General features: G+C 35.7%; 3 protein-coding genes and 2 non-coding genes across 6 annotated transcripts; 2 read left to right on the top strand and 3 right to left on the bottom strand.

Annotated features, from left to right (window-relative positions):
- Positions 1-42,376: 42,376 nt before the first annotated feature.
- LOC110904638 (U-box domain-containing protein 14) lies at positions 42,377-46,431 on the top strand. Its single transcript, XM_022150480.2, has 4 exons — positions 42,377-42,925; positions 43,439-43,555; positions 43,642-44,058; positions 45,210-46,431. The coding sequence occupies exons 1-4, from the start codon at positions 42,653-42,655 to the stop codon at positions 46,272-46,274; spliced, it is 1,872 nt and encodes a 623-aa protein (XP_022006172.1). The 5' UTR covers positions 42,377-42,652; the 3' UTR covers positions 46,275-46,431.
- A 531-nt stretch (positions 46,432-46,962) lies between these two features.
- Positions 46,963-47,035, bottom strand: TRNAK-UUU. The gene has a single exon. It is a non-coding gene; the product is annotated as a tRNA-Lys (tRNA).
- A 2,927-nt stretch (positions 47,036-49,962) lies between these two features.
- Positions 49,963-50,035, bottom strand: TRNAK-UUU. The gene has a single exon. It is a non-coding gene; the product is annotated as a tRNA-Lys (tRNA).
- Positions 50,036-51,193: 1,158 nt separating this feature from the next.
- On the top strand, positions 51,194-53,713 carry LOC110904637 (putative ribosomal large subunit pseudouridine synthase SVR1, chloroplastic). The gene is made up of 10 exons (XM_022150479.2): positions 51,194-51,616; positions 51,712-51,791; positions 51,884-51,984; positions 52,442-52,514; positions 52,605-52,698; positions 52,793-52,841; positions 52,926-53,076; positions 53,156-53,212; positions 53,300-53,355; positions 53,468-53,713. Exons 1-10 carry the CDS (start codon positions 51,274-51,276, stop codon positions 53,529-53,531), a joined length of 1,068 nt encoding a protein of 355 aa, XP_022006171.1. The 5' UTR covers positions 51,194-51,273; the 3' UTR covers positions 53,532-53,713.
- An 11-nt stretch (positions 53,714-53,724) lies between these two features.
- Positions 53,725-59,903, bottom strand: LOC110904636 (exocyst complex component SEC8). Of its 2 annotated transcripts, XM_022150477.2 has the most exons (24): positions 59,576-59,903; positions 58,958-59,344; positions 58,713-58,817; positions 58,338-58,447; positions 57,976-58,137; positions 57,711-57,834; positions 57,525-57,631; positions 57,129-57,421; positions 56,899-57,059; positions 56,640-56,811; positions 56,421-56,548; positions 56,279-56,328; positions 56,111-56,211; positions 55,917-56,029; positions 55,733-55,840; positions 55,463-55,660; positions 55,192-55,277; positions 54,868-55,063; positions 54,697-54,774; positions 54,512-54,613; positions 54,347-54,421; positions 54,151-54,246; positions 53,999-54,048; positions 53,725-53,916 (listed from the first exon to the last, which is right to left on the bottom strand). In XM_022150477.2, exons 1-24 carry the CDS (start codon positions 59,615-59,617, stop codon positions 53,829-53,831), a joined length of 3,132 nt encoding a protein of 1,043 aa, XP_022006169.1. In that variant the 5' UTR covers positions 59,618-59,903; the 3' UTR covers positions 53,725-53,828. The 2 variants fall into 2 exon arrangements, with proteins under 2 accessions (XP_022006169.1, XP_022006170.1); XM_022150478.2 differs by lacking the exon at positions 59,576-59,903 and having other exon boundaries at positions 57,976-58,132; positions 58,958-59,128.
- Positions 59,904-72,089: the final 12,186 nt, after the last annotated feature.

The following is a 72,089-nucleotide window of genomic DNA, read 5'->3' as shown; positions in this document are numbered from 1 at the left end:
ACGTGAGTGGAAAAACTCAAATCAACCTCACCGGAATTTCAAGAAATATCGTCGGAGAAGACAAAGAAAATGTTTCTCTCACCGGCAAATTTTTGAAATTTCGAACAAGTGAGGGGAAACCACGAACGGTTTCCCCTTATATACCCATCGCAATTAATGCGGAGGGAGAAAACGAATCATCACGTTCAAAAAGAGCGAATTAAGCGACACCACGTGTCAAGCGCCGTTTCCGCTGACGGTTACCACGTGCGCGTGGCCGCCCACGCGCCTGACAAGAGAGACCTTTACACTCCTTGCTACAGTGCATTTAATGCCTCGGGCAGTGCAAATGTCCTTTCATTTCAGCACATGCCAGAATGATCTCACCAACTTCCACCAACTCACACGTGAGATCAGCCACGTATGCAACAAAAAGCGACTACATTATCCAATTATAAGCGGCATGCGGTTTCTCTGGTATACCGCACCATAACCCATACCGCATGTCGTTTTTTTTACATACCCCTAAAAATAGGCAAAAATATATATCTCCACACTATAAGGGGGTATAATACCTATCCGCACTACCCACGAGCACACGTGGAATATGCGGAAATGACACACACGAGCCCGTTCAGGTGTGTCAGATACTCAGAACCAGCGTTGTTCTTTGGACTGAACCGCATCTCAGAAACAGGTAAACCGCATTGCCTTCATTCCCTTCAAGCTTCAAATCCCTCCTGTCCGGTTTATAACCACAGAGGGTGCATAAAACAACTTTAACAAGAAGAAGGAAGGGAATGTACGCGCACGCACATCAGCTACCCTGACTCCTGATCCTTCAAGAGCCACATCCGAGCAACACACCCGTTTCAAGCGAATATGGGGTGACAAAACCGCAGACACTCATAAGTCACTGCGGACACAACCATAGCTTCCGCAAACGGTTGCTACGGAAGAGCCACAACTAACTCCACATCGAGGAACGAAACTACTTCAAGGAAAACTCCTCGGTATTGGAGCGTGAAGGAAGGTGCCTAAGGAAGAGATGCGGACGAGATCCCCAATGATCATACGAGCCCTTGTCGAACAACAAGCGATCGAAGAAGCGGTAACAAGTCTGCTTATGACTTTGTTACCCTACTTGTAACATGGAGAGAATAAACAATGGTGGGCATTACCATGCCTATGACCATGTTTATTTGACCATTATCCAGAATCACATTGTTGACCAAACATGGCCAACAATGACGCAAGTACTCAACGTGGTTCCCACAACCGTGGCCAACAATGTCAAGCAACGAGGTAACCGCAAAGGACGTGCGGTTACTAGAGAGCTAATTGGAAGAACATGAACACCCCACAAAAGGGATCATCATTTGATGTCCAATCATGACATCAGAAAACTCTCTTCTTCATTCACCACTTCAAAGGTTGGTTCGAAGTTTGTGCACACCTTCAACCACCATCTCAGAGATTGGTTCGAAGTTTGTGCATACGCCCAGCAAGGTCTCAGGTCGGTTCGACACACCAACAGGTGGCACCCAACCCGAGGCTGAGAATTTCGCATCAGACGAATCATTCTTACTGGTACGGAAGAGGCATCAAATGACTCTTCCAGACCTCCAGCTTGATTTACAAAGAGCAAAGACCATCCACTTGGTCTAGGATCTTCTCCAGACTCCAAACTACCTTCTAAACACCATAGTCCAGTACTCCTCCCACATGCAACTTGCATATGGCAGCAACACTAGACTGGGGGGACTTGAAGGGGTATGCTCCCAGATCTCGCGTCAGCATCGACCGCGAGTGACCATTACCCTTATCAAAACCCTCACTAGCTAACAACCTACTTATGTCCGTGCGGGAACGCATCGACACAGTGGTTGAATCCAATCTGTCCAGTGATGCAGGAGGACTTACCTGGAATATGAGAACGGTAGGGTGATGCGGCATAGCATCACATCTGGTGTATGAAAACGGAAGTATTCACAGCGATGCGGCCTGGCACCGCGTCCAGTGAACACTTCTATCAATACGAGGAAGCTGCGACAGTCACCACAGGCGACGATGCGGCTGGCACCGAGTCTTGCGTATTTCTTGATCACAAGCAAGGGACGCGGTAACATCAGATGTTACCGTAGGCAGCGATGCGGCTCGCACCGCATCCTATACGCCCAACAAGTGGGACTGACACCACAGTGCAAGTAGCACCGATGACAGTCATCTGTCAGGGCTACGTGAGTAACAGACTGACGTGGCGTAACCTCCACACCCGACAAGCCTGACACACCTGCAAAGGTGCAGCACGTCGTCAGTCTGTCCATCATCCTCCTCCTTCACTCCTCGGCTATAAATACCAACCCCAAACCAGGTTTGAGGTATCTCTTCACAACTCTCTCACTACTACTACTATCATACTTTGCTTCCCAAGCAGATTACTGATTCTTACGCCGGAGAGTGGTAACAAGGAGCACCCCCCACCCCATCCTCCTTGTTACGAGTCACGGTTTGTTTCCTTGTGCAGGAGATCAACCCATCGGTGATCCAGTCAACGACCCACTGGTGATCCAGTCAACGATCCTCGGGAGGAAGGGATTAACCTTTCTTGACGAGATCAGTGAGTTAACCCTGCCCGGTTAACCATTGTTTCATCAGGTGGAGTTTGCAAGATCAACACATATAAAGCAAACGATTGTAGCTTTATATGAAGCATCTTATAAGTACATAGAAAATGAAACGAGTACAAAAATAATAAGAAGTTGTGAGAAAACACTTGTTTATTAAAATTGTAACTTTGATTTATAATTTTTGCCTTTTGAGCGAATTTATAAAATTTTGAATTAAAATTACAGTATGTAACTTTGAATCACAATTTTGTACATAAGGATCAATGCAAAGTAAGCAAAAACATCATGCATAAAAGTTGTTGATCAGTGTTTTTTAATATAATATAAATGCTTTCTCACGTATCTAATTATAAATACTCTTCTTGTTTGATCCAGATAGAAAAAAACCTGCTCCTCAGACGATACAAAACAACGACTTGTCGCTTAGAACTTTAGATAAATTATTATTGACTTTTAAACCTTCATGACGAGGCAATAATCTAATATGTGTGGCTTGTCTTTGGCTAACAATTTAGAAGCATTTGGAGTTTTTATCCTAACAAAATTCACGCAAGTCCCAATACGTACGCTTGGGAAAAGACTAGATGTATGTCGGGAGGGATGTTGGTGATTTTTAGTGTCATTAAGGGTGTTTTAGTTTTGTTCGATTTACTTAAAATAAAAAAGAAATTATTATAAACATTGTTACAAGTTAGGAGGTGTGTATTAGACACTTTATACGAGACTATGCTCATTTCTAGCACTTCTAACTCGGTGGTTTTAGGGGACAGAGCCCCTTAGTGACCCGGGATTCAAGGGAGCATCGCCTCTAGCGAGGTTTAAGAAGCAACGCCCCGGAGGGGATTAAGCTACTAAAAGGTGTTTCAGATTTACATGATTGTTGAAAAGTTACATGAAAAACGGTGGTCATCAGATTGATTATTAGTGGCAAGCTAAGCCTCATTAGTAAGATATCACTAAGAAATAGCAACTTGGAGGATAAGGTAACAAATTAATCATAAGTTCTATAAGTTACTGTTTTCAGTAATGATAACTTTATATTAAGTAGTAAGCTACAACTAAAGAGTAGAAACTTAATGAGATGTAGTAAGTACACGCAGTATTAACTTTGCTTAGTACTAACTATGTGCAACAATAGCCCTTGTTCGTACGGAGTAGCACTATATACGTAGGTGATGTGTTCCATTCAATAGATTCAATAGTTTCACTTAGATTAGTGTTAATGTCCACGCAACCCCATATGGCATGTGCTACGAAAGTTCGGCAACCTGACGGGAGCACTTATATATAGGAAGTACCAGCGGCGTATCCACCATGCTTCAATCATGCGACGTCCCTCTCGTCATCGGTGTCATGCTTCGTTATCCACAACATTAGATTTCACCACAACTTTCACCAAATAGATTTCCTCAACTTCAACCCGAGTCTACAAAACTATGAACTTCTCTTAGCGCGTGATACGAAGGTTCGGTAGCATGCCATTGATTCTTAGGATGGTTAGATATTTGAACGATTGATTTGTTTATGTGATGTGATTTTAGTAAAGTCTACTATGGTTTATCTTATGATGTGTATGATTGCATATTAGTATTGATTGTGATGTTTAGTTTTGTGGTTGAATCGATCTTCTAATGAGGTATGCTATTTAGATATTATCTTTTCTGTCTTTAGAAAATATTGACGTCCAGTAATCTAGGATATATACTATTTCAAAGTATTAATATGCAATAAAAAATAATATTCTTGGCTTGAATAGGCTGTGTTCGTGTTAACACGTGAAATTCGTGTCGTACATGAGTTCATGTGTCTTAACGATTTACGTTTGTGCTCGTATTTGATTTTTGATGTGTGTAAAATGCAACATATAAATCACATCAATTAAGGCATAAAACTAACCCTTTTTGAGTACTAATGTTGGAAAAATAGTGTTTTTGTCTTCCTTTTGCATTTTCAGGATTAAATGAGCTCAAAATCACAAAAGAAGCAAAAAGACAACTAATTCTAGCATAAATACAAGAAAAGGAACAAAAGTAGACTGCCCGGACCCTCAACGGCACCTCCCAAGGCAAAGGAGAAGAAACAGAGTCTGAACACGCCCCGTGTCCAGCGAACACGGGGGCGTGCCCGGGAAGCAGCAGAAAAGACAAACCAGTAGAAGCTTCCATTGCCCACCACGGGGCCGTGTCCAGCGGGCACGGGGGCGTGGTGAAAGTACAGCAGGCGCATTAATTGTAATTCGCAATTACAATTAATGAGGAGAGAGAGTGTCAGACGGGCACGGGGCGTGTCCAGCGGACACGGGGCCGTCTCCAGCCTTCTGTTCAGCCTATAAATAGAGGAGCTTGGCTTCATTTTCTCTCATCCCTTGGCACACCACCTCTCTCACACCTCATCCACCACCCACCACCACCATAACACCATCATCCACCACCATCATCCATTGTCCATCGTAGAGTGTGTGAGTCGTCTCGGGATCCAAGATTGATCGTAAGAGTTCTTGACAATCAAGGCCATGTTTGCCTAAGTCTCTTACATCACTTGGTGAAGACAAGTGTTTAGTATAATACTTTTTATTTTTAATCTTTTGCACTTTTTATTTGGTTTTGTATTAATGACTTTAATAACTAGTTACTTATGTTGAAGGTGATCTTTACTTATCGTTTGTCCGTGGTGTCTTGGCATTATTTTACTGTCTATATAAAATAAAAGATTTTCACCATTCATATCTCCACGGTCTATATGGAGGTATGTTGGCTACCTGGTCGGGGGGTTAAGGGAACGGTTTGGTAAGGGTCTTGCCCTTGTTCAGCGTTTAGAGGTCATGCTTGGGACCTGGGTCAAATTTAGTAGGATCTCCTTCAATGCCCATAGGTATTGGATGGCGGGGATCCAAACTCTTTGACCCCCTCATAAGTTAACTACTATTAATACTATAACCCGGCTATTTAGGACTGTATCCCTGCTGACTCAGACTACTTAGCCGAGGGTAACGTCACCGCCAAAAGCGGGGCCTACCACAATTTGCATTAATAACTTAATTCATTATCTTTCAATAATCCGACCCTTTAGGATTGTATCCTTGCTGACTCAAACTACTGGGTTGAGGGTAACGTCGCCTTCAAAAGAGGGGCCTACTACAATAACTAAGATAATCTCTTAAACAAGTGCAAAAGTGCGAAAATAATCAAAGGTTATACTAATGCACGTGTCGGATCCAAGTGATTCATCTTGTCTATCTGTTTTTATTTTATTTTTATTTTCAGCATTTAGTTAGTTTTTACTTTTCTTAGTTTAAAACATTTTTCTAACCTTTTTGATTTGATTAGACGTTGAGGATAAACCGGTACTAAAAGCTCTTGTGTCCTTGGACGACCTCGGTATCTTACCAACACTATACTACGTCCACGATGGGTGCACTTGCCCATATGTGTGTTTAGTGTTAGTGAATATCGTGTTTTATAAATTTAAAACTTGGCTAAAAGTGTAAAAAGGGCTTAAATATATATCTAAAAATATATTACACTACACACGCATCAAGTTTTTGGCGCCGTTGCCGGGGACACAAGGATTTTAAGAAAGTTAGGAATCAACGGCCTAATCATATTTTTATTTTTCTTTAATTTTTTAGGATTTTTTCTTAGTTTTTTAGCTTCTGCAGAGCTCAACACGGGGCCGTGCCCGCTGAACACGCCCCGTGCTCAATCATTGGAACTGGCAATCCTGTTTTAAGACAGTAGGCTGAACACGGGGCCGTGTCCACTCAACACGCCCCCGTGCCCAAGATTCAGTTGCTGAAAACAGAACCGTTAGATCCCGGCGGTTGGTAATTTCTGACACAAACATGAGTGATAGTAATTCTTTTTACTTTCGGCACTCTTATGGTTTGTGGTGTCGAATATGTGGAGGCGAACATGAGGAATTAAAATGTTTTTTCCTCACTTATAGGCCCCACTATATAGACCCACCAATTCCTTGTAACCTTAAGAGGGGCGAAAGTAAAAATAAGCACTATTTCTCACTCGAATGCGCCCAGCCAGATATTCTAGGTGAAATGCTCCTTGACGAGTTATTTCAACTAGAAGAACTACTTCTCAATTGGTCAAAAGAACTTAGGAAGGATTTTTTAGATCCATCCCAAGATGATGACCATGAGGAAATGTTGGAACCGCATTCCGACAACCTCGTTGCTCCCGAAAATACCTTCTTACCTAGAAAAGACGCGGACGATAGTCGTCCCTGTGCCGATTGTGTCGTGAAGGACTCCCCATCGACTTCGTTCGATGCATACATAGACCTGAGCGATTCGGCATACACCTTCTTTAACGAGAGCCCGGGAAAGGGTTGGACTTGTCCACCTAGAATGAAAATAGGAATTACCCTCACCGACAACCTCTTGCGTTCTCGCCTTAGTATAGGACAATTAAGGTATCTTAGGCACTTTGGGGTTGTTCCAACAAGTCAAGAGCCACCCGATATAGATTAGCTCCTTAGTAAAGACAAAACTTCATAAAACAGCTTTCCGACACGGGGCCGTGCCCGGCCAACACGCCCCCGTGTCCACCAAAAGATTCCCTTCTGATCAGAACGTCAGAATACGGACAAACTGTGCCAGGATTTTATCTGCACACGGGGCCGTGTCCAGCGGACACGGGGCCGTGTCCAGCAGGCTGTCGTTTTCTATAAATGCAGCCAAAAATCCTGCACATCTGGACCAACTTGGGGACAGAGATTTGAAGGAATCTTCTCTCAAACAATCCTAGGTAAGTCTAAAAGAAGTTTCCAACAACCCATCTTGTCCTTTCCTCTTCTAGACATTTCCTTCTTCTTCATCTTTCTTCAAGAACTACCATGAAAAGTTTGAATTTTCAATCTTTGTGGTAGGGAACAATGAGTTTTGATCATGGAATCTTGGTAAAAACATGTTATGTAACATTGTTTAGAGTTATTTACTGTCAAAAAGCTTGCATAAACTCAGGAAATAACTTAAAAACCCAAGATTCCTTGCTCCGAAATTCTGCAGAAAGATGAACACGGGGCCGTGCTCAATGAGCACGGGGCCGTGTCCAGAAACTGTTTCATCATATAAAATGCTTTTGGTTTATTTTTCGTAGAATGGCGAGTGAAAATAGCGAAACATCATCCGTTCATTCCTCAAACAGCCGAAGGGGAAGGAGGCCCTCCGTTGAAGCTACACTTGTGCACTACGTGATAAGCACTGAGGGAAGCTCTCGACGAAATGACGTCAGTAGAGGAGGTCCTTATTCACCGTATTAACGATCTTACAATGGGACTTGAAAGCAGCTTCCAAGAGATTAACCTTTTGCACCAAAGGTTAAACATTTTGGTAGCACCTCCTATGGAACCAGTCCTTCCACAACAAGACTGGAACTTGGCACTCGGTGTTAACAACCCTACCGGGTGGGGAGACTTTCCCGCAGAACCTCCCATGGAAAATCCACAAGAAGTTCCAGCGGAAGTTGAAACTCCTCAAACTAATGCGAACGAGCCCTCTTTTCTCCTTCCAAGGGAGGTAGAAGAGTGGCTTGCCGACATATAAGGAGAACCACACCCGGAAGTAGGAGTTCTAAAAAGCCTTATCTAACCAAGATTAGTGGCTTCTTGTAAATTTTGCTAAATTAAAATAAAACATAGGGCTAGAACTCCATAAGTTTAATAGTTATGTAATTTTTATCTTTATCTTTATGTAATGTCTCTCTATGATTAGTAATGTTATGATGGTTTTTAAGATTGATGGTTGTTTTAACAAATAAAACACACTCATGGTGGTAATGGATGAAAAAGGGAACGAGAAAAATGGAACCATGCACGAAGAACAGAGCAACCCGACAAAAATCTCCATCACAGAAGGCTCAACACGGGTCGTGCCCAACCAACACGGCCCCGTGCTGAGCCCCCTGCAGAAAATCACCCAGTTCAGGTAACTGGACACGGGCCGTGTTCAGCGGACACGCCCCCGTGTCCAGGCTTCTGTTTCAATTCTCAAATTTTTGTTACTGGCACTTGACCACGGGGCCGTGCCCGGTCAACACGGGGTCGTGTCCAGGATGCCAGTAACACAAAACTTTGCTTTTAAACCCACTTTTACACATTCTAATCAACCAAAAACTTTATTTTTGGACACATTGAGGACAATGTGTAATTTAAGTGTGGGGGGGGGATGCTAAAACCTTGAAATTTTGCAAAATCCTAAACACAAGCCTTACACAAAACTCTATTGGAACCGCTAAACACCCCAAATTTTTTTCAAAAACTTTTTCATTTTTTTATTTACTTGTCTTAGTTTAAGTTGGGAATAACAAGTTCTAAAAAGGTTATATTTTTACAAGTTTACAACCGATAGCGTCATGATAAAAAGAACCAACACAAGAAAATTATGAAACGGCATGACAAGCTTAGTTAAAAATTCGATTATATATACTTGATCACATTAAAAACCCATTCCCACAAAAGTGAGTCTTGAGCCTTTATTGAGCATAAAAATATACATATTTAAACTAAATGCTCATTTTTCGTTTCTTGTGTGAATAGCCGCTTGGTTCTTACAAATCTAGAACTTGCCACGACGATACATTCCCGGTCCTTACCAACTTAAACCCAAGTAAGTAAATGATGGAGGCATTAGGACTAACCATTTTTCTTTCAAAACCATTATTTTTCATTTTTTTTTATCACCTACCCAAAATCCCCCTAGATAGCCCCTTTGAGCCTAAACCTTTCATTTCATTACCCCAAAACCCTTTTTACCCACCAAAAACCTTTTTATTTTTCACCCTTTATTTTAGTAACAAGCTCGCTTTTTCGTAAACTCACCTTTTTATGTGATGAAAAAAAAATGTGATGATGAAGTCAAAAACAAACAAAAGCTATATAAAAGTTTGTTTGGAGAAATACTTCAAAAATAAAAAGTCACTAAAAACAAGGTATTCCACGAAAACCGACGCTTGTTACGATTTTCGCCCTTTTTACTAACCACCAACCTTTAACCCAAGCCTAACCTTTCACCCCAAAAGTCCTCTTGATATTTACAAAGGTAAAAAGTTAAAAAGCAGGAGGATTGATTGCTTGGCAAGCCTATGGAAGGCGTAAGTTCCATGCCGCTCTCGAGTGATTCACTAAAATATACACCTTCGGCCGAGTGTTGAGTGATCTCCCGTGAGGTATGTGAACTTGTATATAAATGGAATTTTAATAAGGCATGCTATGCCCAAATAAGTAATTTATCTTATGAAACGTTCAAAATAAATCATAACGAATAGGATTGTAAATAAATAAAAATAAAACCTATAAAAACCTTGGATTCCCGACACTCTAGGACAAGCTAAAAAACTTCTCTTCTACCTATTCCATTTGGGAGTGTAAGCCACATTTAAAGAGTTTTGCTTGAGGACAAGCAAAAGTTCAAGTGTGGGGGTATTTGATGTGTGTAAAATGCAACATATAAATCACATCAATTAAGGCATAAAACTAACCCTTTTTGAGTACTAATGTTGGAAAAAATAGTGTTTTTGTCTTCCTTTTGCATTTTCAGGATTAAATGAGCTCAAAATCACAAAAGAAGCAAAAAGACAACTAATTCTAGCATAAATACAAGAAAAGGAACAAAAGTAGACTGCCCGGACCCTCAACGGCACCTCCCAAGGCAAAGGAGAAGAAACAGAGTCTGAACACGCCCCGTGTCCAGCAAACACGGGGGCGTGCCCAGGAAGCAGCAGAAAAGACAAACCAGTAGAAGCTTCCATTGCCCACCACGGGGCCGTGTCCAGCGGGCACGGGGGCGTGGTGAAAGTACAGCAGGCGCATTAATTGTAATTCGCAATTACAATTAATGAGGAGAGAGAGTGTCAGACGGGCACGGGGCGTGTCCAGCGGACACGGGGCCGTCTCCAGCCTTCTGTTCAGCCTATAAATAGAGGAGCTTGGCTTCATTTTCTCTCATCCCTTGGCACACCACCTCTCTCACACCTCATCCACCACCCACCACCACCATAACACCATCATCCACCACCATCATCCATTGTCCATCGTAGAGTGTGTGAGTCGTCTCGGGATCCAAGATTGATCGTAAGAGTTCTTGACAATCAAGGCCATGTTTGCCTAAGTCTCTTACATCACTTGGTGAAGACAAGTGTTTAGTATAATACTTTTTATTTTTAATCTTTTGCACTTTTTATTTGGTTTTGTATTAATGACTTTAATAACTAGTTACTTATGTTCACCATTCATATCTCCACGGTCTATATGGAGGTATGTTGGCTACCTGGTCGGGGGTTAAGGGAACGGTTTGGTAAGGGTCTTGCCCTTGTTCAGCGTTTAGAGGTCCTGCTTGGGACCTGGGTCAAATTTAGTAGGATCTCCTTCAATGCCCATAGGTATTGGATGGCGGGGATCCAAACTTTTTGACCCCCTCATAAGTTAACTACTATTAATACTATAACCCGGCTATTTAGGACTGTATCCCTGCTGACTCAGACTACTTAGCCGAGGGTAACGTCACTGCCAAAAGCGGGGCCTACCACAATTTGCATTAATAACTTAATTCATTATCTTTCAATAATCCGACCCTTTAGGATTGTATCCTTGCTGACTCAAACTACTGGGTTGAGGGTAACGTTGCCTTCAAAAGAGGGGCCTACTACAATAACTAAGATAATCTCTTAAACAAGTGCAAAAGTGCGAAAATAATCAAAGGTTATACTAATGCACGTGTCGGATCCAAGTGATTCATCTTGTCTATCTGTTTTTATTTTATTTTTATTTCAGCATTTAGTTAGTTTTTACTTTTCTTAGTTTAAAACATTTTTCTAACCTTTTTGATTTGATTAGACGTTGAGGATAAACCGGTACTAAAAGCTCTTGTGTCCTTGGACGACCTCGGTATCTTACCAACACTATACTACGTCCACGATGGGTGCACTTGCCCATATGTGTGTTTAGTGTTAGTGAATATCGTGTTTTATAAATTTAAAACTTGGCTAAAAGTGTAAAAAGGGCTTAAATATATATCTAAAAATATATTACACTACACACGCATCAAGTTTGCATCAATTTTTCATATTTGTGGTAGATTTAACTCGTCAACATGTAAGCACCATCCATTAATTGTGGAAAATTAGTGAAAATAGAGTTTTTCACTATGCGTTAAAAGTGTATCTTTCTCTAAGTTTGGACAAAAATATTTATATTATACTTCTGTTAATATAAGTACTTTTTACCGGGTTTATGTTCTATGTTTCATACAAAGGGTAGATTTAGCGGGCATTTAACTTTGTTAACTATCACAATATTATACTTCTGTTAATATAAGTGTTTTTTATCAGTTTTTAAAATATTGATTAGAACCCTCACCAGTTAAAAAGCAAACCTTACTACAACACCTTTGATACCACCAAACTACAAGTTAGCTAATGGACTTGTTCATATGCCTAGCTACAAGAGTCTCATTCGGCTGGTATTTACTTGTTTAATGTTATGTTACACCTAAGAGCAATTATTAATATTAATATTAAATATTAATAAATACTTTTTAAGTAGACATGACGTTATTTGGAGAATCTGACAAAGTACTCCGGTCATAGGTGAAATAATGTTAGTCACTGAATGTTTACCTATTAATGGAGTTCTTAATGGTTCAGACTTTTTATTAGTTCAGCACTTAATAATTCAGATTGTTTGTTTTGCGAGCAGATGTCTGAATGGTTCAAACATTTGCCTCTGAATAGTTAACAGTTAAGCATTATACTAAGTCTGAATGGTTAAGACCTCTAATCTGAATTGGTCAGACAATTGCCTTTGAACGGTTAACTATTATACTGGCTTCTAATGGTTCAGACCTTTTACTGGTTTAGCACTTAACCATTCAAAATTTGCCAAACAACCACTTAGTGTTATATAAAATATGATGAAATAGTGTTAGTTTAAGTATAGTATATAAAACTAGGTTAGTTCCCCGTGCGTTACACGGGTTGAACAATTTAAACTATATAATAAATATTTCTTGTAAATGCAAATTAAAGACGGAGCATTTATATATATTTGATAAATAATGAAACTAATAATAATAGTAAAAAAATCTCATACATGTGTACAGAGTCGTCTGTAAGAATTTATGTACCCTGTTTGAGCTTGAAAAAATATGTTCTTTCGTAATGTTTTAATATTATTATTTAATTTTAAAATAAAATGGGTTTTGGGCTTAGTAAGAGCATGTTTGGTTATATTTTTTTTTTGAAACAACTTATAGACTTATTCGGGTTTTGGAAAAGTCAGTATGGAGTGACTTATTGACTTATTGGTTTTTTCCTCTCACATACACCCATATTGTCAAACAATGTTTATCTGATAATTATAACCCTTTTATTGAAATTTGAAAAGGGTTTCACGCTTTTTTGGATTTTATTAAAATTCATGACTACATTACATAATTATAAGTTTGAATATATATATATGTCAAAATTAAAAATTATTCTTCAAAAATTCAGTAACATCCATACTCTATATATACATTTAGAAAAATGTTAATAATTGCAAATAATACTAAATAGAAAAATGTTAATTGAATACAAAAAAAAATATAGGATATCCTCAAATGTATATCGATTACTTAAATGAGTATACACATGCATGGGCGGTGATAAGGGTGTGCGGGGAGGACCACCGCACAGGGTCTGTGATTTCGAGGGGCACGTGTTTTTTTATAAAAAAAAAAAACCCGATATCTATGTTAATTTTTTTAAATAGCATACCAAACATGCTCTTAGTGAGCCCAATACACACACGGGTCTAACAATTAGAACTTGTATAAATAATAATAAATCGTATAATAATTCATACAACCACCTACGTTTCAAAGATAAATTTTTCGATATGATTTTTTATTTAATAAAATAGAAAATCGGTAAATGTTTTTATGACGAAGATTGATTGATACCAAATAATAAAAACAATTTTGCAACTCCTCTTATTCATGAATTTCATCAAACAAACAATTTTATGATATTCCCTGAATATTTTATTTTTTTAATGAATAATCAACATGAATAATATCTATTAAATACCATAAATTAAAAAGAACGATTCCAAATAAAAGTTTAGATAATTTTGAACAATGAAAATAAGAGGACGAATTATAATTAGAAAACTAAGTGTGAATTTGGTTATTTAAATAGATATTCCTCATTAACTAAAGATAATCATCATCTTAATTTTAATTTGAAAATAAGATTTGGAAAACGGGAATTAGTTGTAATTATGAATAAAAAATATATTCTATGAGGAATTTAATTTTAAATTAGATAGAGATAAATGAGTAAAAAAATACATCTTTGGCGGGAAAACTCAATGAAGATCACCTCATTGAATGCCATGTGTCCTCCATTTGATTTACTTTATTATATGTATAGATATGATAAATATAAAAATATATATTTATATTATTGTATTGAAGAATCTATTTTATTTTCTAATCGTGAAAGTCTTTTTCGTTATAAAATAATGAAAGAATTTAACGTTTACTTTTTTTTCATTACGTTTGTTTTAATACTTTTCATATATACACAAAACAGACATATATACACAAAACTGAGACAATATGTATCTTTAGAATTACAATAAAAAGTCTTTCTTCGAATGTTAATTTCACGATCTTGAAAAAAAAGTTCATGATCATTTTGACGTATGCGGAAGAAAATTGTTCGATTCGATTCTGCGGGTAAGGTACATGTGATTCGAAAAAAAATCGAATATATCAATTCATGATCTTCATTACTAATTTGCAGTACTTTTCTTTGAATACACAATTTTATATTAGTTAGGAATTAGGATAAGGGTACACGGTATCATGTCGGGGAGTAATGGCGGGGACCAAGTTTGCCACATGGGGAACGATTGCCGGCTTCAAATTGGTGAGTGTGGAGTGGTGATTTCGGTGACTGCTCACCGATGCGAGAAGAGGAGGGAATGAGGAGAGAGGGGGGTTTAATGTTGGATCCCAACCCCTTTCAACCAATCACAATTTTTTTTTTAAATTATTTACCACTCTCTAAGTGTTTGAACCATTGCCAGTGATTGAGTGCAAAATGAGGAGTGGAATGGGGACTTGACATGACATGATATTATTGGTTAGAGAATAACTTAAACATGATTGAACGATACCCTCACCCTAATATGGTATTAAAAATGAATGTGTTTATGGTTTTATTTGAAAAACAGTTTATGCACATGAACCCACCTAAACTCTTTGTTTAATCCAAAGATCGTAATACAAATCTCATCTTGTGGAGTGGTAATCTGGGCTGATTTAAGTTTTGGGGGTTAACTTTCAGGAAGTGTAAATTGATAGTTAGTTAGTTATGTAGTAGTTACATGTAACTTACCAATTAATGTGTGTACTTTGCTCTAGGTTTGACTATTTTGGCTATGGAAAGGAGTTTAATCAAAACCATGGGCGGTTTAAGCATTTTTTAATCACAAATAATTTCATGTGATTGAACATCTTATAGATAATCTTTTATTTTGTCTTCTTTTGTTAGTTTTTTATTATTATTTTGATTAATTAAGGTTTCCATGTTATTTTATGTTTTATAACAGAGAACTATTAGGGTGAGCGGGGCACCAGCGGGGAGTTGCCGTGGTGACCCAATTCCCCCAGCGGGAACACCGCCGCCATCCCTGCGGTGACCCAATTCGGGGAGGGTGGTCGGGGGGAGTTCACCGAAGAAGGGGAGGGTTGTTGGTGGGGCCAGCCTCATTTTCAACCAATCAGTGATTTTTTTTTAATAAAAAAATAAGTCATCTAAGAGGGGAGTGTTGCCATCAAATTGAGGTGTGAGAGGAGTTTAAGAGGGAAGTTGACGTGGCATAACCTGATTGGGTGTGCGTAAGAGAGGGGACTCCCCTCTTAGGGGAGTGCCCCGCTCACCCTTAGATCATCTCCATAGAGCTGTCGTCCATCCAATGGGTAAGGCTGGAGATGTTTACGAGTGGAGTGTATGCCTCTATGCAAGGGCTTATTTTTTTTATTTGTTTGGTAAATTACGTTTTTCGTCTTTTATGTTTGTAGAGGATTGCAATAGATAACATTTAACTTTAATAATTACAGTTACAATCCTTTATTTAGAAAACTCAGTACACCTTACATTCTTTGGTCCTAACCTGGTTAAAATATTCAGTTAAGTATAGTCATATAAGGGTGATTTAGTCTTTATACCTAATTATTTAAATTATTTAATAAATAAAAGAAATTAGCATTTAATTATTTCATAAATACCCCCTCCACTCTCACTCCCTCTCTCTTTTTCTCTCTCTCTCTCATCTACAGATGATCACCGCCACAATTTCCAATTTCCATCTTTTGGCACCATGTTTTCCTCCTTTTGTCTCAATCTTCTTCATCATAACACCGTCCTCTAATTCCCACTTCACAAAAACCTCAAATCAATAAGAATGGTGGTGATTATCAACAGGCCCAATTCTCTACTTCTCAAAAACAAAAATTCATCATCATACCTTAATATCATGAAATTGTTATTGGTTTTGTAATCAGGCACCATGACGACACCACGACCCAAAAAAATAAAGCCACGTCATACCATCTTCTCCACAACATCGGGTACCCGTTTTACCTCAAAACTATTTGTTGGTTTTGAGCACCAAGTCGTCGGAAAAAAACGATATTACATTGCCACCGTTGACAGAAAAAAAGACGATTCGGACCGCCCAACTAGCACTACAATCATCTTCAATGAAGTTGTCGACTGTAAATGGGGTGGGTGTAGGTTTTGGTGGGTGGGTTGAGTTTAATAACTCTCAGTGATGATGGGGTATGTTATAAAGTGACGTCCATGGTTGTGATGGTGGATGGATGGTGGTCGTTGGCGACCGTGATGGTGGATGGACGGTGGTAGGTCGATTAGTTGTGGTGGTGGTGGGGCTTGGATAGCAGGTTTGAAGTTTGGAACCCTAATTTGGGAAGGAAAGTGAAAGAGAGGTTTATAAGGTTGGAGGAATAAAGGGTAAAAGGACATAAATGCCCTCACGTGCTAAGCACATGATCAGAGTTAACTTAAATTTCTAACATGATTTGGGGTAAAGGACGAAACATGCAACATGTTTTCCAAATAAAGGATTACGACTGTAATTATTGAAGTTAAAGGTCATTCATTGTAACCCGCTATAAACTTAAAGAATGAAAAGTGTAATTTACCCTTCTTTTCTATTTAACGAAAATTTGGATCAGTGACATACAACTGAAGTATTATCATGTCGCCAGCGGAATCACCCGATCTATTTCTATTAGTCAATAATGTCTATACACTAATTAAAGAGGAAACCTAATAAATTTGGAAAAAACCCCATAATGAGAATCGGACCAGGACCTAATGGTTCCTAAGACCTAAGTCTTATCACACCCCAAGATGCTTCTCTTCATCTAAAGAGAACAACAATGATGAGAAATTTATATTAAAAATAGTTTAGAGTAATGTAAAAAAATTTGAGAGTATTAATTTAGAGTAGTATAATGAGAATAGAACGAAAGTGTATAGTGTGAGAGTTTTGTTGAATGAAATGTTTAAATAAGTGAACAATGTTTTTTAACTTTTTTTTTTATGTTTTCAACTACTTTCTTTTCAACCACACCTATAGTTTGCCCCAATCCCCCGCCCCATGTCTCTTTGGCATCCCAGATGTAGCGGTTTTCATGAGTCGTGTCGTACCAACATGGCCCTAGTGACGTCTCTTTCATGCCCATAACAGGCATGCATTATTATAGTGAAAATTGATCTGTATTTAGGAATCAGTTTAAATAGTGTTTAAAAAATCACGAAAGGAACATATGTCATTCTCTTATATATATTATACCCTTATAAAGAAGCAAATTTTTGGTGCATATCAACTTGTAAATTATGCTTTGCACATTATTCAAAAAAAAACTTGATTTTTTACTTTTAACCCAAAGGTTTTTACCTTTTGCAATTTTAACCCTATATAATTTGTTTTTTTAACTTTAACCCAAAACTTTTCATTATTTGCAATTTAACTTCACAACTTTTGTCACTTATACTTTTCATCTTTCGCAAATTTCCGTTTTACGTATAGTTCTAAATTTTTCGAGTTAATACGACGTAACGTACATGTGTGGTTCAACGTTTTTGCCCCTATTTTTCCATGTTTGAAAGGTTTCGCAACACGCATATCCTAGGTCGAGTCAGTGTTGGTGGTCGATGACGGTTGTGTGACATTAGTACTATTTGACACCGTTTTACGCCCCGCTGCAACCCGATGTGTACTTTGTGGGTTTTTCAAAGAAAAACTGGTTATGCATATGGTTGTCGTAACGTTGGCTTTAGGGGTTTTCCAAAAAAAAAAATTTCTTTTTACTTTTCACCCAAAAGTATTTCATAAATTACTGTTAACCCAAAACTATTTGTTTTTTACTTTTAACCCAAAACTTTTATCTTTTGCAATTTATTCTCATAAGTTTTTTACTTTCAACTTTGTTCCTTTATAGTTTTCATTTTCCGCAAATTTTTCGCTTTATGCTTGGTTCTAAATTTTGTGACATAACACATCGCAACGTGTGTCTTTGGCTTAACGTTTTTACGTTTCGTTCTAAATTTTGCGAGTTAACACGATGCAACATGCGTGTGTGGGTGAACGTTTTACATCGTCTATTTATTCCCCGTTTGACAGGGTTAACATAATGTGTAGGTCCTAGACCAACTTAGTTATAACTAAAGAATCCCCGCCGCGTTGCAGCGGGTCGTAATCCTAGTTTTTATAAATTTATTTAAAGTCAAAAGAAATACATGTAAGTTTTTGGTTAACACTATTTTATTAGATGTTTTATAGATTTGGATGTTTTCCGTATTAATATGTTTGGCCATTAATATATACAGTTTAGCATGTACCGTTTTGCCGGCCAAGTCTAAAACACCTAATCGAGGTTATATTTTATGGATAAGAAAGCAACTTTTCTCTTTAATTTATAATTAATAACGCACTAACACATACATCACTTCTAAATAAGAATGAAAGGTCTGATTCAATGAACAATGATTCCTTAATTCTTAGAAACATGTGTTGTTCGTAATTTGGACGACAAAAACATAAATAGTCATTTTGGACGGCAAACACATTAATAGTCATTTAAGGAAACAAAAACAAGAAAATGAAAGTCTATTCATTAAACAATTGAATAACCATTCAAATATATTTAGGAGTAATATCATAAAAAACAAATATAGTTTCTTAACTATTACGAAAAGTCTATTAACCAATTGTTGATATATCAATGTCCCTCTACTCGTAAAAAAATGCATGAAAATTGTCACTGGACTAGTGTTTTTTTTTTATTTAACTCTTTAAACTTATCTAAAATGCACGGACATTTGTCTAATTTTAAATAATAACTTGTTAAGTCTTTAATTGGTCAAAATAACATAGTATAACTTATCTATTTTTTTTATAAATATATTGAATGTCACTTTATCAATCTTTGAGAAACATCTTGTCATCTCTAAAATGGATACTCATTTTATCATTTCTTTTAGAGCACTTGGTGTGGGACGCCCCACACCCTTTGGCGCTCTAGATGTAGGGGTTTTCACAAATTGTGTCGTATTGTGTTGTGCCAACATGACCCACATGACGCCTTTTTCATACCCCCATAACAGGTATTCTTATAGTAAAAATTAATGTAAATTTAGGAGTAAATTTAAATAATATTTGAGTTGAGCATTTAAAAGAATCAAGAAATCAAGAAAGAGAAATATGTCATTTTGTTATATATTTTATAACTTTAGTTAAAGTCAAATAATATATGTAACTTTTTAGTTAAAGCTATTTTAATAGATGTATTATTTATTTAGACGTTTTTCCGTAAATAATAATAATATGTTTGGCCATTAATATAGTTTAGCATGTGTCGTTGATCGAGGTTATATCTTATGGATAAGAAAGCCAATATAGTCTTTAAATTTATGATTAGTAACACATTCACCACTTCTAAATAAGAATGAAATGACCAGTGGCGGACTCAGAAATTTTTTCTTTGGGGTGCGAAATATTTTTTAAGATTTTAAGCCCCTAGTTGTATAAAAATATCGGTTCATAGCGGGTCGGGTCGGATCATGTAAGACAAAAGAACATCAAACTAAAATTTATAAATCATCAAAAACACGTCAAACGTCATTACAAATTACAAACGTATTTAAAATTCTGCCCTACAGGTTTTTTTTTTTTTTTTTTTGAAATATATCCAAAAGATACTAAACACGTCATAAGTTCATTACATTCTTACTCATTGTTCCTTTTTTTTTAACGGCTAATTTCTTTAATCCTCTGTCATCTATGAGACTTGAACCCAAGACCTTCCCCTTCCCAACCTAGGTGTTTTAAAGGCTTTGCCTTTGTTAATGATCCACTACCCCATTTGTTCATATAATTTGCTCCATAAGTTCATAAAACAACACTAAACACTTAAACAAAATAAACAATCATGTTCAACCATAGCCCATAATTTTCAATTATATTTTTAAAAATTCAAGCCCTAATATTAAATGTTGCTTTCTTGTAGCTAATAATTTAAACAAACAAAGCAATAAATAAAACAATAAAATCATTCAACTACAAGTCTAGAACAACAAAAAAATAAAAAAAAATATAAAAAGATTAAACCCTTATACATCTATATTTTCTCGTAATCATCACATAAAACAAAATAAATAAATAAATAAATAAATAAACCATACTAGTTCTATATTGGAATTCTGACGTAATATGGGTCGTTCCAACTGGAATTTTGGTTTTTCCGGTAAAAAAAGCCACCAGGTCGTGAGCAGTGGCGTCAAGTCCCTGGGAGTTTTTTTGGGGGGCGGGATCTGGCAATGGAATGGGTGGATGGGTTTGGGTTATTTTATTTAGTTCAAATTTCTTTATGTTGGGTTTGGACTTGTGTTAATAAAAATTGATTGCGGATTGGGCTTTGATTGGATTAAATAATTAAGTGAATAAGTGGTTAATAATTATTTTTTTTTTCTAAGTGGGGCGGTTGAAAATTTTCAAGGGGTGCGGGTGAAAAATTCCAAGGGGTGCAGTAGGGATTTCCAGCGAAAAATAACACTAAAAAATATTTTTTCATGGGGTGCGCCCGCCCACCCTTGGCTTAGGGTGGGTACGCCCCTGGAAATGACTGGTTCAATGAACATTGTATTCCTTCTTTAGCCTAAATGGTGTAGGGGTCATGGTTGAGACATGATTTGCCACCTAGGAGAATGAATGGAAGGCTACACCACCCCCTTGCTTGATCCACCATGGTTTGCATGGATTAAACCATAGCAACCATGGTCCTTCTTTCCATTTTTCAACAAATCATTTCCTTTTTCTTTAGAAAAAAATAAATTAAAATAAATAAGGGGCTAGTGGTTTGGGTCATGACCAAACCTTTAAGGTAGTGGTTTTAGATGGTGGATTGGGTTACATGACACTGATGTGGAGGGTCATGGTGATCATGAGGGTCATGGCCATACTCTATAGCCTTATAAGCATGTGTTGTTCCTAATTTGAACGGCAAACACATAAATAGTCATTTAAGGAAACAAAAACAAGAAAATGAAAGTCTAATAATCAAACAATTGAATAACCATTCAAATATATTTAGGAGTAATATCATAAAAAAAAAAAAAAAACATAGTTCCTTAACATTTATGAAAAAAATCTATTAACCTATTTTTGACATATCAATGTCCCTCTGCTGGAAAAAAAAATGCATGGAAAATGTCATTGAACTAGTGTTTTTTTTTTTCGTTAAACTCTTTAAACTTGTCTAAGATGCACAAACATTTGTTTAAGTTTAAATAATAACTTGTTAACTCTTTAATTGGTCAAAATAAGATGGTATAAATAATCTTTTTTGGATATGTTGGATATCACTTTATCAATGTTAGACCAGTTTTATAGTTAACAAGTTATTACTTAATAAAATCATAATTACTTGTATATTAGACAAGTTTATAAATTTTAATATACAAATATTAGTATAATGCCAAAACGAGGTTGATCTACTAAATATGGACGTGTTTAACTACATTTTTTTACAATAATAACATAAAATAAAAACTGATTTAGGTGATTTCACATTTGGTATTAACATTAAAGGGAATATTAAAACTAAAGAATCAAATTAAAATGCAGGCAATTTGTATATTAGTTATTTAAACTATCATCCCTTAGCTGATAATAATGCATAACGATATCGTCAATAATGACACTTTTAAATTTTACTTCTTTATGAAGAGAAATCTTACTATGTAGTGAAAAAGTAACTTTGTCTTCTCTAACTTTCATTTATTCTATTTCAATTTTCAAAACAATTTACAACATTTTGATTGAGATACAATTAGGCAAATGTTCATTAAAGACAAAGGAGTTCCTTTTTCTTAAGAGTGGAATTACTATATATTAATATTAGAATTGAAATGAATAGCGATTTAAAAATTATAATATTGTCATTAATAAAGAAAGTGGAAGTAAAAGTATCATTGTTTACATTGACAATAAGCATTATTATCGTCTATAAATCATAGTTTTGATTATTAAAAGCAAATTTGACCCATAACCAAATTAACGATAAAACTGAACAAATAAAAGTCATTGGTCGGTTAATGGTTTTTCTGAAAACCGAAAGTAGCGGGTCGGTTATAGTTATCTATGTCTTCATACCCACCATAACCGAACCAAACCTACATGTAGTAAGATCTTTGTCGGATTTAGGACCTTTCACCATTATTTTTAATATTTGATGTTTTTAGTTGAACATTTTTAGTATTTATGGGTTATTTCATAGCTTTTTTGTTGAATGTTTATTTAAATTTATGAAATATATCATATCACTTTGTTTGAATATTCGTTAATAAACGGTATTAATAGATTATATGTATTTTTTATTACTATATAATATACTTATACATAGAAATATGTAATAGCAATTTATTCCATGTTAAAAAAAATTGAGCTATTTTTATCTAGGCCTAAATTCACGGTTAACCACTTACAACCGACCTGCTATTACCACTAAAACCGATTAACCAAAACCGATCGGTTATGGTTATGGTTTTGGGCCAAAATCGACCAAAACCGACCCATATATGCCGTTAAAAAAGATAATCCAAACAATAATGTTAAAATTAACAAAATCTTCTAGAAAATTATCTGGAATTGGTTTTACAAAATTGTGAAAAAAAGTCACAGATAAATTACTTTATAATTTTTATATATACCCTGTTTATAAGTAATCATATTCCTTAATTAATAATTATATTTTCTTATATAAAACACTAGGTTAGAACCCTGCGTAATACGCGGGTTGGATAAATATAATTTTATATATCAAATAATAAAAAATATATATCTTCAAAAACCTCGTTTATAATACGGGTTGAATAAATGCAATTTTATATACCAAATAATAAAGCAATATACCTTTAAAAATCTCGTTCATTACATGGGTTGAATAAATGTAATTTTTTATATTAAATAATAAATAAATTATATCTTTAAGAATCCCGTGTATTGTACGGGTTAAGTATTTAATTTTATATATTAAATAATGAAAAAAGTTACATCTTTAACAACCTCATGTATTGTATGTGTTGAGCATATGTAATTTCATATACCAATCAATAAAAAGTTATATCTTGTTATATCTTTTATAAACCTTGTGTATTATATGAATTGAATAAATCTAATTTTATATACCATATAAAAAAGTTATATTTTAAAAAAACCCGGTGTATTACACGAGTAATTTTATATACCACATAATAAAAAAAAAGTTATATTTTAAAAAACCCGGTGTATTACACGAGTTGCATAAATGTAATTTTGTATAATAAAAATAAAAATATTATATCTTTAAAAAACTCGTTTATTACACGGGTTGAATGAATCTAATAAAAAATTATATTTAAAAAAAACTAACGGATATACTCGATATATGATGGATAGAGTGATTGTGATGATGGTTCTTATAAATGTCACGTAAATATAGTGAATACCGTATATGAGTTGAGAGTTGAACACGAAAATAAAAGTATAGAACCAATAAACATTGATTAATGTTTTTGTAAACATTTTCGAAATATTTTAGTTTAACAAAATAAATAAATCATTTACATTATTTTAATTTATATTTAGTGTACTTTAATATATATTTTAAAACAAAAACCTCTCTTTCCTACTTATCTTATATTAAATATATAAATAATAAAATAATATTAAATGTTATCCTAATTTATTAAAATATAACTTTTTTTATTATTTGGTATACAAAATTATATTTATTCAACTCGTGTAAAACACGAGGTTTTTGAAAAATATTTTTTTTATTATTTATTATACAAAGTTACATTTATATAACCCGTGTAATACACGAAGCTTTTAAAGATATAACTTTTTTGTCATTTGCTATGTAAAATTAAATTTATTCAACACGTGTAATACACGAGATTTTTTAAGGATATAATTTTTTTTTATTATTTGGTAGATTTTTCAACCCGACTATACATGGGTTTTTTAAATATACGACGTTTTTAATATTTAATATACAAAATTACATTTATTTAATATGTGTAATACACTTGATTTTTAAATATATAACTCCTTTTTAGATCTATTCAACATGTGTAATATACGGGGAAATTAAAAAGTCTATAAAGTAAAGGAGTTTTAAATGTTAATATTAACCGTAAAAAAGTAAAGGTAAAAAAAGGGTGAAGGTAAAAGGAAAAAAAAAACACTAAAGGACCAAAAAAATCAATTAAAGTTATTGAAATTGTAGTTATATAATGCGGGAAAATTAATAAAGAATACAATTAAAGTTATTGTAAAGGATTATTTTAATGACCAAATAATAAAAGTTTTCGGCTAATCATTTTTAGGTGATTAATAAGTCTTAAGTTTTGAAATCTAATAAATATTTCAAAATATTATATTATCTCTTATATGAATTGTTTAAATTTATGTTAAATTTAATTATATAATTATCTTTTAATAAATATTAATTACTAAAAAATAGATGGCTTCAGTGAATGACATGTGTCCCAAAAGTGGTTTCTTTTATTATATAGTATAGATAGATTTATTTTTAATGAGACTTAATTCTTAAATTTTTTATGATTAAGTATCTATTCTAAAAAACGATTCATTTTATGCATTAAAAGTTTTAATTTTTTTTATTGGCAAAGCTTGCTTCTTATAATTATTTGTCATTGCTCAAGTTTGAATCGAAGACCTCTCTCTAAAATACATATATCTCTACCAAATAGGCTAGCCTAAGGCATTAAAACTTTTAATTAGAATTATTTTGATCACATAAAACACGAAACTTCCCAACTCATTTTTCCGAATCTTGCCCTCTCTTGAAAAATAATCTCACATTCTCGCTTTAATAGATGAAGTTTGGGCTATAGCCCAAATAAGTGGGCCAGTATATATAGCTCACAAGAGTCACAACCATCATTTTTGGTTCCCTTCAGTTTAATAATTTTTATCATCAAGTCCATTAGCATCCACAAAAGTATCCAATATTTGATATATTATTAAAGCTTATATAGCTATAATTATATCTAAATAATAGGTTAATATAACTTTTCGTATAAGAATTGTAGTTGATTTATAATAGAACATACTTTCCAGTAACACTAGAAGATCATATTTATATGCACTCCTTTATATTTATTAACAAATAAATAGATGTAATCTAAAAAAATGTACCATGAGTTAAATCAGCATATCAAACATTTTGTTATTTTGAATTTGAAAGTTCATAATCTGTTTTATCCGGGCAATACAATTTTTCTTTTTATCCTTGCTTTGGACTTCTTGATGATGTTTTTGTCTTGGGTTATGGTGATGATCCTTTAATTTTTTTCTTCTTCTTTTGGCTCATACCATGTTTCACTTATTTAGATGTACTCTTAACCATTTGAACATAGTGATGTTTATTCGTTTGAGTGGTGCGTAATAGCATCGACGACCAGAGAACACATTGGGCCTTCCATATTTTTCGTCTTTATACGTAGCCCTTTACTATATAAAACCACTAAACAACTCATTCCGGATGGTTCAATACATCAGATGATCAGAGTGTAAATGAACAACTCAGTATAGATGGTTTGATGTTCCTACTAATTTCCCCTTTCCTATTTTCTATATGTGAGCACATCCAACAACATATTTGTCAAAATTTCTACTTTTCAAAGGTAAGCAATTTTAGCATGTGAATTTACTTAAAATCATTTTCGTTTGGGCTTCTCACTTTTCATTGTATAAGATCTACTTATACGTGTGGTTATTAGGGTTCAAAGACGGTTATGATCATGGTAGCAGTAGGTGGTGGCCGTGGGTGAATTGGGGTGGTGGTGTCATCGGCTATGATCTCGGGTTCCTGTTTAGGGTACTGTACGGTTATGATGGCTAAGGTGATGATGATCACTGTATTAGAGAGAGAGATAGACCATGTTGAATATATATAAAATATATTCTTACATCCTTGGTATCGAATGAACAATAACCTTTGTACGAATAATATATAGTTTAGAACCATTAAAAATAAGAGTTATTGGAATTTATCACCTCAAACTATCGGCTATTGGCCGCTGCCACCCCCAACTAACACTTTGACACCTGACACCTTCAACTTAACACTTAGTGTGTTCTGGCACCACGTCGTTAACCGAGCACTAACTCAGTTAGATTTTTTTGCCTACGTGGCCGTCTTGTTCCAGCATCGCATGATGAGGTGTCTTATTTTATCCCATTAAAACCTTGCCTATACATATAAGACACCTCATCATGCTATGCTAGAACAAGACGGCCACGTAGGCAGAAAACCTAACTGAGTTAGCGCTTAGTTAACGACGTGGTGCCAGAACACACTAAGTGTTAAGTTGGAGGTGTTGGACGTCAAAATATTAGTTGAGGGTGGCAGCGGCCATTAATTGTGACAAATGGCAAGTAACCGGTGATTGTACAAACTAATCACTATTTTATTTACATAATTGTAACACCACGTAAAAACAAGCCCATTGATATGAAGACACGTGTCCTGTACTTAAAACACGTGGGAATGTCATAAGGGACTTAAAGTGTCAATATGCTAATCTCGAGCCTCTGAGTGACACTATGTGGATAATATATTCTTAATCGAAAGGTTAACTGAATATAAAAAGTCATTTGTGTATATTTATAAAAGTAAGGCTACGGAAATTAATGTGTCAACATGTTAAGTTTACCTCTGAATGACCTTTTAAAAACATTTCCGAAAGCTTTATAAAATGTACTATATACACATCCATAAATGGCTATTTGAGAAGTAGTAAATCTCAAATATTAGAAATGGTTCACACTTCAATTCTAAAATGTGATATTCTTGAGCAATACCGACAATTTCTTCATGTGTTGGCAATCTTTGAAAACTCCAAGGGGACACATTGCATGAACACTCAGAACTAATCACTTGGACTATTACACTGAACATGGGTCAAGAAATCAGACATGGAAATGCATGGTAAAGTGTATAAAAATTATAAAAATTTTTGTCCTCTGGTCAACGGTTACGGACCGTATAGCCTTAGGCTTACGGTCCGCAAAGACGTAACTGGGCGATGCGAACCAGGTCCGGTTACGGACCGCAAACGTTTAGACATACGGTCCGTAAGCAAAGGTTACGGACCGCAAAAGGAATCCCTTACGGTCCGTAAGGACGTCGCTGGGCAGAAAATTTGGACAGGTGTGAGTTAAGCTGTTAAACCGACTTAAACTTGTAAATACCAATACCATGGATTATTGGACGGTAATTATAAACCACTAGGACACCTGGGGTGATCCTAGGGCCCTCATAAACACCTGGAAGTGATCCAAGATCATGGGATTCACTATATAAGGAGTACTAGTTCATATGTTTAGAACTCACAATTGCAACAACTTAAGTTTGGGACTTGCTCTGGAGCTTTCAGCAGTAACAAGTGGACTTGAAGTGTAGAAAAGATTGCTAGGACCATTAGTAAGCCTCTAATTACTCCTTTAAGTTGTTTAATTAGTTTAATTACTTAAAAGTCAAACTTAATGTATAGTTAGTTTGACTTTCGTTTTAATTACATGTGGCTTAACCACTGATCAAATTGAAAGTGGTTATGAAACCACATTAGTATAGATGATTAATCCCTGAAAGGGTGTCTCATAATCATCTCGTTTGACTGGTTAATTGTCGGGTCAAAGTAGTTTGATAAAAAGTCAAACTGGACAGAATTGACTAAAATGATTAAAATTAATAAACCAGAGGTTCTAAATTATAATATAACAATCTAATGACTCGGTAATGACTATATAAACATATTTTATCAGTCCTAATCCGACAATTAATCATCTAAGGGCAGATTATAACCGAAAGTCGCAAAAGCTTGACTTTTGCTATGACTTTCAGTTCTGACCCATTCAAGCTTATTTATTCCATGTTTTAAGCTTCCACTAGGACCATATTACATTGTAGTATAACTCTCTGAAGTTATATTGCATGTTGCCTAATCGTTTGTAATTTATGCTCTTGATCGTAATTATGCTCATTAATGTCTAAAACGCCCTTTTTGCATAAAACCGAGATTTTTAGCAATGTGAATGAATTCAAACCTTTGCTACTGATATTTAGATATGTCCCGAAAATTTGACATCAGTTTGAGGTCTAGAATGGGAGTTATGCTCAATAGCGTAATTAAGGGACTTCTTAGTAATTAGAAAGCGTAATTAGCATAAGGCCCATCTAAACCCGATTTTTGTCACCAAACTTTTTACCTACTGATGTTAAATAATATTTTGGGATTTTTAAAGATTTTTATTTATTTTTAAGCTGAACTTAACATAGGATTATAGCCTAGTTTCGGTAATAACCGATTCTACCCTTTTCATGCATAAAATGAGTTTTACATAACTTTTTGAAGCCAAACTTTTTGCTACTAATCATAAATGATAAATGTATTATTTTGAGCCTTATAAACTGACCAAAATATCAGACTTCCTATTTTTATCATATTAGCCCTTTAAATCGCATACTTAGCGTTTTAGCGCCTAGTTTGGGTCAAAACTATATTTATCATTTAAAACTCATAACCTACTGATGTTTTAAACTAATTTACATAATATTACAGTAAGCTAATGTTTTAAACTCAGAAATCTATTTTTAACCCTTAAAAGCCTATGCAAAATTACCAAAATACCCTTATGGGACCTATTTTGGTTTAAATTGTTTTTGGGCATAAATGTTGATATACTACTGATATATTAACACATTATGAGCATAATAATGATTAAGACCTGTTTATAGCTTGTCCGGTTACCCGTTACGCATGTACGCGTTCGGATCGGGTTACGTGACTAGTTTACGTAAAATAGCCGAAACGGGCTTAACCTTGTCATTAAAACCTCATTTTCCAGAATGTGTTTAGTATACCCATAATATACAACTATTCAAGCTTGTCGGGTCTAAATTACATTCTATTCCGTTTTCCGTTTAATCTACCGGTTAGGCCCGTAAGGTTTCTTTCTAGCTAGTCGGTCTAAGTCTTTGACTTAAGTAAAGACCCGTTAGCATCCTAATAGATAATTAAACCTTCTATACAGATTTATAGCTTCCGGTAAAAAGTATCTTTCAAGAACTTTAGGAATTTACTGCTACATCAGGTAAATACTTTTAACTTATTTTCCCTATACGGGCTTGGGATACGGTATATTAATACCGCTTGGTCGGGTATGGGATTATTATGTCGGATTGTGATTTAATAAATCCGCATAACCCGTTTTAATCTGTATTGTTTGATAACATAAACATTTGGGGGTTAACGACCGTGTCCTGGATATCCTTGGCTCATTTAAGTTATTAATGGCCACGACCTATGCACGGGGTGCAGACATACACCTGACAGATGCAAATGCTATATATTAATTTACCCACAAGTTGGGGATAACGCCTCTGTGGGTTCTATAAGTGGTGAGTCAGTTAATCATGTCCGGTTTATAAACCGGCCCCACATGTATGACAAGCATGTAAAACTGTATACAAGATTTTAATAAGATTGTCCCAAGTTATAAAGAATTTGTGCCTTGTGCATTTAAACCATTTTTCTTAAATGTTTTCAAAACGAGTCAGTTAAATTGTATTTACCAGTGTATACTGACGTATTTTCCTAAAGATTGAATTGACAGGTACTTATCAAAATAGGCTGGAGCTATAGGGTGTTGTAGAGGATCTTGCAAATCCCATAGATACCCGGAGTCTGTAGTTTTTGTTTCTTGTACTTTATGATCCGCCTGTGGATATTATTACATTCCAATCTGTATTATTCTTATACTCGAACATCGACAGACAGTATGGTTTGTAATAGTTTATTTACCAGCCTTCCGTTGTGCTATATATTTGTGTATGTTGACAATGATGATATCAACTACGTCACGATACTCCCCACCGGGCCCACCGGTAATACGTGGAATTATTGGGGTGTGACAATAATCTCATGCATTTAGCGTAATTTAATTATGTAACAGTGTCGTAAATCGGATAACAGTGTTAGAACAGGAAAACAAAGCTAAAACATATGTGGGTTTTCTTCGTAATGCGAAACCAAACAAACAATGTCCTAAAAGTGTTGGTAGAAAGTGTTGCGTGCACTATTCACGGTTACACTATTCATGCCAGCAAACCGTGAAATCAGACCGAAACACTGAAAAACGACACTCGGATAACATAACTGAGTCCATTTATATAAGAAAGCATTATTAAGAAAACACATCTTGCAAAGAACGAGTCAAAACATTGCGGGTACGAGCTTTAGAGTTTAAAATTCAAACAAACTTTACTACTCGTGTGCACGAGGCACAGCTTGAAGCTCTAAAGCCGAAGAACATTCAAGCAGAATCCTTGCGATGATTAGAGAAACAAATGGAAAAGAACGAGGATGACACTTTGTATTTCATGGGAAGAATCCGGATTCCTTATTTTGGTGGCCTACGAGACTTAGTGCTGGATGAAGCACACAAGTCCGGATATTCAATACACCCAGGATCCGATACGATGTATCAGGATTTAAAGGAATACTATAGGTGGTCTAAACTCAAGGGAGATATTGCGACCTACGTTGGGAAATGCCTAACTTGTGCAAAGGTCAAGGCCGAATATTAAAAGCCATCTGGACTATTACAACAACCCGAGATTCCTGTTTGGAAATGGGAACAGATATCAATGGATTTCATTACAGGACTCCCACGGACCTCTCGAGGTCATGACATGATTTGGGTTATCGTCGATCGAGTAACCAAGTCAGCTCACTTCTTGCCAATTCGCGAGAAAGACAGTACAGAGAAGTTAGCTGAGCTTTACCTCAAAGAGATAATAGCACGTCATGGAGTGCCTATTCCAATAATCTCGGATCGCGATGGTCGCTTTGTGTCAAGAATATGGCAATCATTTCAGGAATTGCTTGGATCTCGTTTGGATCTAAGTACATCATTTCATCCGCAAACCGATGGACAAAGCGAACGAACCATCCAAACATTGGAGGACATGCTTCGCGCCTGTGTGATGGAATTGGGCGGAAACTGGGATGCTCGTTTACCCCTGGTGGAGTTTTCCTATAATAATAGTATCACACAAGCATCAAAAGCCGCCCCATACGAAGCACTATACGGATGGAAGTGCCGATCACCGCTGTGTTGGGCGGAAGTCGGAGACAAACAACTCATTGGCCCTGAACTAATCCAAGAGACTACGGACAAGATAGCAAAGATACGAGACCGTATCAAAGCGGCTCGTGACAGACAAAAGAGCTACGCGGACAGAAGACGTAAACCATTATCCTTCGAGGTTGGAGACAAAGTCTTACTGAAAGTCTTGCCTTGGAAAGGCGTAGCTAGATTCGAGAAACGCGGAAAACTAAACCCGAGATACAGTGGGCCATTTGAGATTCTAGAAAGGATTGGTACCGTCGCGTACAAGTTGAACTGCCAGAAGAACTTAGTAACGTACACGACACATTTCATGTGTCGAATCTCAAGAAAAGTCCGACCGTTGAAACAGTTATCATCCCAGCGGATGAAATTCATATAGACGACAAAATCCAGTTCACCAAAGAACCCGTTGTGGTTATGGACTGGAAAGTCCACAAGACAAGGAAAAGTCGTATTAAACTCGTCAAAGTCCACCGGAACTCACGTCATGGACTCGGGTATATATGGGAACGTAAAGTCAGATCAAGACAAAATATCCCCACCTGTTCGAGAAGACTCCTGCAAAGGATAACTCAACTTGAATTTCGGGACGAAATTCTTTTTAACAGGGGGAGAATGTGACAAATGGCAACTAACCGGTGATTCCGTACAAACTAATCACTATTTTATTTACATAATCTCATGCATTTAGCGTAATTTAATTACGTAACAGTGTCGTAAATCGGATAACAGTGTTAGGACAGGAAAACAAATCTAAAACATATGTGGGTTTTCTTCGTAATGCGAAACCAAACAAACAATGTCCTAAAAGTGTTGGTAGAAAGTGTTGCGTGCACTATTCACGGTTACACTATTCATGCCAGCAAACCGTGAAATCAGACCGAAACACTGAAAAACGACACTCGGATAACATAACTGAGTCCATTTATATAAGAAAGCATTATTAAGAAAACACATCTTGCAAAGAAACAAGACTTTCCGGTATAATGCCCTAACCTCAAAAACGTCCGTTTCGGCTTAAAATATAGCACTTTTAACGCGTCCGAACCTATAACAAAGCATTTCCGGGACTTCGGAATAATGTCAATTGATGAAAAACATACTAAAACAATAAGATGATATCAACGGAATGTTCATAATCACAAGTTTCCGGCGTTACGTCGCTATGCACTAAACTAGTCCGTTAGCGACTCGACGAACTAGTAGGCGACATTTTTGGTCACGAAACAAGCAAACGAAGAATCTAGCGAGCTAGTTAAGCTAAATTTGGGACTCGGAATCACTTCATACAACCTTCGGATGCAAGAAAACAACTTACGGAAAATCCTTATCGGTACGACATAAAAACATCGTGGGTGAACCGACGCTTAACCAGGAACCGTCTAAACTAGTTAAACACTATTTTAACTAGTCTAGTGAACTAGTTATTGATAATTAAAGTCCCAATCCCTAATTACCCCACTAATGGTATGCTTAACCCCTAATCACTGTAATTAATTTAATGGTCAAAATATCTCTTATTTTAACTAGTCTTAACCATACTTTTTATAAAAAAGTTACATATTACCCCCCATCCATGTATATTGGTCAAAGTGGGTCCCACTCACTAAATATTTGTGTTGAAAATGTAGAGATTTTATGTATGGGGTAAAGTATGGAGTGTATGGTTATTATATTATACTTGAAAAGATTTGGGAATTATTAACACCTACATACCACCATCATTTATCATCTCATTTTCACCAAAGTTGAAATAGCAAAACCCTTCATTTGGTCCTCCTAACTCACGGCCACAAAGAGAAAACAAAAAAACCACCATAAATATTCATTAATCACCATAAATTACCCACATTTAAGGCACATTAAGGTCATTAATGCAAGGTTTAAGCATGGAGCATCATTAGGAGCACTTGTGGAGCTTAATCTTCTTCTTATTTTCTTATTTTGGCTTGTGCAAAGTTGTAAGTCTCCTAAGCATCATATTTATGTTTCTTACTACTAGTTAATCTCAAAAGTACAAGTTGATGATCTTGAATTTGAGGTTAAACATAAACAAAAACCCTAATCTCAAAGCTAATAAACACTAAATTTAACTATATTATGCGTTGATATTAGTAGATTAGTGTAGTTAGTTTGTATGTTCATGTTGTTTATGTTGATTTTGCTAATATTAGTGACTTAAAGTTTATGTACATGATGATCTTGTGAGGATATTCTTGTAGTATTCAAGATTAGTGTTCATCTTACCATGATGAACATAAAAAGATGATTTAAACATGGTTATGTTTAAATCATGAAAGATCATCATACTCACTTTCATGAACTAAACATGTAATTTTTAGATTATATAAAGAAACAAGTTAAATGAATTTAAAACCGAGTTCAGAAAGTTTAGTAAACTTGGTTCTTACAAGTTAAGTTAAATAACTTGTGTATTATAAATTGTCACCATAAGAAGTCTCATTTTTGGTGTATGAAATATATATATATATATATATATATATATATATATATATATATATAGGGAGGAGCTCATGCGAGAACCACCCTTATTGTGAGAACCTTGAGAACCAATGTGAACACAACCTAAAATAGCTAAAAAACCTAAAAAAACCTAACCCCCAACCCCCCCCCCCCAAAAACCTAAACCCCCCACCCCCCCCCCCAAGCTAAAAAAACCTAAAAAAAACCTAACCCCCACCCCCCCCCCCCCCCCAAAAAACCTAAACCCCCCCCCCCCAAAAAAAAACCTAACCCCCCCCCAAAAACCTAACCCCCCCCCAAGCTAAAAAAAACCTAAAAAAACTAAAAAAACCTAACCCCCACCCCCCCCCCCCCCAAAAAACCTAAACCCCCCTCCCCCACCCCCCAAAAACCTAACCCCCCCCCCCACCCAAGCTAAAATGCTAAAAACTAAACCCCCAAAAAACCTAAAAAAATCTAAAAAAAAATCTAAAAAAATCAAAAAAAAAATCTAAAATTTTTTTTTTGATTTTTTTAATATTTTTTAGGTTAAAATCGCTACTTTTCGAAGCAAAAAAAAAAAAAAATTAAAAAAAAAATAATAAAAAAAAAATTTTTTTTTTTTTTTTTTTGCTTCGAAAAGTAGCGATTTTAACCTAAAAATATTAAAAAAATCAAAAAAAAAATTTTTATGTGATTTTTAGCTATTTTTAGGCATTTTTGGTGTGTTCACATTGGTTCTCGCGGTTCTCACAATAAGAGGTGGTTCTCGCATGATCTTCTCCCTATATATATATATATATATATATATATATATATATATATATATATATATATATATATATATATATATATGTATGTTCATGAAAGGTGAAGTTATGTTGTTAAGAATACATATTTGGAAGAAAATTGGTGGATAATGGTGATTTGGAAATTGATTATTGATTTAAACGCGTTTTTATAACGTGGGAAAACGTCATAGTTTTAGGGGAAACTATGGCGAATTTTTCTAAAAATATAATCGCGATTAAAGAGGGAATTAATGGGTGATTAACAATGTTAAACGTTAGTGGTCTTAAACGTCATTATGGAAACTTTGATGGGAATATTTAAGGTTTAAATATTCAAGAAGTTCTTATGAACTTAAACTTATTTTTTTTTTTACAAAAATAAATGGGTAAAAATATAACAATGTTTAAATATAATTTTTGATAAGAAAAATTATATATTTTCGAAAACTTTCTAAGTGCTTGCAATGTGTGCTATGTATGTGTACGTATTAGATACCTATAGGGTGATAAAAAAAATACACGTACATGTTCCTACATGGTCCAAGAAATGCTAGTAAAATCAAATCGGACAATTAAATAAAATGCCGAAATGGAAATACATAACACTTGATGACGACAATTTGGGCGCATCGACATCATAAACAAGTTACTACAATGTCGAGTCTAAAAATAACATATTTTAGATACTAAAGCGAACGCATAACTAAGTGGTCAAAAACAAGAATCCGGAAAGTCGAAAACTATAAAAATTACCAAGTATTTTTCATGTGAAAAACGAACTTATTAAGTTACATGCTTGGTGAATTTTTGGTAAAAAGTGCAAGAGTATATTTAATGGACTCACTAGGATTAGATTTGGGCTAGACCCAAATTACTAAAACTAGGGCTAGGCCCAATGACATTAAAAACTAGGGCTAGGCCCAATGACAAGAAAACTAGGGCTAGACCCAATGACAGTAAAACTAGGGCTAGGCCCAATGACATTAAAAACTAGGGCTAGGCCCAATAACAAGAAACTAGGGCTAGGCCCAATGACAAGGAAACGTGGGATAAGCCCAATGACATAGGTTCGAAGTCGTTCGCATATAATTCAATACGTATAGAATACATGAATACACATAACAATCGAGCGAGTAAACTATCAACGCTCTAAAATACAAAGTTGTTCCAAAGATGACAAAAGAGAACATAATAAAGAATTCAAGATGAACAACTTGTACGAGGTCCGAAAGACCTAGTGTCTAACGAGATTAGTACACATGTAGGTTATTGACACGTACGGACGCTCACTTCGATATCATATTACACGGAACGCAAATTTGTGAGTTCATGTCCCTCCTTTCACTGTTTTCAATGTTTTGTTTTCAAAAACATCGAGGGGAAATACATGCTAAAACTATTGGTATGTTAGTTACGGAGTAGTAGATAACATGATCAATGTGCATAAGTAGGGAGGAATGTTTAGTAACCATTAATCACTTAGTGACCAAGGTGCAAAAGGTGTAGATCTATTGGGCTTGAGGCACGCCCCACTCCTGGTTGGTATACCCTGGAGTGCTTTTGTGATCCCAATGATGACAAAGTGTTCTCGGTTTGGTTATTTGCTTATGGTACATTATGTCAGGGGGCTCGCTACCCACTGATAGATCCTTAATAGACTCCATGAATGAATCAGAACATACCATGATTACAAGATAACATCTATGAGATTTCACATGATAACAAATACTGCATGAACTCGCTCAACTTTTTGTTGACTTTTTAAAACTACATGTATTTCAGGAAACAGGTCTTGAGCCGGTGATTCACTATGTTTTATGTCAAAAACTATCTTTTGTTATGTGTAAAATAACTTAGAACTATGCTATGTCAAATGTTGTTGAAACTTGGAAACTATATTGAAAGCTTGTAATCTTTTGTTGAAAACTATATATCTATGGCATCGTTGTTGGTTTATGTTGTTAATACATTTGGATGCAATGATTACCTTTCTTACGTCACACACAATACGCTTCCGCCACTAGCAGGGTGTGACATTAATGATAGTTAAGGGTGATAAAATCCAATAACCCTTAATTACACAGAAGAAGTTAATTCATATCTCATCAAGTTCATTCAAATGTGAATATTGATCACGTAGTAAATGAGAACCACAAAAGAGTTGTAAACCAACAAATTATCATTCCGCATGTAAGCTAAATATTAATAAAAAACTACAATTAATGCCATGTGGTAATTTCTCCTTCAATTTCATAACTATATTTTTATTTTTATTTTTATTTAAAAATATTTTGTTATCCTTATCCTTATCCTTCTTATTATTATTATTATTATTATTATTATTATTATTATTATTATTATTATTATTATTATTGCCGTTCAAATAATAATAATAATAATAATAATAATTATTATTATTATTATTATTATTATCTATAAATCTCTTAATTTCAATTTTAACATTATATATAAAAATATTTTATTATCCTTATCCTTATTATTATTATTATTATTAAAACCTTATAAAGAAGCAACTTATATGTGCATATATATCTTGTAACTTTAGCTTTGGGAGGCTTTCAAAAAAAATGAAAATTTTCCTTTCTAACCCTAAACTTTTAATTTTTTGACAATTTAAGTTTAAAGTTTTAATTTTTGTTTCCTTTTAAACCCTAAGGTTTTAATCCTTGACAATTTACCCTAAAGTTTTAATATTTGGCAATTTAAGTTTAAAATTTTAATCTTTGTTTCCTTTTTAACCCTAAAGTTTTAATCTTTGACAATTTAAGTTTAAAGTTTTAATTTTTGGTAATTTAACCCCTTTGATTAATTTAATTTTTTCACTTCTAATTCAAAAGTTTCCATCGTTTGCGATTTAACCACTTTGATTTTTTTTTACTTATGTGTTGTAATATTGGCTTTGGGGGTTTTTCAAAGAAAAAATGGTTATGCATATGTTTGTAACCTTGGCTTTGGGGGTTTTTCAAAAAAAAATTGATTTTTTACTTTTCACCCAAAAGTATTTTATAAATTACTTTTAACCCAAAACTATTTGTTTTTTTTTTACTTTTAACACAAAACTTTTAATCTGTTGCAATTTATCCTCACAACTTTTTTTACTTTCAACTTTGGTCCTTTATATTTTTCATTTTCCGCAAATTTTTAGCTTTATCATTCGTTCTAAATTTTGTGACTTAACACACCACAACGTGCGTCTTTGGTTTAACGTTTTTACGTTTCGTTCTAATTTTTGCGGGTGAACGTTTTTACATCGTCTATTTTTTCCTGTTTGATAGGTTCAACATAACGTGTGCGCACTAAATCGACTTAGTTATCACTAAAGAATCCCCGCCGCATTGCGGCGGGTCTTAATTCTAGTTATTATTAAATCTCTCAATTTTAATTTTAATAACATATGGAGGAATATTATATTTTTTGTCTTTTTGTCTTCTTTTTTTTTTTGCATTATGATTTTTCATTTTGTAACAAAACTTTAGTTTTATAATTTGTGTCACAAAGGTTAAATAATTTTAGTTTTTTTTATTAGTTTTTGTTTTACGTTTTTCTCAGATTTGTTCGTCGTTCGTTGCTATTTAGCACACTGTTTGATAGTCACATTTGGCACCTCAGGGTTTTTTTTTTCATTCGTATTTGGTGGTCACATTTGGTCTTTTAAGTTTGTTTTACCTCTTCCACTTTCTAATACACATCGTTATAAATTCGACTCCTTCTACGTTTTACGTCACGTAAGTCACTTTGTGTTGGAAATTCGTGTTTTTTTACGCTTTATCCCGTTTTGGTCTTCGTTTGATGCTACCTAGCATGGTTTTACGTCCCCATCTCCTCAACGTTGATAGCACGTTTTTATACCCACTGGCCTGCAACGCGGGTAGCTTAAGACTAGTTTATAATATAATCTCTTCGTTATCACATGTGTCTCGGCCTTGCACATGTGAACGACCTATGAATATATAAAATAACTTTACGGTCTTCAATTCGAGATTTTGATTAGTGGTCCTAAAAAAATGGGTATTCTTTCGCCCTCCAACTTTTTGCTCTAACATCTATAAATCAGCAGCAAGTTAATGGTTGCGATTGGTGTCAAACTTTTTTTTAACGGCCAACAAAAATTTTATTATTATATAAATCATAAAGGTTAACAACAGTTAACCAAACATTACATCCGTCAAAAATTTTACACATTCATACAAGCTAAATCAAATGTGCACCAGCTCTTCCATGTAAGTGAAATTGCCTTTGCCCGATGTTTTAACCATAAAAAAGCCCAGAACCTTAACCTCTTCCACCAAATTTACCACAGCCACCTTCTTATTGTTGAAAACTGCCTCATTTCGCGCACGCCAAACTTATTTTTCGAAAGCAGCTGGGCATACCTCTCATGTGGTTTACCAAAAAAAAAAAAGAATAGACATATCGGTAGCATATCAGGTGTAAAAAAACAAGGACAAACACAATGCCAACCAATATAATCGAGTTATCATAACTTATGATAAGAATAAATTACAAGTTTTGTCCTTTATGTTTACACCAAATTGCAGGCGGTGTCCTTTAGCGCAAAAGTTGACAAGTTTTGTACTTAATGTTCCAAAATCTTGCACATTATGTCCTTTAGGCTAAACCCAGTTAAATTTTTGGGTTAAATCTGATCATGTGTTTTGCACATGAGGGCAATCTTGTCATTTCACCTTTTCAGGAGTATTGTGTAAATAAGTTATATCCAGGAACATTTTATAAAAATAAAATAGATATATAATTAAAATAACCTCTCTCTCTCTCTCTTGTCTCTCTTTTCTCTCTCTCCACAATCTGAAACTCTATCTCTTTCTCCAAGTGAAATAAAGAAGCCCTAAATTTCAATAATACAGATTGAAGATTACTCTTGTTTCTTTCAAGTTCTTCAAACAAACTAAACCAATTCCAGTTTCAACAAAATTAATATTATGGGTAAAAAAGAAGCCCCTAAATTGAATAGCAGATTCTTGAAGATCAACATAAATTCAAAAGTAAACTTTTTATTTATACAAATATAAGTGGTGTTGGTGTTTGCAGTGGAGGAGGCGGTGGTTGGATGGTGAAGACGGTGGTGGTTGCAGGGGAGGAGGCGATGGATGGATGATGAAGAAGGCGGTGGGTGGTGGCAACATATGGTGAAGGAGTGCCGTAGAAGATGGTGGTGTTGTCTGATTTATTTGGGGTTAGGGTTCCGATGGGGGAGACGGCGTTGGAGTTGGTGCTTGCAGTGGAGGAGGTGGTGGTTGGATGGTGAAGACGACGGTGGCGGTGGTGAAGACAGTCGTGGTTGCAGGGGAGGGGATGAAACGATGGTGGTTGCATATGGTGATGTTGGTGGAGACGGTGGTGGTGACGTCATAAGGTGAAGAGAGAGAGAGAGAGATAAAGAGAGTAGAGATAGGTGGTTGCCTTAGGTGGGTGCGGTGGTGGCTGGTGTCAACGACAGATGAGTTGTGGTGGTTGTTTTAGAGAGAGTAGAGAGAGGGGGTAAGTATCTGGTGATTTTGTTTCATAGAGAGAAAGAGAATGGTTGATTGTGTTTGAAGATAGATTTTTTTTTTATTTTAACTTTAATACAGAATAGCCCCTACATAAAATTTCTTTACAAAATAGTCCTTGGAATGGTGAAATGACAAGATTGTCCTCATATGCAAGGCACATGATCAGATTTAACCAAAAAAATTAACTGGGATTGGCCTAAAGGACATAACGTGCAAGATTTTGGAACATTAAGTACAAAACTTGTCAACTTTTACGCTAAAAGACACCGCTTACAATTTGGTGTAAACATAAAGGACAAAACTTGTAATTTACTCCTTATGATAATAATGGCAGCTCATACCAATCGTAGCATCAAAATTAATTATAAGAACCATAACCAATCTTATTAAAACTATTGTCACTGTAACAACCTTCAAAGTAACGTATTCCAAAGGATCAGTGAGCGGTGTCGACAGCTCGCCCTCCTAAAGCTTCATGTTTGCGTGCTGGATTCTTTCGAATACCTCGTAAGAAGTGGGGTATATCCCAATTCCTAGGTCTATAACAAGTTAACTTTTTATTTATAAAGAAAATATATATCTAAGTACAAACGAGTAAACTTATCACCAGTTAAACCACCCTCACACCACTTATCAAGCAAGCAACCAACTCACCTCCCGCCGCTAGAAACCACCCATCTCACAACAATGCCTAACAAACACCAAACAAACATTGACCTAACACTAAACCATCATTAATTGAGCTTCTAAGTTTGAGTTAAGGATCTTTGAAATTAATGTAAAAAAAACTTAGTGTGTAATACAAATGCTTTCTCTTGGTAATGATATTCATTTATATGTATTAATCCATAACATATATGAGGAATAGTGTTTATTTGTCTTTTATGGGTTTGTTATTTTTCCTTTTTTATGAACTTTAATGTTTTTCATTATAAAACTTTAGATTTTTTTAACTTTTTCACAAAAGTTAAAAGGAGTATAGTTTTTTTTATTAGTTTTTCTTTAGCCTTTTTCTCGGATATTATCGTTGTCTGATGGCTACTTAGTACGGTGTTTAGTGGTCACATTTGATCCGTTAGTTTTTTTTTACCCCCTCGATTTTCTAATATGTGTCGTATAAATTCTACTTCGTCTATCTTTCACGTTACGTGAGTCACTTAGTGTTAGAATTCTTATTTCTATATTATATTGATCATCGTTCGATTGCTACTTACAATTGTTTTACGCCGCCTCTCTGCAATGATTTTACACCACATCCCCGCAACGCAGGGGCCTACTGACTAGTTTATTATTAAAATAACTTACCAGTTATAAGAGTAAGTTAATGTTGGTGGGTGGTTATCTACCAAAAGACTTACCAGTGATAATAACAACTTGCCAGTGTTGTCGGTGGCAAGTTATTTACAAATTTACAAGACATAAGTTGCACACTTGCATGACCACTAATGAAGAAGATATTCCTTCTAATGAAGAAGCTAATGTTGTTAAAGTAATACACACACAATATTAGTAAGACATTTCAGTACAAAAAACTAATTAAATTAAAAAAAACTTAGTTACTATGGGGGTAAAATGGTCATTTTAAACGTGACAGGCACTTTAAAATTAAGTCAGTTTACATAGATTTTTTACTTTTCATTTTATATAATTTTTATTTTTAAATGAAAAATAAAAAATCTATGTAAAATGATCATTTTATCTCTAAGCTAACTGAGTTTTCTAACAAGATTAGTTTTTTTTTTTGGATTGAAATGACATGATACAATTTTGAAATTTAATCTAAAATGACATAAGACCACACAGGGTGGTCCGTTATGGAGGTTTCATCACGAGTGATAGCATCGGAACACCGCCGCCTCCCCTATATATAACGAGTGATAAGTATAACTCGTTATATATATAACACGTTGAACATGTAAGTGAATGAATGTATATCTTGTATATTGTGCATTAATACTTGTACATTGGAATCCCATCACTAGTGATACCACCCCCTACATTTCTATCACTAGTGATAGAAATTTGGTTGATGACATGGCATGATTTTATTGGACAGTGAGAATAATAGAATCTATCACTAGTAAACCACCCCTCCTCCCCTAACTGGACAAACTACGTAAACGGCATTAACTCAATCATAAAAATACTATTAATTCAATTCAATAATAAACATTTGTCAAAACACTAGGTTGAATAACACAACTAGACATTTTCTTGCTTTCTCACAAAACCGTTGTTGACTTTCTCTCTCCATCTTCAAAAACACCCACCCAATAAATAGTGTTAGCCAACACGCTTTTAGGGATTTCACCATGATTTTGCTTCAATAAACCCAGAAATCATCTCCACTCTAACCCTTTTCTTTCAACAAAACCCATTGCCATTCAAACCCACTTCATCTTCTTCAATTCTCGACAAAAAAACCATCTTGAAAGCTTCAATTGTGTCTGAATTTGGTGGCCCAATAATGGCCGATCAAGAAGGAGGAGATTTGGTGAGTCAACTCGTTGACTCAGTCAGAGAAATTTCAGGGTTACCCGAGTGCAGAAACGCTGTAAGGAAGATGTATGGGAACTTGATGAGGAGAGTGAAGCTTTTGAGCCCTTTGTTTGAGGAACTTAAAGATAGTGAACAACAGCTTGATGATGGTGATCTTAAAGGGCTGCAGGCTTTGAGAGTTGCTTTGAATTTGGCTTTGGAGGTTCTAAAATCGGTCAATGATGGCAGTAAGATTTATCAGGTAAAATTGTTGATTATTTGTTTGGTTTATGTTGTGAATTGGGTTTTGTTATTGATCATGATCGGATTGTTGGGTGTCTTTCAAAATGTGATTTTTCCTCAATTTTGGTGAATTTTATGGGTTCTTGATTGGCAGCTACAACATGTACAAGAAGGATAATCTGTGTTAGGTTTTGGTGAATTATTAAGGGATGAGTTGTGCCAAAATACCACAAAATAATGTTGTATATATTTCAGTTTATGTATCGACGTATCGTTATAATTCTTAGATATTGTGTTTTATGATCTTTAACAGCATTAGTTGTTTTAGGCATTTAGGAAAACTCGAAGCGAATTCCTATGATTGTGTTTTAGTTTATGATAATCAAGAATACCCGTTTTTGATTCGGTTTACAATTTGGGATTTGGGACGACACCGGTGCATGATGTTTAATGCCGGTCCATTTGATCTCTTATGTCACATTCGGTCTCATTTCCGATATACATATAAATAGTTTGTTACTCTTTATTACAGGCGCTTCAAATCGAGAAAACCGCAGGGAAGTTTCATGCAGTAACAACACAGATTGAAGAGGCGCTGAGCCAAATTCGTTATCAAAGACTCAATCTATCTGAGGAAGTTCATGAACAGGTCTCTTTCTTTCAAAGAGAACGTAAAACGTATACACACATATATATTTTTAAACCTATATGACTAACAAAATTTTATTATTTTAGATTGAACTTGTGCATGTACAATTTAAAAGAGCGAAAGGGAGAATGGATTCTTTCGATTTGCAGCTTCAGCGAGATTTGGCTACGGTGAACAAGGGAAAAGAGCCTGATCTCGAAACAATCAAAAGACTATCTGAAAAGCTGCATCTCACAACGGTTAACGATCTAAGGAGGGAATCAACTGCGATTCATGATATGATGTCAGCGACTGATGGACGTCCTGAAGAAGATTGCATTGACATGATGTCGTTTCTTTTAAAGGAAGTTAAAGGTTGTGTGATGTTGGGTAATCCGGAAGTTGATATCGTGGAGGGGGAAAAGAGTGTGATGAGGCATCGATCTCCTGTGATTCCGGATGATTTTAGGTGCCCGATATCTCTTGAATTGATGAAAGATCCCGTGATTGTGTCGACTGGGCAGGTATGATAAATATCAATCTAATGTTTTTTGCAATGTTTAAGAAAAGGTATTTTTACATAAAATCTACCAAGTAATATTGTGTTTTTTTTTTTTTTTTTTTTTTTTTTTTTTTTTTTTTTCTATAGAATGTTTGTATAGTTAGATTTTGCCAAACACTATCACTTGCAAAAGGCACATCCAAACCCTACTGGCCTACTGTCTTAACTCTTAAGTCCTTTATATTGTTTTACAACCTCAATATTTTATATTATTTTTTATTTATGGTATGATTTAATCCTTCATTTTCACAAATGGACCATTTCTTTTTGACTCTTTCTAGTTTATATATTACTATTGGCCTACTGTCTTAAGTTCTTTATATTGTTTTTCAACCTCAATATTTTATATTATTTCTATTTATGGTATGATTACATACTTCATTTATAAATGGACCATTTCTTTTTTACTCTTTCTAGTTCATATATTACTATTTTTTTATGTTCATTTTGTTGATAATGGAAAATGTAGTTATAGTAATTAATCATAGAGTAAACTGCCATTTTGGTCCCTGTGTTTTGGTCATTTTTGTCACTTTAGTCCAAAACTCAAACTTTTTGCATCTGGGTCCCTGTGGTTTCAGTTTTATTGCTATTTTGGTCCAAAAATAAAATCAGGTCATATTTGTCTTATAAAATCCTGCTATTTTGTCCTTTTTCGCAGGGGCAAAATGATCATTTTTTTTATAAATAAATACCATATTTTATAAGACAAATATGACCTGATTTGCCCCTGAGAAAAATGACAAAATTGCAGGATTTTATAAGCCAAATATGACCTGATTTCATTTTTGGACCAAAATGGCAATAAAACTGAAACCACAGGGACCCAGATGCAAAAGGTTTGAGTTTTGGACTAAAATGGCAAAAGTGACCAAACCTTAGGGACCAAAATGGCAGTTTACTCTTAATCATATGTTAAGGTAGTATTAGACATTAGTAATTAATCATATATTTATGTAACTAGCTTATATAAAGAAACTTTCTTTTACCTATTTTTGATCTTTTCTAGCCCCAACTTTCGCGGTCAATACCGGTTTACTGTTTTAGAACGTTGTTTATGTGTATATATTCGTATCTAAGTCCATTTTCGCTTGTTTTCTTGCTATTTTGCAGACGTATGAGAGATCGTCTATTCAAAAATGGCTCGACGCTGGACACAAAACATGTCCAAAAACTCAACAAACATTGCTACACACGGCATTGACTCCAAATTATGTCTTAAAAAGTCTAATTGCTTTATGGTGCGATAGTAACGGTGTTGAGCTTCCTAAATCTAACAACAAACCAGGACGAAGCGGTTCAGAGTGCGATCGAACGGTGATCGGCTCGTTGCTCCAAAAACTTGTGATTGGGGACTCGGATGAACAACGATCGGCTGCTGGTGAGCTTCGGTTATTAGCCAAAAGAAATGCTGATAACCGAGTATGCATAGCCGAAGCCGGAGCTATTCCGCTTTTAGTAGAATTATTATCATCTCGAGACGGTAGAACTCAAGAACATGCCGTCACCGCCCTCTTGAATTTATCAATAAACGAGGCTAATAAAGGGATCATCGTGAGCGTTGGAGCAATACCCGAAATCGTCGACGTTTTAAAAAACGGGAGTACAGAAGCTCGAGAAAACGCAGCCGCCACCCTTTTCAGCTTATCAGTGGTGGACGAAAACAAAGTCGCCATCGGTGCCGCCGGCGCAATCCCGCCGCTAATCGATTTGCTCCAAGAAGGGACACCTCGAGGAAAAAAAGACGCGGCGACCGCCATTTTCAACCTATGCATCTATCAAGGAAACAAGGTTCGGGCAGTCCGGGCAGGGATTGTACCACCGTTGATGAGACTGTTGAAAGATGCCAGCGGCGGGATGATGGATGAGGCGTTGGCGATTTTGGCGATACTTGCTAGCCACCATGAAGGGAAGATGGCTATTGCGGAAGCGGATCCGATGGAGGTTTTGGTGGAGGTGATTCGGTCTGGGTCGGCCCGGAACCGGGAAAACGGGTCAGCGGTTTTGTGGTCTTTGTGCGCGGGTGATATTCGGCTGTTGAAAATTGTGAAGGAGCTTGGGGCTGAAGAAGTGTTGAAGGAACTGTCTGAGAATGGAACTGATAGAGCAAAGAGAAAAGCTGGAAGTGTGCTGGAACTTCTTCAAAGAATTGATTCTGTTGAAACAGTAGTTGGTTAATGTTAATAACTTAATTAATATATGTGATTTTATGTTATAATGGTGATATTTTTTTCTATATATGAAAACTTGGAAGGATGATAATTTATAAAACTATTGAAGTTGTATAATATTGAAAGAGTTGGTATTGTATGTAAAGTGAAGAAATTTCTTTTTGCATGAATGTAAATATGACTTGTGTTATAATATGAAGAATCAATTTTAAGTAGGGGTTGTATTATGTATCACATTAAAGTAATATATACACTTTGTTTATGTGATCTTGTGGTTAGTCATCTTATCTAAAATTGGTGTGTGATAACCTTTTTTTTTAAGGAACAAGGATGTTAACAAACAAACTATGGACTAGCAAAAAACTAGCCACGACACTCGAAGTACAATTACATGATTCGAAGAATGTCAAGTTTACACGACAATACCAATCTAATCGACTAAATTTTGCTCTGTCTGATCCATCAAAACAATAAGATCTTGATTTCTTCTACAAGTCTTCGCTGTATTGTTGAATATTTTGTTATTCCTTGCTTTCCATATGCTCCATAAAGATAAAGTAGTGAGGGAAACACTCCATGGATCACTCTTATTAATTTTGTTATTATGACACTTCTTATTAACTGTTAACATTTAACATTATGTATAAAAAAACTTTTTCAAGTTTTAGAAAAATAAATGATTCAGAAAAACAAATCGCCATCCGTGGGACTCGAACCCACGACCACGTGGTTAAAAGCCACGCGCTCTACCAACTGAGCTAGAACGGCTTTTTGTTTGTATTCACTTTCATCTTTATAAGAATGACATACCGTAAAGTTAATAAACAGATAATTGAGAGATAATAACCATAGTACTATTCTTTTCAATACAAGCTTTGTATTTTGTAAGTTGTTTCTGACAAAGATTTCATGGGAAAATAACTTATAGCAATTATTCTACTATGATGTCTGGACGTTTGGTTAACTAATACCACAGGATCTTAGTCTATCTTCACACATACATGAGCCGATATACCACATTCTTGTCTCTCTTATCTGTGAATCGCCACTCCCATCCCCTCGGGCCAAAAAACTAATATATGTTAGCAGAAGTAGTAATATGCCATGCATTTTTCTGCATATCATAGACGAAAATAACATTATAGTACTTTGTAATATCAATTATATACATATATATACTTTAAAAATAAATCCATTAAATACTCGAAGAGTAGTGTTATTTCACTAAAATCAAAATTTTGTGTTTAAGGACATGAAAGTTAAGCGAGTATTACTAAAAACGTTCATTTAAACACATATAAAGAGGTCATTATGAATGGAAGGTGGTTAGTGAGGGCGTTGATTCAAACATGGAACCTACGGAAACTAAGTATTTCAAATTACAAGATCACTCACAACTAGTGGTTGATTCGTAATGTATGATGATATGTATAATTATATGAACCATCACCTCATTGAGGAATGAGTTGCGTTTATTGATCGTCTAGCACTTGCTAGTATGCAAGTAGTAGAACTTTGTATTTCTACAAGATATACATAGCCTCAAGAGATGGTGTTTATATTCAGACATCTCAAAGGTTGAAGATTGATACACGACACATTTTAAACACACACTCATGATACAAACAACTAAAGACATGCACCATTTAATGTTGTTAAGAGTCACACACAATTAATTTGCTTTTAGACCTGGCAAACGGGTCGGGTTGGGTCGGGCCGGGTCATGGGTTAAAACGGGTTCGGGTCGAAACGGGTTCGGGTCGAAACGGGTTCGGGTCGAAATGGGTTCGGGTCGGAACGGGTTCGGGTCAGAACGGGTTTCGGGTCGGGTCGGGTTGGTTAAAAAAAATGTTTTTTTTTAAGTGATTGTACATCAGTGGGAAATTTATGTAAATCTTGTATATGGTTATGGAATTATGGGTATTATCGTTTCTGAACTGGTAATGGAACTATGAGTTGGTTAAAAAAAATGGTTATGGAATTTATGTACTGTTTCTACAACTTTTGTTTTTACTTCACCTGTCCACTCGTGACATGTTCTTTCTTTTGTTAATTCTCTCTGGAGAAGAAATCATTATTATAGAATTAGGCGATTAATGTAAATCTTATATATGGTTATGGAATTATGGGTATTATCGTTTCTGAACTGTTACTGCGACTCGAAGTTGCTGTAATTTTGCTGGGGACTAGGATTTTGATTATTCTGGGTCGAAACAGTTCGATTCGAAACAGTTCGATTCGAAACGGTTCAATTCGAAACGGTACTGGTCGAAACGATGCGCGTTGAAACGGTACGGGTCGAAACGGTACGAAACTCGTCTCGTTCGGAAACTCGTGTCGGCCCAAAACCCGTTGCGATCCGAAACCCGTCCCATGCAGAAACCCGCGTCGGCCTGAAACCCGACCCGAACCGACCTCGTTCCGATCCAAAACTTGCATCGTGCGAAACCTGTCTCGGCCTGAAACTCAATTTGAACTGAACCCATTCCGAGCCGAAACCTACCCCGTTTCTTTAAGACACTAACCCACATCGACCCATTTCTTTAATGTTGTCGACCCGTTTTAATCCGAAAATAACAAGATGGAATTTTAAGTGACCCATTGTGACCCATTTAGTTAAAATATCTTACCCAAACCAATCCATATAATTTTAAAAGCAACCCAAATTGACCCACTTGGAAGGCTTTGGGTCAAGATTGCCCCCTCTAAGTCTTATCAAGAGGGTTATACTGGTTGACCATTGCAAACAACTTACCAGTTGCATAATGTTCGTATGCAACATCTTTTTACTTATCATATAACGAGAGCATAACTAATAATCCTAGGTGAATAAAAATACGCAATATGGTATCACATAAACATGTTAGAGTATTCACATTGGATCCTCTAAATTAATGTGAGTGAGTTATCTATATTATATAGATTGTTTGTGAGAGAATATGTTACTGTTTATTAGTAAATTTGAAGAAAACACTGATCATCATATATAATTTTTTTAATATATGTGGTTTTATGTTATAATGGTGATAATTTTTTCAATATATAAAAACTTGAAAGGATGATAATTATAAAACTGTTGAAGTTGTATAATATTGAAACTTGAAAGAGTTTGTATTGTATTGGAAGTTAAGGATTTCTTTTTTCATGAATGTAAACATGACTTATATTTTAATACTAAGAATCAATTTTAAGTAGCGGTTGTATTATGTATCACATGAAAGCAATATATACACTAGCTGTTTATGTGATTCTTGTAAGTTATCCATCTTATCTAAGATTGGTGTGTGTTAACTTTTGTAATGGAACAACAAGGATTGCTATAAAAGAAACTGTGGTGTGGACTAGCAAAAAACTAGCCACAACACCAAAGTACAATTACATGATTGATGATTCGAAGAATGTCATATTTACACATCACAATCGCAAATCTAATCAAATAAATTTCGCTCTATGCTTGATCCATCGCAACAATAAGATCTTGATTTCTTCTATAGTTCTTCGCGGACAAATTTTCTTTTTGTTGAATATTTTGTTATTCCTCGCCTTCCATATGCTCCATAAATAGTAAGAACAATCCACGGATCACCTCTTACTAGTTTTGTTTATGATACTTTCTAATAATTGTTAACGTTATGTATTAAAAAAACTTTTGAGTTTCGAATTTTGGAAAATTAAGTTAGCTCAAAAAAGTTGATCGCCATCCGTGGGACTCGAACCCACGACCACGTGGTTAAAAGCCACGCGCTCTACCAACTGAGCTAGAACGGCTTTTTGTTTTTATTTATGATATATGCCTACAAGAATAACACAACATGAAGTTAATAAACAGATCATTGAGAGGTTAAAAGATAAAAGACGATGATAAGATATGAAAAGATGAGCTCACATGTTATTGTCTTTAACTATTTATTTGGTTTAATAATTACATTGTTACTATTACTACTGTACCATTCTTTTCAGTTTTGTAAGTTGTTTTTAACAAAGGGTTGATGTGTAAATAATTTATAGCAACTATGTCTACTTTGATGTATGCACGTTTGGTTGACTAATACCACACGATTCGAGTCTATAATCACACATTCACACATACTTGAGCCGATATACCACATTCTTGTTTCTCTTATCTAGGCGTCCCGCTCCCATCCCCTCGTGTTAGTGGTTGCCAATTTTTTTCTTTTAATAATGAGCGGGTAAGTAGCAATATATCATGCATTTAAACACATGTAAAGAGATCATAATGAATGGAAGGTCGTTAGTGAGGGAGGTGATTCAAACACGAAACCTATGAAAACTAAATATTTCAAATTACAAGATTACTCACAACTACTGGTTGATTCGGAATGTTGATTCGGAATGTTGGATCAACCACTCATGTGAGTGGTGATATGTATAATTATATGAATCATCACCTCATTGAGAAATGAGTTGTGTGATTGATCGTCTAGCAATTGCTAATGTGTAATTAGTAGAACTTTGTTATTCTACCAGCTATACTATAGCCTTAACAGATCGTGTTTATATCCCGACATCTCAAAGGTTGATACAAAAACATATGATACAAACAACTAAAGACATGCACCATTTAATGTTGTTTTTAATACGAGTCATCTTGAACCAAACCTTTTTCTATACGGGTTTTTTACACCAACGTTTTCATTAGTTAGATATTAACACCTAACCATTACTAGTGCCCTAGTGGTGGCCACGGGTATTTAAGTTCCATTTATGGTGGGTCCGATTGAGTTTTCCCCTCCAAGTCTCAAATTCGAGTCTGGGTGTTAAGGGTTTCTAATTGAGGGGTTTAAATTGAGGATCTATTCTGCGAAAGGGCTCTCTAGCGACCCGGTTAAGACATCTCCGGAAATTCGCGAATAATTCACATCTTAAAAAAAAAAAAATAAAAAAAAAGATATTTACACCTTTTTCTCATCTTTCCCCACACCAAACCGGTGGAACCGAAAACCACCATAAACCCCCCTTATCCCCACCGTCCACCACCACATCCAATGACGGCAACCGCCATAACAACCGCCCTATCCACCTTCCACATCTCCAAACCCCACTCTCTCACCCTCACCCTCACCCACCTCCACTTCCGTACATTACTCTCCCACTCTCTCTCCTCTCCTTCCTCCCACTTCATAACCCCATGGATACAACAACACACCCATTCGCCACGTCACCTCCACGTCACCGCCGCCGTCAATTCACCCACCAAGAAGAAACCTAAATCAACCAAAGAGTTGACCTCCGAACCTAGGTATTCCAAAGCCGCCAGAAGGTTTTACAACGAGAATTTTAAGGAATCATCGTCTCAGAGGCTCAGCAAAGTTCTTGCTGCTGCTGGAGGTGATATTTCATCTTCAAATCATACATTTGACCAGTTTTGACTTTGTAATTCAACATTTTGATTATTAATAAGTTTTGTAAAATTGTGCTTTTAGTGGCTTCTAGAAGGAGCTGTGAGGAGCTGATTTTTGATGGGCGTGTGACTGTTAATGGATCTGTATGCAACACTCCTCAGGTCAGATTAATGTTAATGGATCGTATTCGTATTCATATTCATATTCTGGTTGTGTGTTTGTAATTCTCATTTGTTAATAATGATATGTGCAGACTAGAGTTGATCCTAAGAAGGATATGATTTATGTAAACGGTAACCGTCTTCCCAAGAAACTGCCGCCGAAGGTCTATCTAGCTCTGAACAAGCCGAAAGGGTTTGTTTTCTGTTAGTTAGTTAGTTAGTTAGTTAGTTGTAGCATAGTTGTCAATAGCGATCGCTACGTTCGCTATAGCGAATAGCTGGCGTATAGGTCCATGTTCGCTATGTGGTCTGTAGCGAATGAATAGCGATAGATAGCGGCCTTTAATTTTCTTTTTGTTTTTTTTGATTCAAATAGTAATTTAATATAGCTATAAAATAGCTGGATTTTAGGTTTTTGTTAAATATACATGTAAAATAGCGTATATATATATATACTAGGGTATTCTAATATAATATACATACAAATTTTTTCTAGTGTATCGCTATTAATAAAATAGTGCCCGCTATTTATCGCTATTCGCTATATAATATAAGGTACCTTATCACTATTTGTCGCTATTCGCCCTCAACAACTATGAGTTGTTTTGTTTTCGTTGTCGTTGCAGTTCAATGACTTGATATTTTTGCAGGTACATTTGTTCGGCAGGAGAGAGTGAAACTAAATCGGTTTTATCTCTTTTTAATGATTATATGAAGAGTTGGGTACGGCTAATTGTTTGTTTGTTCGTTCGTTATTCATACTGTGTTGTGTTTTAAATGTTGCTTACATGAAGTTGCTGTGTTTTTATCCAGGATAAAAGAAATCCCGGACAACCAAAACCTCGGTTGTTTACCGTAGGACGGCTTGACGTTGCCACAACTGGGCTGATTATTGTGACAAACGACGGTACTTTTACAGTTATACTTCTGCTTGGTTTTGTAAAAAGGTATACAGTTTAGTTGCAAATCTATTAAGTATTAACTAGTCGTGATGCTCTCAGGGGAGTTTGCGCAGAAAATTTCACACCCGTCATCTGGTTTATCCAAGGAGTAAGATTCCATCTGGCTTATCTTGTAATCGTTTTCTTTAATCATAAAGTTGTAAATGTTATGCATCTTATATTGTGGCTCAAGGTACATTGCAACCATCGATGGACCAGTACACAAACGACACTTGATAGCAATTAGTGAGGGAACAGTGGTTGATGGTGTTCGTTGCATCCCTGATGCTGTGGAATTACTACCTCAACAGCCTGATAAAACAAGACCTCGTCTTCGTATTGTGGTAATTCATTGATTTTTGGAAGTTAAAACAGTTATGCTGTGTATTTTTAAGTAGAAACTGTTAATATTATTGCCTGTAGGTTCATGAGGGGAGAAATCATGAAGTTAGAGAACTTGTCAAAAGTGCTGGACTTCAGGTATGGTTTTTAATTCTTAAGACCACAAAGAAAGTGACATTACCTAATGGTGTTTAAATGTGCTAGTCTTGTTTTCTATAATTCCAGATTTATTCACTGAAACGGATACGTATTGGTGCGTTTAGGCTTCCACCAGATCTACTGTAAGTATCATTATCTCTTTAAATACTTTTCTGTATAAAGTTGTGATTATAAGGGCATGATGTAGTTAAAAGATGGTTATAAACTTACCTCTAATTTTCTTTTATTTGATAGGTTAAGCAAGTACATTGAATTAAAACCACCTCAGTTAAAGGCGTTGGGATGGGACGAGAAGTAATTTTGACAAGTGGAACCTATACGCAGATGAAAGCGTAAAGTAGAGGCGTTCAGTTATTTCGGTTGCAAAAATTCGACCTCTCATCATGTACAAAGAGGGTAACAACTAAATTCATGATTTTGTTGTTTTTCATGTAGACTGACAGATTAATAGTTTAATACTAGAAAATTACTAAAACACAATTACGCGATGAACTGTTCAAAACTAAAACCACTGGAAAACTAAAATGATTACAAATGACAATACTATATAACATCTAAACAAATAAAAATGCCGACCGTTTTTATTCCAAAATGCTTATATAGGTAGTATATCAGCCATTCTAGCTTTGGCATCTTCTGGAACTTCCCTTCCAGGGACTTGAACCTTAAGAAGATTGTAGTACCTACAACAGGTCAAACAAAAGTCAACTACAGTTTTAATGATATTGGGATGTGAGTGCAAAAAGAAGTTGAGAAAAGACATACTGAATGGCAGTGAATAAACTGTCGTGCTCGGCAATGAAGGCAAGTAAGGCCTGGAAACAAACATATTGAAAATTACACGGTTAATCAACATTTTCTTTAAAAAACCAAAGCCGAATGTGGTTGAGAAAATGTGTAGCTTGAATAAAGATTACCTCAACTGGCATGTTTAGCAGCTCATAATAAGTTCGGACGTGATCTAACCTCGTTCGAACAATGTCACTATCAATCGAGGGTATGGCAGACAGTGCCTTTCGTATCATAATTATTAGAACGGTTAGATAGTTTTACACACGATCATATACAATATACAATATACAAATTAACACAATTCAGAACGAAATGATAAACCTGTTCTAATGCAATTGTATTCCTACATATCTGCTGAACTCCAAAGAGGTTGATGTGTTTCATCTCTGCTAAAGCCTGAAAAATAGTTAGGATCATTTTAATATTAAAACAGGAAAAGAATATTTATATATATAAAATTTAATATCTTGGCATGATATTAGCTACCTTGATGGATGCATGTGATGCAACAGCACTGATACCGCCGAATACATAGTTCCTTTTGGCTGGAGCAATGAAAGGAGCGATTATTTCGTCTCTACGAGTTATCTACGGAATTAAGTACATAATTAGAGTATTTAAAAACAAAATTATAAACGAGAACAAAAAACCAACGTAGAAACAAGACTCACCTGTGTGATTAAAGATACAATATAATCATCGGGTTCCTCAGCATCTTGGTCTTCCAAGTATTCTCGTGTAGCCATTACCTGTTACGATCATACATACGATGCAACGTTGGAAGGTTAAAACACAATGATCATTTAATAGTCTCGCAATATTTTAGTTTAAAAGTGACAAACCTGCATATTGAAAACGGTTTCTAATTGCATTTCTACACGTAAAACTTTTAGGCAATCAATAGCCAGCTTTCTGTACTCCTCAGCAAATGATTTTAGATCCTTAGGAGCTACACTACCACTTCGTTTGTGACGGACAGGTGTCGGCTTAACATCGTATTCTGGTTGATCAGATGCCTTTGCTGATGTATTCCCAAACCTTTATGGACCGACCACAATCAATATCACAAGTATCTTGTGGTGAACGGCTAATAGGTAAATTTGGGTTGTAATCATTCCGAAAGAAGAGAATGCTGCAACTTATAAGCCAGTTAAATAAGAACTTGCCTTTCTATAGAGTCAGCAATGTACTCCAGTGAATCACTAAGGGATGCCAACAATATAAGTTTGCTGTTATCACGAATCAACGACTCCTGCAAAAACAAATTATTGCAAGTGCCTGCTTATACACAATTAGACCTCTGGACCAACAAGCAGTTAAAATTTGAAGTGCTATGTCGATTGTAAAAGAATAAATTTTCCAAAACGAAAAAAGAGGAAAAAAATCATTATGCACCGTAATAAAAGAATCTGAAAGCAATTAAAAGAATAAAATGACCTGTTTGATTGGTCTTAGTTTCATCAATAATCCACTAATTTCCAGCTCGACACCATCATTTTCAGCATCCGCAGTATTGCTATCTGCGTTTGCATGAGCAAGTGAAGTTGGCAAAAAAGCACTTGCTGGATCACGTCTCATCAGATTATCAACATCATGTCTTCCGATTAACATATAACTTTGCTTCTCAAGAACTGCCTGATATATAACCAACCACACAAAACTTAGGATGGCTTAGAATACATAAGACAGTTTACTACAGTGTTTTACCTCGGTGTATGATGCTCGGCATCTTTCATATGTTCGTTCGAGGAAAGTTTGCACATGCATCACAAGGTCACCAGCAAATTTAGGCATTGCTTGGGCCCACCCAAGAACCTACAAAAATAATATGCAAGTTAAAACAACATTGATATGATAATGAGGATACGGATAAAAGATAAAAGAAGCATACCTCTTTAGCCAGAAAATCTATGGTCAGAAGCCCTTGTAAGACAGGCCGTCCCTTAGAAACAGATGGCGTGTAAGCAGTAACAGGATTTGCTCGTGGTCGAAATGCAGCTGGACCTACAAAATGGTTAAACTTTGAATTCAAAGTCTATTAATTTTATCTGGACAACTTATAGAAACTAAATAAATAGAATTTACTTGATATTGCTTGCTGCACGCCTTTCCTGTAATCCACAAACATAGTTGGCAAGAAGTGATCTTTTACAAAGTTTTCAAGAAAGGCCAGCAATCCATCGTTCCTGAAACATAAGAGCAACAGTGAATAAAAACATAGAATGATGGTTATACATTTCTCAATAAGCTTACCCTAGTTGAGAATACTTTTGAGGCAGCATTAATGCGAGTTTATCTGTAAACTGCAGATCAAGAATGTAAGTCGAAAATATAGTATGTTGCACAGCTGACAATAAAATAAAAAACAGATCTTAAATGGTTCAAAGGCTCAAACCTGTACAACGGGTCGGTATACAGATGCTGCTAGATATATGCCCTGCTCTGGTAGGACGGAAGCTGAACCGTAACCTTCTTGAACATTTTGACCTTTTCTATTCCGTCCTTGACGAATCAAATCAGCACCTGACATTATTTAAATCAATCAAACCAAAGATAATTTTCAGGGAAATTGAGTAAAATAGAAATTATTAATGCAAAGGGAAGTCGTACGAACCCTGGCTGGACACTGTAGCATCAGTGAAACGAAAGGCAAATGTAAGGCCATCTTCTGACTTTTCTTTTGAAGGAGTCTTGCTTGCAAGTCTAGCAGTTTGAACAGCAGCATCCGCAGATGCAGCTTCAGGAGTTGCTCTTAGAATCTCACATATTAGTTGTTGGCATTCACTCTGTGACATTACAAACATAAGGTACTAAACATCAGTTAAGTGTAAGATGGCAAGGAAGGTAAGCAGTTAGCACAACTGTCAAATTACCTGCAAAACCGTCATGGAAAATCCGATAGTGTAGCCTCCTGTGGCCTGAGATGCTTCGGAATCAGGGCTCACAGATATCTCGCGCAACGACTTTGTTGCGTTCATGTGTGATTGTTGATAAGATTTTGACTCGATAAGCTCCCCGACAACGACATGGTTATCTGAACAATATAGAAATTAAAGTGAGTGGCTCATACACACACAGAACAATGAAGGTTACTTATACGAACCAAATATTCGAGCAATAGTATCTAGAACAGAATCAATAAGTTCCTTTGCTGCTGTCTGTGCTGCACCCATGGGGGCCATGACAGGTGTCACGGGGCTGACTGTCATTAGTGATCCAGCTAATGATGTCCCATTTTTATGTTTTTCTTTTTGTAACTGTCCTTTTACGTATTGAAGATCGGTTGTAGAAGTTCGAGCAGAATGGCCCAAACCGGGCCTAGAAGAATTTACATATTCTGCCTGAGATTTTATCTTTGATGTGATGATTTCATGAACTGTTGGTCTCAATCTTTGGCTGTACATTAAATATATAACAAACATCATCATCGCTTTTTTAATTTTTAAGATACACCATAAGGATTAGAGGCAATCAAAACATGTAGATGGATGAAAAGTACCAGATTATAGCACCGGCAGCTGCAACTTTGTCAAGCATGCAAAGGCACTCAACCATAGTTTGTAAATACTTAACATGAAGTGGAGATTCACTTTTTCTCATTGTTTCCTACAATTAATTTGAAACCCAATATTATATCTATTAGAGAAGAGAGACTTCTTTTATTTATGGCATGCATAGTTCATACGACAAATTCATCAGGAGTAGATTCAGATAGCCATGTTGGAAGACGAGGAATATTCTTTCCATCTTTTCCAGTATTGTCAGCAGCATCATGAATGTCGTCATCATCATGGCCATCATATGATGAACTGAAATACATTACAAACCGAAACAAAAGATTCTCTTATCCATGTGTTCTAAAGTGGTTCATTGTTAAAAAAAGGATCAACAATAAAACCTTCAAAATATAAAGATTTTTTCATGTTAAAAACGGCTGAGATTTATCTTACCCTCCATCAACAGAACTAGCAAATCCAGATGCGCCAACATGACTATCACCTTTCTGCAATCTGGTTCTCCGGGAGAGAGACTGGGAATTATTCATCGAAAATGCAGCAATCGTTGTGGTTGGAATGGCATCATCCTTCTCATTCATACTAGGAGTAGCTGAGCTGCACTAAAAAAATATCAATTCCCATTCATCCATGATAATAATATTAAGAAATAAAGAACAGTAATAAAATGAAACAATGTTGAACACCAATTCAATCCTTCCGTCCATGATAAAAATCAAAACTTAGGACACTCAAGAGCAGAGTCAGAATGAAGCAACTAATCATTGTTACAAGTGAGAAACCAGAAAAAGAATTACCTATATTCACCAGTATTATAAAGATGTGCATGTAAAGCTTCCAATACTTTGTGAAAGAGAACTCCTCGCAATTTTGCCAGCTCAGATCGGACATCTTGAAGAGCACCAACCTGTCCAAACCAACTAGGATGTAAATTTTCTAGGTTTAACTTAAAACCTGTCACGTATTGATTAAAGTTATGATGTGTTGACTGTTAGTCACCAATACTGAAAGACTAATTTCTGTATATTCTAATCTATATACTTGATATACCATATGTAAAAAGGCTTACTAATTGTGCTAGGTTTCCACTTAAAACTACAGCCAGGTGCCATATTTAGGATCACTGTATAGGGTGACAAGAAACTATTTGAATACATTTTAAACTGACTCACCGACTGAAGTCCCTCTCTTTCAAGCATTCTAGCTGATTGAACATGTACTTGAACTGCTGCGTACAACTGATTTTCATCGATAAGCTTGTTAATACGGGCCGGAACCTGAAAAATACAAACAATTGCAGTTCAAGATCTTCAGTCTCCATAACATGCATTGCAGCAGAAAATATCACATCTGTATACAAACGAGTGAAACGACTTTAAAAGATTATGCATTGCAGCCTGAACACGTGCGCACAAACCTGAGCTATGTTCTCAATTTGGTCCAACAATGAAATTACATGCCTCAGTGTCATGGACCGATACCAAAGCTGATGCAACTGTTTGTTACGCGCACTAATCACTTTCTTCGCGTTACCTAAATCAACTTTAAGTTTCCCTACGCTTTGAGTGGACTCACTAAACAACCGCAATATCTGCGAATAATTTTGAATCGCTCTGTTGAATCCACCATGATAAGTTTGAACAACCTCATCCACAACTTCCTCAACAATATCGCTTTGGTCTTTCAACGCTTGAATTTCACCATCCCGATCTTTTGAAGTCAAGATATGGACAACATGAGGCAACGAATCAAACCGCGCCACAGTCCAGCTCTCATCTACATTCTCTAAATCATCTCTCAAATACTGAAATGAAAAAAACAATATAATAAATATGAAATCATAAACTTCCTATTTAGTCCTCAACAATCTGTAACAACTAACAACCTTATAACTAACTCTTACTGAAAATGCATATACTCTAGGTCAATTTATTCAAAATAGTTACTAGTATACGCATCAATTTGATCGTAAATGTGCTAGTGTAGCTGTTTCTATCATACCTAAATACATAATTGGAAGTTAGAACAGACTCACCTCTTTATCTTTAGGAACAGGTAATCCATCGAAGAGTCCCATAGCTCAACGGAAGTAAGCAGAAATCGAATTCGAATTCGGAATTTTGAAAGTGAACCAGAGATCAATCATATATAAACCTGCAATGCTAGTTGTGCGATTGCTTACCGGAAAACGGTAGGAAGACGGTGGTGATCGGAAGATCAGGACGGAGGAGAGGGAGGAGCTCCGGCAACCGGAGGAAAAGGGGGACTGAGTTGCTATATGTGTTTAACCATGGTTGAGTTTTTGAACTCGTTACCGTGATCCATCTCCCGATGTCTGTGTACGGATTGAGGATCCGCACGTTGCCGCCGTAACGTTAAATCGATTAAAAATAAACAGAAAAAATGTCGAACAACACATTTTGCGATATTTTAACTCAGTAAATTCAGACTGAAACGTAAAACATTATCGTAGCAAGAGATAACAAAGTTGACGGGAACAGAATCATGTAAAAATAGAAATAAAAAAACTTTAGCAAGCATTTTAACTCGCTAATCTCAGACCGAGACGTAAGACATTATCGCAATAAAAGGTCACAAAGTCGACGGAAATAAAATCATGTAAAGCAAGAAATAAAAAAAAAACGAGTAAACCGCCATTTTGGTCCCTGTGGTTTGGCCAGCTTTGCCACTTTAGTCCAAATCTCAAACTTATTACATCTGGGTCCCTGTGGTTTGCATTTTGTTGCCATTTTAGTCCAAAATCCAAAAACCCTATTTTTTTGACTGTTGCAACCTCCTATTTTGTCCTGTAATGCAGGGGCATTTTGGTCCATGTTAATTTATTATAACATTTCAGTAATTAATAACATCTATCTTCAAGAACATCAGGATGATGATGATGATTTATTTGGGGATGAAGTTAATTAAGAAAATGTAAAATGAAAAGCGAAATGACCAAAATGCCTCTGCACTACAGGACAAAATAGGAGGTTGCAACAGTCAAAAAAATAGGTTTTTTGGATTTTGGACTAAAATGGCAACAAAATGGAAACCACAGGGACCCAGATGTAATAAGTTCAAGATTTGGACTAAAGTAGCAAAACTGGCCAAACCACAGGGACCAAAATGGCAGTTTACCAAATTAGCCAAGAAAATTGTTGACTTACGAAAATGGCCATTTGATGCGTCCTTGGAGCAGGGCATCACATATTTCGAGGGATGTTTTGCGTCTGCAGGTCTTAAAGATGCGTCAGGGAATAATCAAGCGACAGATGTCTCAATGATTGGGTTTGAAAAGTTCGGCTGCTTCCAAGGCGTCTACGAGACGCATCCACTTTAGCTTGCGTCTGGCTTAGTGTGATGCGTCTGGCTGGGTACAAGTTTTTATGCGTCATTGAGAGACGCTTCCAAGGCGTTTACAAGACGCTTCCCTTGTCAGTTTTTGGATGCCTCTGCACAGCTGCTTCGTATGCGTCTACAAACGTTTCCCTTGTCAGCTTTTGGATGCCTTTGCATAGCTGCTTCGGATGCGTCTACAGACGCTTCCCTTGTCAGCTTTTGGATGTCTCTGCACAGCTGCTTCGTATGCGTCTACAGACGCTTCCCTTGTCAGCTTTCGGATGCGTCATAACACGTTTTCTTATGCGTCTACAGACGCCTCTACTTATGCGGCATGAGACGCAACACGTGTCAAACGGAAGACCTGTTCAGACGCATGTAATGCGTCGGTAATCAGAAAAGTACATCTTTGATTCTTTAGTACTGACAGACGCATTGGAGGAGTCTCGAGACGCTTTAGACAAAAAAAATTAGTTTTCGTTTTTATTTATTTGATGTATTACACGTTTCTATTTTTAGATTCTAGGTACCAGTACCATTACTCCAAACATTTTACAAAATTTGATCTCCAAATTTTTACAAAAAATATCGATCTTCATATTTTTTTTTCTCTATTGATATGGCAGTCAGATTTGTCGTTTACTGTGGTGGCAAGTTGGAAGTCGTTGATGGGAGGCTTGAGTACGTGGTCCAACCAGATTCTGTTAGACGTGGTTTTGAAACTTCTACTACAATTTCTTATAACACATTTTTAAAAAATCTTAGTGAGTCAACAAGTCTTCAAAACATCACACGTTTATCTTACAAAATGTCAGGTTTTAGCGATCCCATTGATATAATTGATGATTCCGATCTTACTTTTTTTTTCAATATTGCGGAAAGAAACCCTCATGAGTTATTTAAATTATATGTGGTGCAAGAACTTGGTGTTGGTTCATCTATGGGTTCTTCCAATTATTTTAAATGTCCCGATCTTAACGTAAATGTTTTTCCTGAAGATGAATGTAAGGCGACATATAAATCTGGAGTTACTGATAATGTTAATTGTCCTCTTGAAAATAAAAGCCAGTTTTACACAGGTTATATTTTCCGTAACAACCAGGAAATGAAAATAGAATTAGGAAAAATGTGTCTTTCCAAAAGTTTTTCGTATAAAGTAGACAGATCATCCAAAACTCGTTACGAGGTATCTTGTATTGATGAGAATTGCCAGTGGAATTTCAAGGCAGCGAGTCGGGAATCTTGTGATGTTTTTTACGTTAAACATTTTAACAACAAACATACATGTTCTAAGACGCAAACATATCCACATATGCGACAAGCAAACCCAATGGTGGTGGGTAGCTTATTAAAAGAACAATTCAAAGATTGTGGACGGATATACCGTTCGACAGAAATTGTAAAGGATTTTAGGATTAAAGAAAAAGTCAATTTATCATACATGCAAGCATGGCGTGGGAAATGTAACGCATTAGAACTTTTGCAAGGTAGTTCGTCAAGTTCTTTTGCCGAACTTCCCGTCTATTGTTATAACTTGGAGAAGGCTAATCCAGAAACAGTGACACACATACGCACTGATTCTGAAAGTTGTTTTGAAATGTTATTTATCGCCATAGGTGCGGTGGTAAGTCAAAGACTATATTAAATGTTACACTAAAACATAAATAAATAAATCAATAAATAAATTTTTCCAAAAAAATCTAACAATATCGTATTGCTTTCAGATTCGGAGCTTTCTCAGAAATTTAATACCGCTTATTATCATAGATGCGGCCCACTTGAAGGGTGAATTTAAAGGAACAATGTTTTTGGCTGTTGGCATGGACAGAAACAATCAGATTTTGCCTATTGGTTATGGCATTGGTAAATCTGAAGACGGTGATTCGTGGATGTGGTTCCTTTCAAAATTGAAAGAATGCATCGGCGAGAATCCAGATTTGGCAATCATTTCTGACCGAGCAGCTTCTATACAATTAGCCGTACGAGTTGTGTTTCCAAGAAGCTTTCACAGGTTATGTTTTCGTCATTTGATGGTCAACCTTTGTTTAGCGTCAAAAAAAAAAAAAAGGAATATGAGAGTCTTTGGTGGAAGGCTTGCAAATCTTACAGGATATGATCCGATTTTCAAGAATCATTCGACGCACTATGTGCAGCTGTTCCAAGATTACGGAACATTCGTATAGAAATTGGGTTTGACAAATGGTCAAGAGCACATTGTCCAGCCAAAAGATATCATTACATGACATCTAACAGCGCTGAATCTATGAATGCTTTATCAAAACATGCCCGAAAAATTCCAATAACCCAACTCATAGAATTTTTTCGACAGTCTGTCCAAAAATGGTTCTATGATCGCCGGAACGAGGGAATTCAAGGCGAACACTTGCTTACAACGTGGGCTCAAAAAAAAATCAAGGCAAAGTTGATGGTTCTCGTTCGTGGATGGTTGCTGGAATTGCTTAGAACAGTTTTGACGTTGATGACGGTGGAAAGAGAGGTTTAGTTGACTTCTCTAATGGAACATGCAGTTGTCGGGTTTGGCAAGTATCTGGGTTACCTTGCGGGCACGTTATTGCAGTATCTAGATTTTTAGGTGAACCAGATTGTGCTCGTTATGCGAAATGTATATCCTATTTAAGATATATTAACAATCCTTATTTTATTTTTATTTATTTTCTGTTTTAACTATTATGTTCACAAAAAAAGTCTTTTTTAATTTAAAAAATAGAACATAATTTCACTAAATAAACAATTAACAAAAATTTCGATTCAATTAATTAATTTCGCAATAATTAAATTAAATAATTTATTAGGCATTATTTATTAATTAAATTATTAAATTAACAAAAATTTTGATTCAATTCACTAAAAAAAACAATAATTTCACTAGGCATTATTTATTAATTAGATTATTAATGGGGTGTGAAACGTGCGGAATAGAGTTGATCTGCCATAAATCTTCTATATCTCATACAGGCATCTTGCATGTTTCGTTCCTGCCGGTTTGGAAGTACATTGTTTTGCACAAGATTTTGCAGTAACATACACAATATCACACCCGAATTCCGACCAACCCGTTGTTCGGATGTAGGCCAAACAACATCCCCGGTGTACTCCAACGCATCAGCCTCGCTTAGTCCAGCGTTTTCCCAATATTGTATACGACTGAGGAACCATAAGAAGAGACTCTCGAATTCTACTAGAGTTTAGTGTATCCTTCTGTGAATGCAGAATCGTTCCCCGCAATTAAGTGCATCACAATTATTTGTAAAATTAAACGGTAATATTTAGTGAGTGCATATCTATCTTTAAGATTTTCCAGCCTTCTTTCTCTTGCGATACTGGTATGTAAACCTGAAAAGGAGATGCGGTACATATTTAGTGAGTGCATATCTATGTTGCTCATTCTTACAATGTAAACTTTTTTTTACCGTATCCACTTTCCAAAAGGCAGGGTATAGTTCTACATCGCCAGTAGCGTATCCGTAAGCATCTTGATCCTATTCCGCCAGAAGGTTTATTTACTGGAATAATTTGACTCGATTAATCTATAGGAATATCGGATGAATCTCCGGGATGGGTAGAAATAGAAAGGATTTGGGGGTAGAATGGTCCAACGAACAGTATCTGATGAAGATGTCCCTCGACGATTTTCTGTTTCTCTATCTTGTATTAGCTTGTTACACCATGCACGAACATGCTATAAATTTTTTAAAATGATCATATTTAGAAATTATAAATAATATAAATAATAAACTATGTAAAATAATCAAATTACCGTTTCTTGCATAAATCCATCTCCACAATACTCTTGTACTCCACCCCACCACTCTCTGTCTAACGACGTTTGCCCCAAATAAGTTGAATAGCAAAATTGGCTATGACCGTCGTAGTAGAAGTCAAGAACATTTTGTGACCAATAAACAGATTGGTCATTCCGATTAAGCCAAACAATGTTCTCTACACAATCTGGAATGCTTGATTGACGCCTTCTTTTTAACGACATAATTGTGCAAATTTGTTGTGGTATGAAGAAATTCCCACCAATGGTCCATATTTATAAACTAATAATAAGATCCACCTACCACCTCTTTTTTATAACAAATACTATTATTATAGTTTTTTAACACGTTTCTTAAAAATAGGTAAAGGAAATATTAATAAAATATTTTAATAACTTTTTATAAAGTCTTAGAATCTGTTTTTTATTTAACGGTATTTTTTTAACTTATACAAAATTAGCATTTAATTAATGTGAATTTCAAAAGATAGAATGAGAAATGAGTTCTTTTATTAAACTTTAAGTTACAATTAAGATTATTTAATTGTTTCATACTAAATTAGCATTTAATTACTTCTACTCCATGCCTAAATATATACAGCCAACTATATCTCCCACTTTATTATCATTCCACTTTAATATCTCTACACAAAACCTTTGAAAACACTTCAAAATGGCCGATGATTCATGGACCAAGGTTGAAGACATTGCCGTTGCAATGTCCTACGTTGAAACAAGACACCTATGCCGGCATGCGACTATGGATGCCGCATTTTGGACGAGCGTGTTCCACATGTTTTGTAGACATGTTGGTGAAACGAACCGAGATGTGAACGAGGTGGAGACCTGATGCGGGCCCAAGTGAGGAGGAGCGGGCCATCTTGTATTTGGAGGCCCAAGATCGTGTAACAAAAGAGGCTTCACTAAAATGGCTCTAACTTGGGCTACAGGGGTCCGTTTTGGGTGTGCGACCAGGCGAAACGAACGTGGGAACGAGCTCCATCCTGACGCCTTCCTTTTGATGACATTACTATGCAAATTTGTTGTGTTATGAAGAAATTCCCACCAATGGTCCATATTTATAGAACAATAATAAGATCCACCTACCTCCTATTTTTTTTATAACAAATTCTATTATTATAATTTTTTAACAGGTTTCTTAAAAATAAGTAAATGAAAAATTAATAAAATATTTTAATAACTTTTTATAAAGTCTTAGAAGCTGTTTTTTTTATTTAACGGTACTTTTTTAACTTATACAAAATTAGCATTTAATTAATGTGAATTACAAAAGATGGAATGGGAAATGGGTTCTTTTGTTAAACTTTAAGTTACAATTAAGATTATTTAATTGTTAATTTAGTAATTAAATGCTAATTTAGTATGAAACAATTAAATAATCTTAATTGTAACTTAAAGTTTAATAAAAGAACTCATTTCCCATTCCATCTTTCGAAATTCACATTAATTAAATGCTAAGTTTGTATAAGTTAAAAAAATACCATTAAATAAAAAAAACAGATTCTAAGACTTTATAAAAAGTTATTAAAATATTTTATTAATATTTCCTTTACTTATTTTTAAGAAACGTGTTAAAAAAATTATAATAATAGTATTGGTTATAAAAAAGAGGAGGTAGGTGGATCTTATTATTGTTCTATAAATATGGACCATTGGTGGGAATTTCTCCATACCACAACAAATTTGCAAAATAATGTCGTCAAAAGGAAGGCGCCAGGATGGACCTCGTTCCCACGTTCGTTTCGCCTGGTCGCACGCCCAAAACGGACCCCCGTAGCCCAAGTTAGAGCCATTTTTGTGAAGCCCCTTTTGTTACATGATCTTGGGCCTCCAAATACAAGATGGCCCGCTCCTCCACACTTGGGCCCGCATCAGGTCTCCACCTCGTTCACATCTCGGTTCGTTTCACCAACATGTCTACAAAACATATGGAACACGCTGGTCCAAAAGGCGGCATCCATAGTCGCATGCCGGCATAGGTGTCTTGTTTCAACGTAGGACAATGCAACGACAATGTCTTCAACCTTGGTCCATGAATCATCGGCCATTTTGAAGTGTTATCAAAGGTTTTGTGTAGAGATAATAAAGTGGAATGATAATAAAGTGGGAGATATTGTTGGCAATATATATAGGCATGGAGTAGAAGTAATTAAATGCTAATTTAGTATGAAACAGTTAAATAATCTTAATTGTAACTTAAAGTTTAATAAAAGCACTCATTTCCCGTTACATCTTTTGAAATTCACATTAATTAAATGCTAATTTTGTATAACTTAAAAAAATACCGTTAAAAAAAATAGATTCTAAGACTTTATAAAAAGTTATTAAAATATTTTATTAATATTTCCTTTACTTATTTTTAAGAAACGTGTTAAAAAAAATTATAATAATAGTATTGGTTATAAAAAGAGGAGGTAGGTGGATCTTATTATTGTTCTATAAATATGGACAATTGGTGGGAATTTCTCCATACCACAACAAATTTGCAAAATAATGTCGTCAAAAGGAAGGCGCCAGGATGGACCTCGTTCCCACGTTCGTTTCGTCTGGTCGCACGCCCAAAACGGACCCCCGTAGCTCAAGTTAGAGCCATTTTTGTGAAGCCCCTTTTGTTACATGATCTTAGGCCTCTAAATACAAGATGGCCCGCTCCTCCACACTTGGGCCCGCATCAAGTCTCCACCTCGTTCACATCTCGGTTCGTTTCACCAACATGTCTACAAAACATATGGAACACGCTGGTCCAAAAGGCGGCCTCCATAGTCGCATGCCGGCATAGGTGTCTTGTTTCAACGTAGGACAATGCAACGGCAATGTTTTCAACCTTGGTCCATGAATCATCGGCCATTTTGAAGTGTTCTCAAAGGTTTTGTGTAGAGATAATAAAGTGGAATGATAATAAAGTGGGAGATATTGTTGGCAATATATATAGGCATGGAGTAGAAGTAATTAAATGCTAATTTAGTATGAAACAATTAAATAATCTTAATTGTAACTTAAAGTTTAATAAAAGAACTCATTTCCCATTCTATCTTTTGAACTTTATATTAATTAAAAGCTAATTTTGTATAAGTTAAAAAAATACCGTTAAATAAAAAAAACCGATTCTAAGACTTTATAAAAAGTTATTAAAATATTTTATTAATATTTCATTTACCTATTTTTAAGAAACGTGTTAAAAAATTATAATAATAGTATTTGTTATAAAAAAGAGAAGGTAGGTGGATCTTTTTATTGGTCTAAAAAATATGGACCATTGGTGGGAATTTCTTCATACCTCAACGAATTTGCACAATAATGTCGTCAAAAGGAAGGCGTCAGGATAGAGCTCGTTCCCACGTTCGTTTCGCCTGGTCGCACGCCCAAAACGGACCCCGTAGCGAAAGATAGAGCCATTTTAGTGAAGCCTCTTTTGTTACATGATCTTGGGCCTCCAAATACAAGATGGCCTGCTCCTCCGCACTTGGGCCCGCATCAGGTCTCCACCTCGTTCACATCTCGGTTCGTTTCACCAACATGTCTACAAAACATGTGGAACACGCTGATCCAAAAGGCGGCATCCATAGTCGCATGCCGGCATAGGTGTCTTGTTTCAACGTAGGACACTGCAATCGCAATGTCTTCAACCTTGGTCCATGAATCTTCGACCATTTTGAAGTGTTCTTAAAGGTTTTGTGTAGAGATAATAAAGTGGAATGATAATAAAGTGGGAAATATAGTTGGCTATATGTATAGGCATGGAGTAGAAGTAATTAAATGCTAATTTAGTATGAAAAAATTAAATAATATTAATTGTAACTTAACGTTTAATAAAAGAACTCATTTCCCATTCCATCTTTTGAAATTTACATTAATTAAATGCTAATTTTGTATAAGTTAAAAAAATACCATTAAATAAAAAAACAGATTCTAAGACTTTGTAAAAAGTTATTAAAATATTTTGTTAATATTTCCTTTACCTATTTTTAAGAAACGTGTTAAAAAATTTATAATAATAGTATTTGTTATAAGAAAGAGGAGGTAGGTGAATCTTATTATTGGTCTATAAATATGGATCATTTGTGGGAATTTCTTCATACCACAACGAATTTGCAGAATAATGTCGTCAAAAGGAAGGCGTCAGGATGGAGCTCGTTCCCACGTTCTTTCGCCTGGTCGCACGCCCAAAACGGACCCCCCTAGCCCAAGTTAGAGCCATTTTAGTGAATCCCCTTTTGTTACACGATCTTGGGCCTCCAAATACAAGATGGCCCGCTCTTCCACACTTGGGCCCGCATCAGGTTTCCACCTCGTTCACATCTCGGTTCGTGTCACCAACATGTCTACAAAACATGTGGAACACGCTGGTCCAAAAGGTGGCATCCATAGTCGCATGCCGGCATATTTGCCTTGTTTCAACGTAGGACACTACAACGGCAATGTCTTCAACCTTGGTCCATGTATCATCGGCCATTTTGAAGTGTTCTCAAAGGTTTTGTGTAGAGATAATAAAGTGGAATGATAATAAAGTGGGAGATATAATTGGCTATATCTAGTTGGGACCCGGTTGTGGAAGTTTTTAAAAAAGAGGCTCTCGAAGTGGAAATCGAAATTGTTATCTATAGCCGGAAGAGTTATTCTTATAAAATCCGTATTGGAAAGTCTCCCGACCTATTATTTTTCTTTATTCAAAGCCCGGTGGTGGTTAAAAGTAAACTTGAGGTGTTGATAAAGAAATTTTTATGGGGGGGGGGATGCTGATATCAACAAAATCCATTGGGTTGGGTGGGAGGTGGTGACTAGATCGAAGAAGAATGGGGGCCTCGGTTTAACTAAGTTGGAATACTCTAATAATGCGCTTCTTCTTAAGTGGATTTGGAGGTATAGAGAAGAATCCAAGGATATGTGGCGTCGAGTTATTGATGCTATTCATGGTTCTAAAAGACGTTACCAATCGGTCCCTCTTTATTTGAATGTGAGGGGAGCTTGGGCTATAACTGTCAAGAATAGTAATCGGCTGCTGGTTAACGGGTCGGCTTTTAGTAGTTTGATACAAGGAAAGGTTGGGAATGGTTTGGATATCAAGTTCTGGATTGACCCGTGGGCGGACCGGGTGCCTTTACGCTTTCTTTTCCCTGATTTATTCCGATTAGAAAAAATAAATGGGCTTATGTTTCGGATAGATTGGGCCAACAAAACTTAGCTGGAGTTATGCAGTGGGAATGGAAGTCGTATCCAGCTTCAGTTCAGGAGGTTTAACAGCTTGTTTTGTGTACTCGATTGGTGTCTGGGACTGTGTTATCAGCGGCAAAGGACTCTTGGAGCTGGAATAGCTATTCGTTGCAATACTTAACCGTAAAAGATACTAAACGATGGTGCATTAGCGACGAGCAGGATGGGAATTCAGAAGTGTTTAGTTGGTGCAGATGGATACCGGCGAAATGTAGTATTTTCATGTGGCGCACATATTTAGATCGTATTCCTACGAAGATAGTGCTCTCAAAAAGAAACATTGGAGTGGATGATAATATGTGTGTTTTGTGTGACGATGCGGAAGAGACGGTTGAACACTTATTTTCCGCTTGTTGTTTCGCTAATGGGATTTGGAATGGGATTGCTCGGCGGTGCCGTATTGCCCCGATAACCTTATTTTCTATCCAGGATATTAAGGTGGAGGTAGAGCAGCTGAGGTACCCGGTGGTCAAGAAAGATATTATTCATGGTATTATGATTATCACTTGTTGGCGAATATGGAAGACGAGGAACGACAAGATCTTTAAGGCGAAAAATGCTTCAATCACTCAAGTTATTTCAGACATCAAATCCTTTAGTTTCTTATGGTATAACAGTAGGGGCAAACATGCTAGGGTGGGTTGGAAGGAATGGCAAAATTTCAATTTTGATGTAATGTAACGTGTATTGTATGTTTCGGTTATCTCTATCTTGGAGATTTCCGGGTTTTTAATTAAAGTTGCCGTTCAAAAAAAATATATATATAGGCATGGAGTAGAAGTAATTAAATGCTAATTTAGTATGAAACAATTAAATAATCTTAATTGTAACTTAAAGTTTAATAAAAGGACTCATTTCCCATTCCATCTTTTGAAATTCACATTAATTAAATGCTAATTTTGTATAAGTTAAAAAAAATAGCGTTAAATAAAAAAAACAGATTCTAAGACTTTATAAAAAGTTATTAAAATATTTTATTAATATTTCCTTTACCTATTTTTAAGAAACGTTTTAAAAAAATTATAATAATAGTATTTGTTATAAAAAAGAGGAGGTAGGTGGATCTTATTATTGGGCTATAAATTTGGACCATTGGTGGGAATTTCTTCATACCACAATGAATTTGCACAATAATGTCGTCAAAAGGAAGGCGTCATGATGGAGCTCGTTCCCACGTTCGTTTCGCCTGGTCGCACGCCAAAACGGACCCCCGCAGCCCAAGTTAGAGCCGTTTTAGTGAAGCCTCTTTTGCTACACGATCTTGGGCCTCCAAATACAAGATGGCCCGCTCCTCCGCACTTGGGCCCGCATCAGGTCTCCACCTCGTTCACATCTCGGTTCGTTTCACGACATGTCTACAAAACATGTGGAACACGCTGGTCCAAAAGGCGGCATCCATAGTCGCATGCCGGCATAGGTGTCTTGTTTCAACGTAGGACACTGCAACGACAATGTCTTCAACCTTGGTCCATGAATCATCGGCTATTTTGAAATGTTCTCAAAGGTTTTGTGTAGAGATAATAAAGTGGAATGATAATAAAGTGGGAGATATAGTTGGCTATATATATAGGCATGGAGTAGAAGTAATTAAATGCTAATTTAGTATGAAAAAATTAAATAATCTTAATTGTAACTTAAAGTTTAGTAAAAGAACTCATTTCCCATTCCATTTTTGAAATTTACATTAATTAAATGCTAATTTTGTATAAGTTAAAAAAATACCCTTAAATAAAAAAAAAACAGATTCTAAGACTTTATAAAAAGTTATTAAAATATTTTATTAATATTTCCTTTACATATTTTTAAGGAACGTGTTAATAAAAATTATAATAATAGTATTTGTTATAAGAAAGAGGAGGTAGGTGGATCTTATTATTGGTCTATAAATATGGACCATTGGTGGGAATTTTTTCATACCACAACGAATTTGCACAATAATGTCGTCAAAAGGAAGGCGTCAGGATGGAGCTCGTTCCAACGTTCTTTCGCCTGGTCGCACGCCCAAAACGGACCCCCGTAGCCCAAGTTAGAGCCATTTTAATGAAGCCCCTTTTGTTACATGATCTTGGGCCTCCAAATACAAGATGGCCCGCTCCTCCACACTTGGGCCCGCATCAGGTCTCCACCTCGTTCACATCTCGGTTCGTTTCACCAACATGTCTACAAAACATGTGGAACACGCTGGTTGAAAAGGCGG

Source organism: Helianthus annuus, chromosome 14, assembly GCF_002127325.2.
Source record: "Helianthus annuus cultivar XRQ/B chromosome 14, HanXRQr2.0-SUNRISE, whole genome shotgun sequence".
Taxonomy (NCBI): domain Eukaryota; kingdom Viridiplantae; phylum Streptophyta; class Magnoliopsida; order Asterales; family Asteraceae; genus Helianthus; species Helianthus annuus.
This window is presented reverse-complemented; position numbering and strand designations above follow the sequence as displayed.

Bases quoted from the DNA above. Each gene is read 5' to 3' on its own strand.
- LOC110904636 (XM_022150477.2), bottom strand. From the start codon at position 59,617: ATGGGACTCTTCGATGGATTACCTGTTCCTAAAGATAAAGAG. The intron at 58,818-58,957 runs GTTTGTGCGCAC...TGTATTTTTCAG, and splicing joins AAATTGAGAACATAGCTCAG to GTTCCGGCCCGTATTAACAA. The intron at 57,422-57,524 runs GTACTTTTCATC...TTTAATGTACAG, and splicing joins GCTGCCGGTGCTATAATCTG to CCAAAGATTGAGACCAACAG.
- LOC110904638 (XM_022150480.2), top strand. From the start codon at position 42,653: ATGGCCGATCAAGAAGGAGGAGATTTGGTGAGTCAACTCGTTGACTCA. The intron at 42,926-43,438 runs GTAAAATTGTTG...TCTTTATTACAG, and splicing joins ATGGCAGTAAGATTTATCAG to GCGCTTCAAATCGAGAAAAC. The intron at 43,556-43,641 runs GTCTCTTTCTTT...TTATTATTTTAG, and splicing joins CTGAGGAAGTTCATGAACAG to ATTGAACTTGTGCATGTACA.
- LOC110904637 (XM_022150479.2), top strand. From the start codon at position 51,274: ATGACGGCAACCGCCATAACAACCGCCCTATCCACCTTCCACATCTCC. The intron at 51,617-51,711 runs GTGATATTTCAT...TTGTGCTTTTAG, and splicing joins AGTTCTTGCTGCTGCTGGAG to TGGCTTCTAGAAGGAGCTGT. The intron at 51,792-51,883 runs GTCAGATTAATG...TGATATGTGCAG, and splicing joins CTGTATGCAACACTCCTCAG to ACTAGAGTTGATCCTAAGAA.